Here is a 72,089-nt window from a genome sequence, read left to right as displayed (position 1 = left end):
TTACCTTTTCTCTCTAATACCTCAGCTACAGTTTGGAGTTCTGAGATCTCAGTCTGTGCTTGTTTTTATTTGTTGTTAAGTGAGATTGTTGTTGGTGGAGTAAATAGGAGCATCTGCACACTTAGGCATCTTGCTCCACCTCCTTTATAGCCTTCTAATACCAGAATTTAAGGTTATAACTTTCCTTTAAAATATTATCTCAGTTGCATCTAATTTGTTTTGATATATTTAGTAATTCCATTATTTTAGTTTTAAACATTTTGTACTTTTCTTTTATTGTGGTTGGAACCCACCAGTTGCTCCCAAGGAGAAAAGGCCTGGTGATCTGCTTCTGTAAAAATTTTAGCCTATGCAGCCTATGCAGCTGTTCTACTCTGCCCTGTAGGGTCACTGTGAAGTGGAATTGACTCAACAGCACACACAACCACAATTTTATTTGTTGATTGTGTTAACCAGGTTACCTATTTATTTTTGAATGTCTCTATTTATTATGGAAGAAATATATTAAATTCTCCCAAAATGATGTTATAACTTCCGTTCTTCATAATTCTTTCAATTTTTATTTACATATTTACAGATTTAACCAGATCTCCTATAATTAAGCTTATTAATATTCTATTAAGTTTAGAATTGTTACGTTTTCTTAATGAATGTACCTTTTGTTATTTTGACCACATTTATTTGTGTTGCCTTCTATTCTGAAATCTATTGATATTGATGCTCCAAATTTCAATTACAATTTTATACTACAGTTAAAAAACAGCAGCATCAAGGATTCTTTGACCATCATTTAACTTACCTTTTTTTTGGATATTTCATTTATACATAACACAGAGTTAAAAGTACTTTAACAAATATTTTCTAATAGTATTTTTTCTTTAGCAGATTTCTTCGATGTGTTTATAATGCTTACTGATATATTCATGTCCACTTGCTTGTGTTTTTTATTAAGACTGCACGATAAATATGAAGATAGATAGACGATAGATAGATGGGTAGGTAGATGATAGATAGATAGATAGACAGATGATAGATAGATAGCTATTTATTGTTAGATGCTGTAAAGATGGTTCCAACTTGTAGTGACTCCCATGCACAACAGAACAAAACTCTGCCTAGTCTGGCACCATTCTCACAATCATTGTCATGCTTGAGCCCACCTTTGTTCACAAGTGCTTCCGAAGTATGAAAGTATTGAAGAAAGGTTAAGACAAATAATAAATGTGAATCTTATTAATAACTCCAGAATAGGGATTAGAATAAATGGATAGACACAATATTCCAAGAGATAAGAATGAAAATTCTCCTGAAGTTTTGAAAAATTTAAAATTCAGAATTTCTCTATTTGAAAATTTCTCCCTTTGTATTGAGATTTTGCAGCTTCCTGACAACGTGTTTACTATAAAATTTGGAAGAAAATATACTGGGCAAACTGCACTGCTTATTATTGCTGCTTTAGCCAGTGGTTTTAAAAGTGCTCTTTGTTGTTCTGTAGAAGTGCCTCAACTCTCATAGACCATGCTAAACTGAATGCTAAACTGTTGCTGCTTAGCTTGGTAATAGAGGACATGTCCCGTAATGAACACTGAATTAAAACTGATGTGCTCTTCTCTGGTCTATTGGGAATGAAATAAATCATCATTAATTGATCCTAATAATGAACATTTTGACCCATAGTACTCAGCTGTTAATTTTATTATCCTTCAGAAAACACACTTTTTGATGCTGTTGTGTTTTTGAAACATACTACTGTAGCCATGATGAATTCTCACACTCAAAAAAAATTACTTGGTGAGTGTCATATGTTTCCATTACTCTCGATGTCAAACCCTCATTTACTCATCTTTGCAGGAAGGCATTATTGCAGTGATCATGAGTTATTCATCTCCACCACTAATATGGTCTATGAAAAAATGATCACAACAAAGCAATAGTCACACAGTATTCTGTATATACAGTCTGTATATCCTGTGATAAAGGAAAATATGTAGCAAAAATAATTCATTAGAAACACAAGTAAGGTTGGTATCAGCTAGCCTTAAGTTGATTATAATTTTAACATTGTTATTCAGTTACAAGATTTGTTGAAACAATTCTCTTGCATTTTGGAAAGAAATGTGGAAGCTTTACTGAAAAGCACAAAGTGAAATAAAAAAATATAATGAGAGTTAATGTTTCTTGTGCAATAATCTTATGCATTGAATACTAACTTTCAGTTCATTTTGCTTTTGTTCAATTAAAAATAAGTCTGTCTTCACTCAATGAGTAGCAACTGAGTGCCCATGGCTTGTAAAGTCAAGAATATCTCAGCAGGGATCATTCTTCACTCTTCGCCACTGAACTAATTTATTGCTGTTATTGGGTGCCATTAAGTTGATTCCAACTCATAGCAACCCCATGTGACAGAGTAGAACTGCCCCATAAGGTTTTCTTGGCTATAACCCTTATGGAAAGTGGATCATCAGATCTTTTTCCTGCAGCGCCCTTGGGTGGGTTTGAACTGCCAACCTTTCGATTAGTAGCTGAGCTCTTAACTGTTGTGCTACAAGGGGTCCTTAAACTAATTTAATACAGCCTAATATGCGCCTGTACTTCCTTTTACATAACCTTTTTGTCCATTGGATTTTTTTTGTGTGATAATATCACACATGTACCAACATAAATATGTTTGTTTAGTGACTAGATTTTGCCTTTCTACGTTATTTTTAAAGTCACCATTTTCAAAAATGTTAAGCATATAAAAGTGGGGACCACATGTACTTTTTGAGGGTCATTTTGGTAGACCAACACTGGCACCTAGTGGCACGTGTTGTTGAAGGAAATGCCTTCCAATGGAAGCTGAGGCATGAATGCAAGTCTCAGTAAACTCTGCAGATTGGTTCTCAGGGCTTGGACTTACTGGTCCCTAATAATATATTTTGTAATTGCACAAATTGCAGAGTTTTAGTTCTCAAAAAAAAAAAAAAGATATATGTATATACACACATCTGTAAAGGAAATATATATATAAAGAAGAATAAAAATACTGTGCTGCCTGTTAAGAACACAAGTACTAGTTTATAAAATTTTAACAAGCTCTAGTTCATAAATTTTATCTTTTGAGGTTTTTGACCATAAGAAAAAAGGTAAAGATTCTGTAAACTATCAACCTAGTCTTGTCTAATGTATTAAATAAAATAGGGAAAACCAAAAATCCAAACCATTTTTCATGATCTGGAGAAATTTAGAACCTAAAAACATTTATGGGAAATTTATAGATTTAGACATTCAAAAATATTTATAGATCACTTCCCTTGGTACAGTGTGAGGTGCTCTACATGGTCGATAAAAAAATACACAGGATTAGAGATCATGAGATCATCTTCCTAGTTTCTTAGGAGAGGTAGACAAAGAATCTAAATAACTATCCCACAAGATGTAAAAGGATAAATATGACTGAGGATTATAGGAATAAAGTTCTGATGGTCAGAGGGAGAAATGGCTTTTAGCTGAATGAGACAGAGTTTCAGGGATGTGGTAACATCCCAGGTGGTCTTGAATGGTGGAAAGAATTAAGCAATGTAGACATGAGAATTTTTTTTTTCTTTTTTTTTAGACATGAGAAAGGAGGAGAAGAACATACCTGAAAGAGGAAGTATCTTGATCACAGGCAAGGAGCCAGGCAGCCGTGAGGTACATATGAAAAGAGTTCAAAATAGATTTTATTGAACTATGTAGTACAGAGGCATCATGCTGGACATACGGGTGGGTGAGCTGTAGGAAGGGTACACTGTCAGTTCAGTGGGTTGTAGCCATTCCATGAGTAGGCTCTTTGGAACTTTCACAAGTCCCTTGACCTTTCTGGGCCAGTTGAGCTCCAAGGTCTTCAAGACTTTTTCTAGCCTCCTCCAATCCATCTTCTATGGCTCTCATAGCAGTTCACTCTCAGTTTTACTGAGTTATTGTAATTTCCAACATATGCCCCATCATCAGATTATATGAATGAAAGTCTGATTAAAAGAAAAAAAAAAATCATTGTCACTACAAAGAATTTTGTTTGTTTTTGAGAGGATATGTAACCTGATCGAGTTGTTTACTTTAGTTCCAAGAAGCAGAGAGTCTGGCTTCAAAAAATAGTGCACTCATCTGGGCAAGAGGCAGTGAGCACTCCGAGCATGGCCAAGAGTTGGAGAATAGATTAGAGACAGAGAGTACTGAGCTAACTTTAAGATATGCTAGAAGTAGTGGGTTAATGTTAATTGGGAGCAGGTGATTTGCTACATTCAAGTTTTAAGTACATTGTGAACAGCAGATGATGATTTAAAAAATAGGAGGAAAAAGAAATCTTTAATAGAGGACATAAAAACTAAATAAAAGATATAACTAGCATGGCATCCATAGTGGTGTCGTGTGTGGTGGTGGGGAAAATACTCTGTGTGCCTTAAAACCATGGGACAAGACAAACATGGAGTCCACTGTCAGAAGATATACTGTTTGTGGACAGATTCTCAGGTCCCACGGCATAAAGAGGAACAGATATCACCCCTCCTAAAAGAAGTGATAAATACATGGGCTCTGGTCACTTCCTTAGGAGGGCTTAGGGGTATTTGGTCTGTCCTGAGACACTGCTTGAAGATGTGTTGAGAAAAATCAGGTAAGTGTGGTTCACACACCTTCTGCTTCAACCCCTGGTCGCTTATCCAAAGCATTTTTCAAGAAAGTCAGGAAAAATGAAATTCACTTTCATCCTCAGGCACAGGATGGATATAGGGGGTAGAGGAGAAAGGGTGTTTTGGGGTCAGTGGGGTGGTAAATGAAGAGCCTTAGCACTTATAAGTAAAATCCTTTTCTTCTTTCACCAGACTGGCTTCAAATTCCAGATATGATAGCTACAAAAATGGCCCTAGGGAATCATTCTGTAACACTGGGAATATATTTCCTTACTGCTATGACCTCCAGCATAGGTAAATTACAGAGTATACTGGAGGTAAGTCAGTGCCAGAAAGCACAATGAAGGGAAAAGACAGTTTTGACCTGGTTGTTGTTAGGTGCCGTCAAGTCGGTTCTGACTCATAGCCACCCTATGGACAACAGAAAGAAACACTGTCCAGTCCTGTGCCATCCTCACAATTGTTGTTACACTTGAGACCATTGTTGCACTCAATGTGTCAATCCATCTCGTAGAGTGTCTTTTTTCTTCTCTGACCCTCTGATCTGGTACCAGTTTGGAAAGTGCTATGGTTCACAGTTGCCAGGGTTAGGCCACACTAGGTGTGCCAGACTAGTCCATGTGGGGATGCTGATAACAGGGATGGCAAGTGGTGACATACAGCTGTATCAGCAAAGCACACAGGCACATCCTATTCTTATCTGTTATTGATTACTGACTTTTCCTTAAGTTCCGTAGTTAATCTATCATCATGTACCATCTGTTCTGTCTCCAAAATACATCTCGAACACATTCCTGCTCTTCATCTCCATGCCACAGCCTTCCCTAAGGCACGTCTTAGTGACTTGGGATACCGCAACAGCCTCTCAGTTGGCTTTTCTGATCGAGTTGATAGGGTTATGGTTTGAAAACATCATTCATAAACTCCCCTGCAAAAACCCTCTGATGTCTTCTTTTTTACACTTAGAATGAAATCCAAAGATTTCCCCATGCCTCCCAGAGTTCTTGTGATGTGGTGCTTGTCTTCTCTACCCCTCCAATTTTCTTTATTTATTTTTTCTTTTTTCTACACTCCCACTTGCTCATTATGCTCTGATCTCCTTGCATGTGAAGATGCACTTCCCCCTTGCTGTATACTCATGTGCTGTTTCTTCTCATAGATGAAGCCTTTCCCTGCTTTTTCTATGACTTGTTCCTTGTCAATCTTTAGTACTCTGTTAGTATGTCATGTCCTAAGAAAGCCTTCCTATGCCACTTCCTAAGGGCATTGTTTTGTTCTGTAGTACATACGGCCATTATGAGGTGGAGCTGACTCGATGGCACCTAACAACAACAACAACAAGACAAGGAGATGTGAAAGAGAAGGCAAGAGTGAGAGCAGTTTGACTGCTAAAGATGAGGGAGCACAAGTTATAAGGGGACAGCTGGAAAAAGTATGATTAAAAAAGATCACCAACAGCCTTTTATTCCATGTTGGGAAGAATTCCCCTCATGAGAGATTAGTTTTGGGCTCCGGGGAATTTCTTAAACTTTTAAAGTACAACAGGGATGAATGTATTGTTTGTTGTCCAAACCAAAACAATGTTGAGAGTGAAAGGCAGCATTATCAATAATTATTCTGAGACAGCACACATAAATTCAACTTACTGTGGCAAACTAGTGCAGAGTCTTTCAGTAAACCACACACTGGGAAAGTACAAAGTTTGGAGGTTCCTTCCCAAAGATAACCACTTTTCTGACTTCTAAAGACATAAGTCACTTTTGTCTATTTTAAAACTTTCCATGAAGAGAATTTGGTATGTATTCTTTTGTGCCTGGCTTCCTTCACCCAATGTTATGGCCATACCATGTTGTATATAACTCTAGTTCATTCATTTTTATTCCTGAAAAAATAATCCAATATACTACAATTTATTTATTCACCAGCTTTTGATGGGCATTTGGATTGTTTTAACTCTGGGGATGGTATAAACATTCTGGTAATATATCTTTTGGTCCACAGAAATGTGCATTTCTTTTGGGTACAAAACTAGTAATGGAATTGCTGGACCACAGGGTTTATATATATTCAACTTAAATAGAGGGTTTCAAAGTTTGTACCAATTTACATTCCAAGCAGTGGTGTACAAGGGTCATTATTGCTCTGTACCTTCAACAACACTTGGTATTCTTTCTTTTTATTTTAGTTATACAGTTGGGTTTATAGTCATTTCTTTTTGTGATTTTAATTTATATTTCTTTTATGACTAAATAATGTGCTTTTTAATATTGTCTATTTGCATTTCCTCTTGACTCTCAAACCATTCATGTCTCAAAAGATTCTTCCAGTGAAGAAAAAACCAAATCCTACCTTAGGGAGACTGGCGTGAGGAAGGAAAGACTGAATCTGCCAAGATCTTAATATAGTGGCTGAGAAAGCTGTTGCCACAACCAGGAAAAAGAAATCTTTATGTTTTCTGGTGGAAACATCCACTAGATATCTCATGACCCACAGAGACACACATTATCTTGTAAGAAAAAATCTGGTAGGTCCCAATGGGTAGGACAGGAGGTTTTCCACAGCATGTAACTTGTCCCAGGGCAAAGAACCATTTTAGAGAGCTCCCCAACAAATCCACCTCCCACCACCCCCCTCCACCACCACTTCCACAGAGAGTTTATGCAGCAACTGGTTCATGTTAAGTTTAACCAGAGTATAGGCAGTGGAAGAAAATGTAGATGAAAAAGTAGATACCTGAAAGAAAGGGAAGATAAGCTAGTTTACACACCTCCTAAAAAAATCTCTCAATCTCACCCCTTGACTTTGACTCTTGCTATTAGGCTAAGTCTGAACTTATTATAATGGCACTTAAAACTTGGCACATGGTGGTCCAAGTCTTCTGTTTTACCTTCTTTGCTTCCACAAGCATCCCACATTCTATAATGCCTCTACTCTTGCCAAATTGAAGGCTGGCTTTTTCATAGTTTGTCATGCCTCTGTGTCTCTACTCATGATATCCACTCACTCCCAAACGTGTTTTGATTATTGACATGGACCAGGTAAAACTGAGTGAAAATTAAAGTATTTGTTCATGGTTCCACATCCAGTTAGAGGCAGAGTCAGAATTAAAAAGGAGAAAACCAGCTCATCCCTTTATGCTTGCTTTGCACTATACCACCCCTGAGTGAATAACACCACCAACTCAAACATTCTGGTTTTTAGCTTCATTTCACTTTATTCAGATCCACAGTAGCATCTCTCAAAAGCAGTTGAGACACAACTGAAAACTATGTTCCTTACCTCTTTCTCCTCACTTATTTTTGATTTTGAGAAATTTAAATTCTTCACACATGTCTAAAGACTGGTAAAATAAACATTCATATATCCCCACCAAAACTGTTCCCAATTGTTTGATCAACTTATAATCAAAGACCATGTATTGTATTTAATTACCATGCCTCTTGAAGTCTTTAATCTAGAACTCCCATTTTCTCAGTGGATCCAGGGCAGTTGTTCTGTAGAATGTCTTACAATCTGGTGGATCTCTTTTCCCCTACTCCCTCAACTTCCAAGATTAAATTAAAGTTAAATACTGTTGGTAATAATACTATGTAGTAAACCTTCCCATTGCATCCCAGCAGAATACGCATAATGTCAGTCTGTGCTGATGATTATTGGTGATGCTAAATTCATCATTTAATTAAGATACTGTTCTAGATCCATTGGAAAGTCCTGGTTTCTGTTCATAAAAAGAAGCAATCTGAGAAGCAATATGATGAGAACATATTCCCTCAAAAAATTTTCTACAATGGTTTTATCATAAATTGAAGGTTCTTTTAACAAATGATTATTACATTGGTGGTTAATGGTTCTGATTTGGGAGTTTTATTTTCTTCTGTATTTCTTATATGGCTCAAATCCACCAGGTGCTCCTTGGAAATCCTATGAGGCAGTTCTACTCAGTCCTACAGGGTCATTATGAATTGGAATTGACTCTATGGCAATGGGTTTGGTTTTAGGTTTATTCTTTTATAGGAAAGAGCTTCTGTCCTCCTCCCTCTGTTAAGTATCATTGTGGACTAATTTTTTTTTTTTTAATTCATCGTTTCATCACAGTCGTTACTCTTCCTCATGCTCAAGTGTTCCTAATTTGGTCAGCAGGAGCCCATTTAAAGTGACCTTTTAAATGTCCCCATTATTCTTTGAACATTTCTTTGCTCTTTGGAGTTGTATGTTTTTAACTCATTGTTGTGGATTGAATTGTGCCCCCCTAAATAAGTGTCAACTTGGCTAGGCCATGATCCTTGATAGTATGTACTTATCCTCCATTTTGTGATCTGATATAATTATCCTATGTATTATAAGTCCTAACCTCTATTTTATGTTAATGAGGCAGGATTAGAGGCAGCTATGTTCATGAGGCAGGACAAAACCTACAGGATTAGGTTGTATCTTGAGTCAATCTCTTTTGATATATAAAGAGGTTAAAGAAGCAAGCAGAGATTGAAAGACTTCAAACCACCAAGAAAGAAGAGCCAGGAGCACAGTGTATCCTTTTGACCTGGGGTTCTTGTACTGAGAACCTCCTAGGCCCAGGTGAAAATTGATGCCAAGACACATAGAGATCTCGAAGGAAGACTAGGCCCAAAAATGTTTAAAAGAGACAAGGACCTTCCCTTACAGCCAACAGAGACAGAAGGACTTTCTGTAGAGCTGGTAGACTGAATTCAGACTTCTAGACTCCTAAACTGTGAGAGAATAAATTTCTGTTTGTTAAAGCCATCCACGTGTGGTTTGTCTGTTATAGCAGCACTAGATAACTAAGACACACATCTTGAACTTTCCCTACTCCAGACATGGAATCAGTCGTTTTTGTTCAAGTCTGTCTATTAGGTATGCTCAATGCTAGTAGGATGTCATTGTTTCTAGGCCCTTTCACTGGATAGAGGTAGGGAAAATACGTATATACCTGCATAAAGAAAATCATAAATCCAAACTGATATTGTCCACTTAATCTAACCAAAACCTCAATCTTCTTTCTTTACATGTTTTCCCCCTACCCTTCCCTCCCACACTGAGAACACAGCTTCCCAACATTAGTATACTTATTTATTTGTTCTTCCTTCCAAGACCCTCCCAAAGTTTCAGAATTACTACACTGATCTCACCACAAATAATATACTTCCTGAAAAAAGTTCAACATTTCTTTTACAGTTAAGTGTATTTGTTGCATTTACTTTTGTGGTTTCTTCTTTCTCTAGGAAGCAAGAGGTCAGGTCACACGATCAGAGTGGAGGTGGGGTTAGGTGGGTTGGGGTGGGTGAAAAAAAGTGCAAAGTGAAGAATTAAAGTAATTCTTGTAGAGAGCAGGAAGTGAGTTGGTTATGAGTTGGCATTATAGTTTTGACAAACACTGTTGAGTAACCATTTGAGGTTGGTAATGGGTAACTTATTGCTAACAATTAGGACATTTATGTAAGTTTCACAAGCATTATTCAATGGCTTGAATTCTGTCATGTATAAAGCACAATGGTGGACTATCTTCATCCTTAATAACAGCAATCAGCGCTGTAATAGAGCGTACATGTTGACACCAGCAAAAAAGTTAATTTTTGAAGAGTGCTTAGCTACAGAAACTGTCTTCTGTCTATCTCATAGAGGAGATCAAAGGCATTCCAGTGGGTTAATAAATGCATGAGTGAATTAATGAGACAAATATGAATAAAGAAATGATGAACAGCATTTTTCATCACATGAGTAAAGATTATTTCTCACTGAAATTTAAAATCATTAAATGCCACCCCCTTTGAAAACTGTGGTTGAACAAAATCTTATTTTCAATGAAAAAGGACAACATCAATAAAATATCTATTTCAAATTTGTTTTGTGGGAAAACAAATATTATTTTCTCTCCAATGTAAAGTCTGCACATGGATAATAAAAAATAATAGACATAGGAAATTAGTCTATCTCTGCATTCTGCTTACAAAGAAAGAAGTTTATGTCCTTTTGTTGGTTTTCTCTGTCTCAAATGTTCACAATTAGGTTGGAATAGTAGGTAATGACAGAGATTTTGCCTGCAGACTTTCTTGTGAGAACCTTTTCTAACATAGACTGCTAAAGATGCTCACAAAGGCAGCTAGTGAGTGCTCTCCTGGGCACCAACGGAGGCTGCCTCCTTTCCCAAGTCACAGTGCCGATTCTCTGGTGGAGTTCAAGAGTCCTGGCTTGGATTGGGAGGGAAGACTGGGGTAGTGTTAAGCTCTGCTTTGTGTGGCTTTAGGCATTTGTGTTCAAGATTTATTTGTTCTCAAAATGTATTTAGTTTATTCATTTGTAAAATTTGCATAGTGGGCCAAATACTCACCAGTATACTTCAGCATCCTTAACAAATGGGCCTTCATTCAGCTTTTACTTAAATACCTCACTTTTGAGTGAACTCACTTCCTCGCAAAACAGAAATTTCTATTCTCAAGAAGTTGTTGTCATTAGAAAGACACCCTTTTGTGGGACTAAAATATGTGTTGTAGCCACCCTTTAGTACTGGTCCCAGGAAGGACCACAATGAGTATTTTGTTTAACATCATAGAGTACTGCAGAATAGGAAAAAAAACAAAAAACAATACAACAACAAATAAATACATTTCATCAATTTTCCATGTTAATGTGTGCATTAAGTGCATCAACCCTTCAAAATAAAAATATTCTCTGTAGGTCATTTTCATGGAACCAAGAGTCATTCATTTCAGAGAACAACTTCTCAGGCTTCCGTATGCAGAAACTCAAGCATTTACTGACAAAGGTGATGTGATAGCTAATTTTATGTGTCAGTTTGGCTAAGCTAAGACTCACAGTGATTTGCAGACACTATATAATCACTTCCCGTTTTGTGATCTGATGTGAGCAGCCAATCAGTTGAAAGGGGAGTTTCACTGGGGGTGTGGCCTGTTTCCAGTATATAATTGGATGTTCTGGCAAAGCTAGCTCTCTCTCTCCACCCTGCACTCTTCTTGTTGCCTGACCTGCAGTTCTTGGGACATAAGCCCGCAGAAGTCTTCAGTCTGCCACCTGACCCAAAGATTTTGGATTTACCAGCCTACCAATCCTGTGAACCAAAAAATGCCTCCAGCAGGACACCTGACCTGCCTATTTTGAGTTTGTCAACCCCTGCAACCATGTGAGCCAGCAGAAGACTTCAATCTGCTGCTTGACCCATGGATTTGAGACTTGTCAGACTCCAAATTGTGTGAGTCATTTCCTTGAAGTAAATCTCTTTCTATGTATATATTTATATATACATCTCACTAGTTTTGCTCCTCTGGAAAACCCAGATTAATACATTGGTACCAAGGGTGGTTCTAGAAGAACAAGTCTTAAGGATGAGTTTTCTGAATTCATTCTCAAGTCTGGCTAGATTTAAAGGCACTAATGACTCTATTTTCAGTAGTAAAGAGGGTACTGTTAATCCATGGTGTGATGTGGTGATAAAGATATACAAAATATCACCAAATATCAAACATTTGTGAGTGACAGGGCTCTGGGTGATTATGTATTTGATACCATTCAACATTTTTGAATTTGACAAGTATAATGAAATTTGGCAGTTGATCCTACTTTCACTAGAAAGAAAAGGATGAGCTCAGGGCTTCAGGGCCCCAGCTCAAGCACTAAATAAAGGACCTGAGAGTTGCCATTTTTGCCCTGAAAGAAAGCCTTATTTCTTGTAGTAACAGAGCTGATATTGCTGAAAACCAAACCCAGAGTCTCATTCTAAAGGTGGTCAACTGAATTCCCAGCCTTGAAAGGTGTCTGAAGTTAAAGTGAGAAATTGACCGGGAAGACATGGAATTCTGAAAATTTGTGTGGGGACATGGGAATATATGGATGAAGCTGAAGACATTGAGCCCCTAAATTCTGTTGACTCATACTTGCCAGTAGAACCAACGCTTTCACCTCCATCTGAAGAGGTTAATCCAGCTTTGTCTACTAAATCACATTTGACAGTAAAATCAGCCCTAGCACCACCATTTCATGAGATCAACTTAGATGCATTTGAAGAGTCCTTGCCTGAGGCATTACTTGGGGCATTGACTGAGCTGACACTTGAGGAGTAACCTGAGGCAGAGGCCTTGCAAGACATTGCTGAATGTCTCCAGGACCCACCCTCACCACACATTTTTGCTTCCAGACCTATAGCTAGAACAAAGTCCCAGCCAGTCCAAAAAGTGTGACACATGAGGAGGTATGCTACACTCCAAAAGAAGGGCCTAATTTTTCTAATGTATGCAAACATAACAATGGGTAATACGTGTGAGAATGACTATTAAGGGTTTGGGATATTGGTGCAAGGAACATAAAATTGGATCCGTCTGAATGTATTGATATGGGCCCACTAAGCAGAGTCTTCATTCAGGGGTTAGAAAAGGATCTAATAGCTTATTTGGTTTGTTGGTTGAATTGTGGACTAGTAGATGGCCTGCACTCAAATGAAGTTGAAATGCCAGAACTACCTTGGTATACTATAGAAGAAGATATCCAAAGGCTTAGAAAAATTGAAATGTTAGAGTAGATTTATCAAGTCAGGCCAATTGACCCAACCAAGGTGTGAACAGAGGACACACCTTTCACCACAACTGTAAGGAATAAGTTTGTGAGTAGAGCCCCAGGATCCATGAAGACTGATATGCAGGGCATATTTTACAGTGGGAACTACCTTCACTGAATAGGAAAGCCTAACTACAATGGGTGTGATTGGAACTTGGGTGTAGCAGGAGCCAAGTGGAGGCAATTAATTGTCAAAGAAATGGATGGGAAACCTACTAAATATTTACTTGATTTGTGCAAGTGGAAGAATGCAAGGTCAAATGAATGGCAATATAACTTGAATCACCAAAAAAGAGAGTCATGGCCTCTCAGTCAATTCCTAGACTTGAGCCAGTTTACAGACCAAAAACCCCATGAATGAATGCGAGGACAGGTTCTCTTTAGGAAGGACCCCATTATAATGCCAAAAATTTATACTGTTAATATTTCTCCCAGCCTTCACCAAAGGGATCTATGGCCTTTTATGAGAGTGATTCTTCCTTGAGGAAATGGAAATAATCAGACTTTTTGGAGATTACTGGGCACTGTCTATGAAATGACACTACTTTCGGGAGACCCAAAATGCCACTGTGGCCCGCCAGTCAGAGTAGGGGCATATGAGATCAGGTTATTTATGGAGTCTTAGCTCAAGTCCATCTCACAGTAGGTTCAAGGGGTCCCCAAACCCATCCTGTAGTGATTTTCCATTTCCAGAATGCATAGTTGGAATATATATACTCACTCAGCAACTGACAGAACCCCCACATTGGATCCCTACCATGGGGATTAAAGGCTATTATGGTATGAAAGGACAAGTGGAAATTATGAAAATTGTCCCTACCCCAAAAATTAGTAAACCAAAAGCAATACTGAATTCCTGGAGGGATTGCAGAGATAAGCACCACCATTAAGGACTTGAAAAATGCAGGGATGGTGATTCCCACCACATCCTCATTCAACTTGCCTATTTGGCCTGTGTAGAAAACAGACAGATGATGGAGAATGACAGTGAATTATCATAAACTTAACCAGGTGGTGACTCCAATTGCAGCTGCTGTTCCAGATGTGATTTCATTGCTTGAGTAAATTAATACATATCATGGTACTTGATACTCAGCTATTGATCTGGTCAATGCCTTTTTTTCTCCATTCTTTTATCTAAAGGCTATCAGAAGCAGGCTGACTTCAGCTGGCAAGGCCAGTAATACACTTTCACTGTCTGACCTCAGAGATATATCAACTCTCCAGCCCTACATCATAATTTAGTCTGCAGGGAGCTTGATCACCTTTCCCTTCCACAAACATCACAGAGGTCCATTGTGTGGATGGCATTATGCTGTTGGGACCTAGTAAGGAAGAAGTATCAACAACTCTAGACTTATAGGTAAGACATAAGCAGAAGGTGGGAAATTAACTTGACAAAAACTCAGGTAGGGTCCACCTCAGTGAAATTTCTAGGTGTTCAGTGGGATGGAGCATGTCGAGATATTCCTTATATAGTGAAGGATGAGATGTTGCATCTGGTCCCTCCAATGACTAGAAATAGGAGAAAATGCCTGCTCGGTCCCTTTGGATTTTGGAGGCAAACATATCCCACATTTTGAGTGTGCTACTCTGGCCTATTTACCAAATGACTCAAAAATTTTCTTATTTTGAGCAGTTCCCAGAACAAGAGAAGGCTCTGCAACAAGTCCAGGCTGCTGTGAAAGCTGCTCTGCCACTTGGGCCATGTGATCTGTCTGATCCAAAGGTGATTAAACTGTCAGTGGCAGACTGTTTGGAGTCTTTGGCAGGCCCCTGTTGTTGAATCACAGCATAGAACCTTAGGATATTGGAGAAAATCTCTGCCGTCCTCTGCAAATCCCTGCCATCTCTTTTTGAGAAACAGCCTTTGGCTTGTTAATGGGCCTTAGCAGAGACTGAACACCTAACCATGGGTCACTAAGTTTCCATGTGACCTGAGCTGCCAGTCATGAACTGGATATTGTCTGATCCACAAATCATGAAGTTGTATGTGCCTAGTAGTACTCCATCATCAAATGGAAGTGGTATATACAAGATCAGGCCCTACCAGGCCCTGAAGGCACAAGTGAGTTACACGAGGAATGCCCATGGTTCCCACTCCTATTACATTACCTTTTCTGTCTGAACCTACTTGTATGACTTCATGGAGAGTTATTCACAGTTAGTTGACTTAGGAAGGCAAAACTCATATCTGGTTTACAGAAAGCCACAACTCGAAAGTGGGCAGCAGCAGTGCTGCACACCCTTTCTGAGACTTCCCTGAAGGACACTGGTGAAGGGAAATCATCCCAATTTGCAGAACTTCAAGCAATAAACTGGCTGTTTATTTTTCTTGGAAGGAGAAATGGCTAGATATGTATACTGTTACTTTGGCTGTGGCCAATGGTTTGGCTGGATGGAATAAAGACTTGGAAGGAACTAAAACCAAAAAACCAAACCCAGTGACATCGAGTCGATTCCGACTCATAGCGACCCTACAGGACAGAGTAGAACTCCCCCATAGAGTTTCCAAAGAGCACCTGGCGGATTCAAATTGCCAACGCTTTGGTTAGCAGCTGTAGCATTTAACCACTATGCCACAAGGGTTTCCTTGGAAGGAACATGACTGTAAAATTGGTGACAAGGAAGTATGGTGAAGAAGTAAGTGAATAGGCCAAAGAACTGAAGACATTTGTCTCATGCGAATGCTCACCAAAGGGTAACCTTGGCAGAGGAAGATTTTAACAAACAGATAGGGTGATGATGCGTTCTATGGATTCCAGTTGGCTCTTTCCCCAGCGACTTCTTACCAATGGGCTCATAAACAAAGTGGCCCTGGTGGCAGGGATGGAGAATATGCATAGACTCTGCAACATGGACTTCCCCTCACTAAGGTTGACTTGGATGCAGTCACTGCCAAGTGCCCAATCTGACGGCAACAGAGTCTCCTATATGGAACCACTCCTTGGGTGATGAGCCAGCAACTTGGTGGCAGGTTGATTATACAGGGCCACTTCCATCATGGAAAGGGCATTGTTTTGTTCTTACTGGATAGACACTTACTCTGGATTTGAATTTGCCTTACTTGCATTCAATTCTCCTGCTGAAACTACCATCTGTGGACTTACAGAACACTTCATCCATCATCATGGTATCCCATACAGCATTGCCTCAGATCAAAGGACTCACTTCATAGCAAATGAAATGCAGCAAGGGGCCCATGCTTTATCCTGAGGCAGCTGGCTTGATAGAATGATGGAATGGTCTTTTAAAGACTTAATTACAGCACTAACCAGTAAACCAAACCTGTTGCTGTCAAGCCATTTCTGACTCATAGCAACTCTACAGGACAGAGGAAAACTGTCTCATAGCAAGTAGCAGATGGTGGTTTCGAACTGCCGACCTTTTGGTTAGCAACGGAGTTCTTAACCACTGTGCCACCCGTGCTCCATTACAGCACTAGCTATGCGGAGATACCATGAGGGGATAAGGTAATGTTCTCCAAGAGGCTGTATATGCTGTATATGCTCTAAACCAGTGTCCAGTATACCGTTTATACCATAGCCAGGATCCACAGGCCCAGAAATCAAGGGATAAATACAGAACTGGCACCTCCCACTATTACTCCTAGTGACCTACTTGCAAAATATTTCCTTCCTAACCCTGTGACTCTATTTTTGCTGGTCTGTGGACCTTAGTTCCAAAGGGGGAATGCTCCTACCCAGAGTCACAACAATGATTTCATTAAAACAAAAGTTAAGGATGCTACCAGATAAATGACTTGGAGATTCACATGCCTCTGAATTAACAGGCAAAGAAGAGAGTTACCATTTTGGCTGGAGTGATTGATCCCAGTTACCAAGGGAAAATTGGGCTGTTATTATATAACAGAGGTACAGACAAGTATGTCTGGAATACAGGAGACCCCTTAGGGTGTCTTTTAGTACTACTATGCCCTGCAATTAAAGTCATTGAGGAACTACAGCTCAATTCAAACAGATCTGCTAATGGCCCAGACTTCAGGAAGGAAGTTTTCAGTTACCCCAGCAGGCAAAGAACCACAACCAGCTGAGGTGCTTGCTGGGTAGTGGAAGAAGGTAGTTCTAAATACCACTTTTGACTGTATGACTGGTTGAAGAAATGAGAACTGCAATTGTTATATTTTATCCTTGTTTTCTTATACATGTGTTTGTATCTCTCTTTATTTACATAGAAAATATGTATCTATATCTGTCTTTATGTGTATCTATGTCTATCTATCTATGTATCTATCTATCATCTATGTATGTATCTGCCTATCAATCTATATCAAAATCTTTGTTTTCATCCCTACCTTATACCATTAAACAAAACCAAAACCATTGTCATTGAGTTGTCTCTGACTAATGGTGACCCCATAGGACAGAGTAGAACTGTCACCCCATAGGGTTTCCAAGAGGTGGCTGGTGGATTTGAATTGCTGACCTTTTGGTTAGCAGCCATAGCTCTTAACAACTGTGCCACCAGGACTCCCCTTATACTGTTACTGATTATAAAATGACCTAAAAGGGGTTAGTGCATTTTCAATTATATGCATGCGATTTGTACTATGTAAGGCATAAGTATGAATTTATAATTGCCTTAATTTGGAGATTATTATGGTTTAAGGAGATGTTTATAGGTACTAAGTTTACAAAGGTGGACTGTGAAGGTTAACATTATGTGCCAACTTTGCTAAACTATGATTCTTAGTGATTTGGTGAACACTATATAATCATCTTCTATTTGGTGGTCGGATGAGAGCAGCCAATTAGTTAAAAGAGGAGTTTCTTGGGAGTGTGGCTTGCTGCCAGTATATAAGGATATTCTGGGAAAGCTCACTTTCTTTCTCGACCTTGTACTCTTATCGTCACCTGACCTGTGGTTCTTGGGATGTAAGCCTGCAGAAATCTTCAGTCTGCCACCTTACCTGTAGATTTTGGATTCCTCAGCCTCCACGACCCCATGGGCTCCTTGACCTGCCTAATTTTGGGTTCATCAACCTCTGAAACCATGTGAGCTACCAGAAGTCTTCAGTTTGCTGTTTGACCTATGGATTTGGGACTTGCTAACCCACAATTGCATGAGCCATGCATATATATATGTACATTTCATCGGTTTTGCTCCTCTAGAGAACCCAGATTTACGTAGGTGAAATATTATATCCTGAATAAAAAGGCAATAATTATAGGATAAATACGTAGTGAGAATTCTCTGTTACACCGTCCTGACTTTACCAGTAACTGCATGTCTACAGGGTGGTAACATATCTGGATAAAAGAAATTTTTAGCCAAATACCTAGAAGAGGTTAGTGTCCAGTATACAGAGAGGTGGTAAGTTTAATCACGTGGAGATCCAATGACTTTATTGAGGTCAGACTAATTTCCCAAAGGCAGCTGTGTCAAATACTGGGGAGGACCCCAGTCTGGAGCCAGTGTCTGAGATAGTAGATTTATCCTTATGAAACTGGGAGTTATTAACATTTCTGAACATCAGTCTCCTCATAATTGTGTAATATGTGTACAATTTTAATAACTTATTTTCTTCTTACCTGTAGCCTAGTCCATCTTATGAATGAAAAAGAAGCAGTGGGTGTTGTGCTTCCTTCTATTTCAGCAATCTAATGTGTTTGCACCTTTATAGAACCCAAAAACCCACTGCTGTCGAGTCAATAATAGAGCCAGCTGAAAAAAGGTATTTCCCAACATTCGCTGACTTCCCTACTTTTCACTCTGGCTGATCTAGTCATCACTCATGGTACCAGCTGGGTTATAGCTGTCTCCACACTGGAATGTGAACAGAGACTGGACTTCATTCATCTCTTTTCCTAATCTGTAGCATGTGACAAATGTTTGTTGAAGGAAGGTAGGAATAGATGGACAAAAGTCAGAGCATCAATCTAAGCACTTCTATGGTGACCTGGGAGTGAAGTTATGGGTGCTTGAATCAGAGGAATGGAGCAATTCCCTTTAAGACATATAGAGAGAAATTTGACAAAATTATGTCTAAAACCTGAAAAATAATTCCTTAAAAATAATCAAGTCCAAGTTGGGAGACTTCAGCCACGGACCCCCTGCACAACTACACACCTTGCTGATGTAGTTGTTCGGAGCCGTTGAGTCAGTTCCGACTCATAGGAACCCTATGTACCACAGAACAAAACACTGCCCAGTCCAGTGCCATCCTTACAATCATTGTTATGACTCAGCCCCTTGTTCCAGCCACCATGTCAGTCCATCTCATTGACGGTCTTCCTCTTTTCCGCTGACCCTCTACTTTACCAAACATGATGTCCTTCTCCAGGGACTGATCCTTCCTGACAACATGTCCAAAGTATGTAAGACGCAGTCTCACCATCCTTGCTTCTAAGGAGCATTCTGGTTGTACTTCCTCCAAGATAGATTTGTCTGTTCTTTTGGTAGTCCATGGTATATACTTCGCCAACAGCACAATTCAAAGGCATCAATTCTTCATCAGTCTTCCTTATTAATTGTCCAGCTTCACATGCATATGATGAGATTGAAAGATTGTGGATCCAAATAAAATGAAATCCTTGACAACTTCAATCTTTTCTCTCTTTATCATGATGTGGCTTACTGGTCCAGTTGTGAGGATTTTTGTTTTCTTTGTGTTGAGGTGTAATCCATACTGAAGGCTGTGGTCTTTGATCTTCATTAGTAAGTGCTTCAAGTCCTCTTCACTTTCAGCAAGGAAGGTTGTGTCATCTGTATAACACAGGTAGTTAATGAGTGTTCCTCCAATCCTGATGCCTCATTCTTCTTCTTCATATAGTCCAGCTTCTCGGATTATTTGCTCAGCATACAGTCACTTTTCCTGACTTTAAACCACTCAGTATCCCCTTGTTCTGTCCAAACAATTGCCTCTTGATCTATGTACAGGTTCCTCATGAGCACAATTAAGTGTTCTGGAATTCCCATTCTTCACAATGTTATCCATAATTTGTTATGATCCACACAGTCAAATGCCTTTCCACAGTCAATAAAACAAAAGTAAATATCCTTCTGGTAGTCTCTGCTCTCAGCCAGGATTCATCTGATTTCAGCAATTATACCCCTTGTTCCACGTTCTCTTCTGAATCTGGCCTGAATTTCTGGCAGTTCCTTCTTGATACAGCACTGTAGCTGCTTTTGAATGATCTTCAGCAAAATTTTGCTTGCAAGTGATTTTAATGATATTTTTTGTTAATTTCTGCATTCGATTAGATCACCTGTCTTGGGAATAGGCATAAATATGGATCTCTTCCAGTCAGTTGGCCTGGTAGCTGTCTTCCAAATTTCTTGGCATAGATGAGTGAGTACTTCCAGAGCTGCATCCATTTGTTGAAACTTCTCAATTGATATTCCGTCAATTCCTGGAGCCTTGTTTTTCGCCAACGCCTTCAGAGCAGCTTGGACTTCTTCCTTCAGTACCATCGGTTCCTGATCATATGATACCTCTTAAAATGGTTGAACATCGACTAATTCGTTTTGTTATAATGACTGTGTATTCCTTCCATCTTCTTTTGGTGCTTCCTGCATGGTTTAATATTTTCCTCATAGAATCCTTCACTAATGAAACTGGAGGCTTGAATTTTTACTTCAGTTCTTTCAGCTTGAGAAACGCCGGGTGTGTTCTTCCCTTTTGGTTTTCCATCTCCAGTTCTTTGCACATGTCATTATAATACTTTGTCTTTTCCAGCCACCCTTTGAAATCTTCTGTTTAGTTCTTTTACTTCATCATTTCTTCCTTTTGCTTTAGCTGCTTGACATTCGAGAGCAAGTTTCAGAGCCTCCTCTGACATCCATCTTAGTCTTGTCTTTCTTGTCTTTTCTATGATCTCTCGCTTTCTTCCTGTGTAATGTCCTTGATGTCATCCCACAACTCAACTGGTCTTCGGTCATTAGTGTTCAACGTATCAAATCTATTCTTGAGATGGTCTCTAAATTCAGATGGGATATACTCAAGGTCATATTTTGGCTCTCATGGACTTGCTCTGATTTTCTTCATTTGCAACCTGAAATTGCAAATGAGCAGTTGATGGTCTGTTCCATAGTCGACCCCTGCCTTGTTCTGGCTGATGTTATTGAGCTTTTCCATAGTCTCTTTCCACAGATGTAGTTGATTTGGTTTCTGTGTATTCCATCTGGTGAGGCCCATGTGTATAGTCACCATTTATGTTGGTGAAAAAAGGTATTTGCAATGAAGAAGTCATTGGTCTTGCAAAATTCTGTCACTCGATCTCTGGCATTTTTTTTTTTTATCACCAAGGCCATATTTTCCACTACCGATCCTTCTTCTTTGATTCCAAGTTTTGCATTCCAATTACCAGTAATTATCAATGCACCCTGATTGCAGGTTCTATCAATTTCAGACTGCAGAAGCTGATAAAAATCTTCAATTTCTTCACCTGTGGCCTTAGTGGTTGCTGCATAAATTTAATAATAGTTGTATTAACTGGTCTTCTTTGTAGGCATTATACTTCAGGGTAGATCTTGAAATGTTCTTTTTGACAATGAATGCAGCACCATTCCTCTTCAAGTTGTAATTCTCGGCAGAGAAGGCTATATGATTGTCCGATTCAAAATGGCCAATACCAGACAAGTTGAGCTCACTAATGCCTAGGATATCAATGTTTATGCATTATGTTTCATTTTTGACAATTCCCAGTTTTTCTAGAGTCATACTTTGTACATTCCAGGTTCTGATTATTAATGGATGTTTATAGCTGTTTCTTCTCATTTTGAGTCTTGCCACATCAGCAAATGAAGGTCCCGAAAGCTTTACTCCATGCACATTATTAAGGTCAACTCTACTTTGAGAGGGCAGCTCTTCCCCAGTCGTCTTTTGAGTGCCTTCCAGCCTGGGAGGTTCAACTTCCGGCACTATAACAGACGATGGTCTGCTGCTATTCATAAGGTTTTCATTGCCTAATTCTTTTCAGAAGTAGACTGTGGGTCCTTTTTCCTAGTCTGTCTTAGTCTGGATGCTCAGATGAAAGCTGTCCTCCATAGTTGACCCTGCTGGTATCTGAATACTGGGGGCATAGTTTCAAGCATCAAGGCCCCACAGTACAACAAACAAACAGACACTTGGGGGACACCTTGCTGAGTGAGCCAAAATTGCAAGATCTTGTCTTTTCATTTACCTGTGCCACGTCTCAGGACTGCTTATGTAGCTGGTGGTTCTGAGACATAAGAGATCACCTTGCAGGAAATGATGTCTTACCTGGTGTTCCCCCAAGACAAAGGACAGGCTTGCTCCCTATAAAAACAGTGATTCCTTAAACTCAGGGTTCTTCAGCTGCAGTGCAACCCACTGGGTAAGTAGCAACCATCTGGGCCCAGCTTGTTGCCCCTGGGATGTGGAGGGTAAGGGAAATCAGTGCTATCATGCTGATGCTGCTGCTGTTCTCTAGGCAGTGAGTAATAAAGTCCTTTGTTTCTGTTTCAGGAGACTCACGTCTTGTATCATCATCCCTGGAGCTGTAGCAGACTAACTTGTCAGCTTGTATAGTTATTTTGGTGGAAGTTTTGCCTCTCCATCTCCTGTACACAATCAACCTTATTTAAGTAGGGAAAAATCCCCATAGTTTTAGCAATAAGAGTGGGATGCTGGCAGAGACATAGTTTTCTGTAAAAGGAAGAACAAAGCGTCTGCAGGTCAATTAATGGGGCTTGAAGAAAGTCCCTGGGAATTGATAGTAGACATCTTGACCAAATAATTGGGCAATAGCTGGTACAATTATCTTCTCCACCATAAAACTTATTTAACAACTGTAAAATCCCACAGCCAAGCTCTATTTTAAAATAAAAGGTAAAATAAATACAAAAAGGTTTACATTTTACACTCCCACTTAAGTGTGTAGAGTATCCATTATAGTATTTTTATACATTTGAAAAATGGTACATAAATACTCTAGAGTCGGAATAGGCTCGACGGCAGTGGGGTGGGTGTAAATGCTCTAGAAAAATTATAGGAAAGCAAATATGAAAGTAAAAATCACCCCAATTACTGTCACCAATTTTTAAAATTATACAATGTTAGCTCTTGAAAACTCTTTCTTTGTACCCCAATTCATATTCCATGACCCAGAGTTCATTTCCTTTATTAGTTTATACATACAGTTGTGGATTCTCCCCTTCTCTAACTCTTTTCTTTTTGTTTTGTTTTGAAAACAGTAAGATATTTTGTCCCTTAAATTGCCTTTCTAACTTAGTAATATATTATGTGCAATTTTCTCCAAGCATCTCTATATCTAAGTTTATGCATTTATGACTGCTTATTTTTTTTTTTTATTTGACTAAGGACATGTATCTGAATGTATTTATTACGCTATTTTATTTTTATTGCTGTTGAAAGTCTACACAAAACACACACCAATTCAACAGTTTCTACATGTACAATTCAGTGACATTGATTACATTCTTCAAGTTGTGCAACCATTCTCACCCTCCTTTTCCAAATTGTTCTTTCTTCGTTATCTGAACTCATTACCCCTTCAACTTCCTATCTGACCTTTTGAATAGCTGTTTTCAATTTGATCCAATATAGATCTTCAAAAGAGCACGATGTTTAAGGCAAACATTCTTTATGAAATAAGCTAACTTATTGTTTGGTTTAAAGAGGACTTCAGGGGATAATTTTGGATTAAAGCTTATCTCTGGACAACATTTTCAGGGGTTCATCTAGCCTTCATGGCTCCAGGAACTCTGAATTCCATGACAATTTGAAATTCCGTTCTGTATTTTTCTCTCTTTTGATGAGCGTTCTCTTACAGAATCTTTGATCAAAATGGTCAGTAATGGTATCCTGGCACCATCCAGTTCTGGTCTCATGGCAAAGGAGGCATTTGTTCATGGAAGCAATTAGCTGCACATTTCATTTCCTTCCTCTATTCCTGACTCTCCTTCTTCCTCTGCTACTCCAGGTGAATATAGACCAATTATTGTAGCTTGGATGTCCCCTTGTGAGGTTTTAAGACCCCAGGTACTATGTAATGAACTAGCAGGTAGAATAGAAACACTAAAAATGATATTAGGTCAATTACCTGTGGTGTCCCTGTATTTGTCACACTTCTATTGACATTTAAAATTTTGAAATAATTTTATACTCTTACAAACAATGTTGCAAGAAATATCTTTTCACCTTTATTTCTATGTACTCATGCCATTATGTCCAGAGGCTAGATTTACAGATGTGGATAGCTGTTTCCAATTTAAAAAATTTAATGCTGACTATAAAATTGTTTTCTAATTCACATAGCCACCAATGTATGACAATTCTTGTATTCCCAGTTCTTCTCCAATACGGTCATCAACCTCTCGCATATTGTCCAATATAAGAGAATAGAGTTTATTTCTATAATTAGTGAAGTTATATACTTTAAATGTATTTTATCAGCCATTTGCATTTCTGTTCTATGAATTGCTGGTTTTTATTTTTCACATTTTCAGCTAGGTTTTGTATTAGTCAAGATGGGCTAGAATATGCTGTAGTAAGAAACAATTCCAAATTTTCATTGACTTAATGTAGTTTTTTTTTTTTTACATGTACTCACTTTTTAGTTTCCAAAGTAAGTTGCACATTCATGCCTAACTTCAAAGAGTGAAAAACAGGAAATCTCATCTGAAGCTTGGAGAAAAGAAAGTTGGAAATATTAAGTGATTGTCACAAGATATTTTACTTTTTAAATTTGATTTTAGATACTTTAACCTTTTGTTATATGTATTATGTGTGTGTATGATATACACATACTTACACTCAAACTTGCATAAGCACAATTGCAAAAAATTATCTGTCATTTGCTTTTTAACTTTCTTTATATTGGTTCTATTTAGCTTTTAAAAATAACTAATTTTTTGCATTATTATTCTTGTTTAGAAGATTTTAAAATTATTATGGCTTCAGTAACGGTCTCAAACAGCAACAATCATGAGCATGGTTAGGACTCAGCAACATTTTGTTCTGTTATACATAAGGTTGGTTTGAATTGGAGCCAAGTTGACCTCGTCTAACAATAACAACAATCTCATTTAGGAGGGATTTAAATGATTCTCTTATATTTTCTTTAATTTTTAATTGATCTGCAGACACTTTTAAAAGTGAGATATATTATCTTGTGTTGTAAAGGAAAATAACTGTTTTTATTTTCAAATACATAGTTAAATATTACAACGCATTTATTAAATAACTCATCCATTTTATCAGATTTGAAATGCTACCCTTTGTCTTATATTTTATTCCCGTATTTTTTGAACCTGTTTCTGGATTTTATGTTGTTCCAGTGGTCAGGATATTCATAATTATTAGACAGAATTCCATTGTTTTAAGCACTGCTAAGCCTGCAGAACCTCTCTCATTGACAATGACTTACTGGGCCACAACACTGCTCTGAGTACTGAGATTCTGAACCTGACTTCTCCAGAGTCACAGAGATGTTAAATTGTGGAAATGAGCTAAGGTGCCCCTTTCTCTGCTTCCACATCAAACAGTCCTTCTCTTGTGCATAGTTTTCTTAGCTTCTCTCTAGAACATTTTTTAAAAAATCTTCCTGATGCTCTGCTCTTCCAAAGCTCTAGAGAACACAAGAAGTTTATAATGTACTTTTTTCCCTCAATATCATGTTTTTTCTAAAGTTGTTTGAAAGTTTTCCTTACAATGAGAAGGACAGAAGCTTGAATGTATCATAATCATTAATACTGCATTTACAGACTCCAGCCTAAAAAGATAACAACTCAAAAAAGTAAGAAAGAGAAAGAATTTACAATGTTTACTCTCAGCAACTCAGATATAATTTTCAGTTTATTTACAAAATAACATGATAAAAGGCTCTGAATCCTTTGGGCCAGATCCAGTGGTTCTGTGTTTATTTGATTTAAAGGAAAGTAGAGCCCAGTTTTGGATAGATGCCTTTGGGAGCAGGCTCTAAGACCCAATTGCTCTTTGACTTCTTCCCTGAACTTCCAATACACATGACTCATAAAACCAAGAGGTTCCATGAAGTTCAGCATGTCTGCGGCCTTCAGACATACGATTCCAGTTCCCAGTGCTTTGCCAGGGCAGCTTATTGTCCCCTGAAACCATATTACCTGGTGACTTTTAAATTGCCATCATCATTCTCTGATTATAACTTGCTCTCCTTTCCTTGCATTTCTTTTCACCATTATAGACACAATCCATCCCCCAGCTTGTGCTATCTGGCCTATGTGTCAACCACTCCTTGTCCCACTTTATTTCCTGTGCAACTGAGATGGTACATGGTACACTGAAGCCCTCATCATTGTGTCCTTCTGCCTGGTTTTCTTCCACTTTCCTCTCATAACAATGGAAAAACAAACAAAAAAAAACTCACCAATTTCATTGCCTCATTATTCAACTTTGACATGTAATGAGGCTTCTACCTCCACCATTCCACTAGAACTGCTCTAATAATGTCAGTCAGTGACCTAAATGGCAGATAAAAAGAAATTTGCTTCTCCATTTAACTACTATTCTCATCTTCTAGAAACTTTCTTCTCCAATAGCTCCTCAGATGGCCACTTCTCTGCTAGTCTTCTATCCTTTCGTGAGTCCTGGTTTTCTTCTCCAGTCACTGTAAGGGTTATTACAGATTAGCTAGTTCTGGCAACCCAGATTCATGGCTTTGATATTAGAGGATGCACTTTTCTACTCTATTTCTATTTTAATCTAAGTAATGTATTACAAGTTTGGGTGCAGTAATAATACTTGAAAAGTGTTGGATGGTAAGAGTCCAGGATACTATCTACACTGCTAAACTGATTCTTACGAAGATATTTTATCATTATAAGTGTTTCAGCTTTAGAATACATTGTCTTAGACTACGACGTTGATATATAATACCACCCTAGCTCATTACTGGTGTTTTTTTGTTATATCTTCAATTCATAAAAAATCCATTAAAACATAAAAGTGTTGTTAAATATAAAGAATGAATATAAATCCCATGTGGACGTAAAATGTGAAGCTCTATAGACTGAAAAAAAAAGAACATGTAAGTGTGATGATTTTTTAAAGAAACCAACAAAAAAAGTACAAAAAGGAAACAATAAATATCTGACAATATGATTGTATGATTAGCAAGCCAATTTTCCCTTGTGTCCAGGATTTTAAACGTTTTAAAAACTTGCCAATTATAAGCAAAAAAAAAACAAACAAAAAAAACCATTAATTGAAAATGTGGACTTCTAATTTCGACTTGAGGTTATAAAAAAAAATAAATTTTTTTTCTTTTTTTTTTGAAAAAGCCTTGTTTCCACTGTTATGAAAATAAAATCTGATAGGCTACAAGTTCATGAGATTTTTTTTAATGCTCCGGACAGCTGGTGTTGCAGGAAACTGATGGCTCACAATCAATGGAGAGACAGACACATACAAAGGAGGGAAATTGTGACCCCTAGTTTCATGGGTAGGCTACCACTGGGCACAGGCAAGACATACTCAGTTGACCTGGCTAGTCAATTGGTGGGGGCTTAATATGCAATTGCAAGAGAGAGTGAAGCCTGACAGTGCTGTAGAAATTGGGAGAGTCCACACCTTCTACAGGGTTTCTTCCCAGAAAGTCTATTAAAAGACAACAGAAAAGAAAGGAGAAAATTTTAAGAAAGGTTTTCCCATGGTACATTCCTGGAGAAGGGGCATAGCAGCCTGTGCAAAAGGGACATGAAATGCCACCAGGACCCATCTTTCTTGTGGATCTGCTCTGTGGAACAAAAACTTTACTTAGTTGAGGAGACACAAACACTGCCTGGCTTAGTGCACAGGTAAAAACCAATTGCAGCAGGTGGAAGAAAACACAAACCCTATCCCTTGGGAGGTCCAGAAAAACATGTTGGACCTACAAATAAAGTTGGGAGAAGGACAGGGGCAGTGGTGCCACTAGGAGGGTGTGGGGGGTGCAGACCACACAGGGATGACACCAAAATGATTGTCAATAAAAATATCCCTGTAGTTATAACAACAAAAACATTTCTCTAAGTCCAGCTTACATGTATCAATATACCTACAAGGCCAAAACACTATGCTAATTTACTTTTTGAGCCTTCTAATGTGCTGGAGCTGTCATTATTACCCAATTACAATGATGCTTCAAATCCTGTGGCTTCATCAGTATGTCTACAAGCACTTGCTGTTGTTTCTGTTGCTGCATTTCTGTAGTCACTGATTTTGTCAAATTTTCTGGTGTTTTAGCCACAATATTGTTGTAATTATTATAAATATTGAGATATCTCTGACACATGGAACCGATGTTTGATCAGAGCAACAGTGAACATGTCCCCTCACTGCTCCTCCTCACTTCCCACTTCCATACTAACAAAATGAGAAATATAATGGGTGAGAGAGAGGAGAGAACAAGAGTGTGGAAAGAGGGCCACACTGAGGTCTGGCAGAAAAACTTTAAAATTGAGGGTGAAAGACCTATTGAGAAAAACAAAACAAAACAAAACAAAAAAACCCTCTAGCAAACCAGGACTTCTCACTTTCACATAGCCAGAGCTCTGTCAGAGAAAGGAGCAAATCAACATTTATAGAACACTCCACATAACACAGAAGAATACACATTATTTTCAAGTATCCACCTAGTATACACCCATATAGACAAAATCCTGGCCAGTAAAAGAAATCTCAAAAAATTTAAAAGAAATAAATCATACAGAGTGTGTTCTCTTATCAAAAATAAATCAAACTAGAAATCAATAACAGAAAAATAACAAGAAAATCTCCAAACTTTTGGAAAAGCACACTTCTAAATAATCCATGGAACATAAAGGTGATCTCAAGGTAAATTAGAAAGAAACACACTGAATGCGGGGCTGAAATGTCAGAGTAGTTAGACATTGCCTGTGGTTCCTCTTACAATAAAGGCCTAAAAAAACAAGTGAATCATAAAGGCCTAAAAAAACAAGTGAATCATTTATATATGTCAATCTTGGAGCCCTGAACATCAAGGCAAAGTTGAGGAATTGGACTGAGTGGCAGGGGGAGGGAGAGATGGTTCAGAAGCAGTGAGGAGTTGCCAGACTTGAACCAGTGGGAACCAGCTTCCTGCATGCTGAGATTGGCTGATTTCAGCTGTGAAGCAAGCAGTGGCATTCAAGATGCGTTTTCTACATCAGGAGAGACTGAGTGGTGGAGAGTCTATTCACACCACCAGAACCAGTGAAAAGTGGTGCTCAGATGGGAAAAGATAAGTACATGCATCTAACCTACCAAGCAGATCAAAAAACACCTCTTTTGGAAAAACCTCTCTCCCACTTACCTGCCCCCTTCCCACTCTGCACTGGGTCCGAGGTGACTTCAGAGATTGTCATGTCCCCTGGGCTAGAAGTAGGACCCATCACATGCTCAGAGCCATTCTCTTGGCCTTGAAGAGGGAACAAATTAACAAAGAGGGAAAAAATAACCTGCTGTCTCCCCTAAGCCAGGAACTCAAGACAGAAACAGTGCCTTTGCCTAGGCACAGGCATATGGGGTCAGCAGACTTTGAATGCCTTTCACCCCTGCATAAACCTGTGTGGGCCCATTTGAACAGCATAGGCCCTCATTAGCACAGTACAACATGGTATACACCTGAAGTCTAACTTCAACTGCTTCAGCTATATGGTGGAGGTGCAGGTTCGTGACATTTGACAGTGCTCTGCCTATTAAACAGGGTCCTCACTTACCCGCATCAGGGACCTGAGGACTGGTGGCTCCACCCATACCAAATAGCCACCCACAACAAGGGTCCAAGAATAAGTGGTGCCTCCCAGTCCTTATAGCCAACAGAATTGTGTGCCCATAGTCTGGCTGCAAAACTGACCTACCTATGCATTCCAGGAAACAAGGACACACTTTCCTCACAGACACTCAAGGGCAGTAGTCAGCCCCCTGCCTTGCTCAGTGCATGAACCCCTACTGCAGCCAGATACCTGTAACTACACAAATCACTCAAATCACTGCTACTTGTCTAGGACTGTAGGTGAGAGTCTGCATCACAAACTTGGTGGCTGACTACCACACTTGGTGAGCTGAATCCATATGAGAAAAAGAAAGGATCTCCTGGGCTCACGTGCCTAGCAATAGCTCTACCGTCTAGTAACAGGATGTTAGAGCTTCACATGTGCCAATAATCAAAATAGCTCACTTGAGCAGCCTATTTGGGGGCATATCAACACAAAACAAAAAAAAAACTAGGACACAGTAAGCAAAAATAAAATTAATAAATACAATAACTTATCAATGGTTCTGAGACAATAGTCAATATCAAATCACATAAATTGTCACATCATTATGGCTTCAGCAAACAATCAAAACAAAGAAGAAATCTTCCGGATGAAGGAAACTTCCTGGAATTACCAGAAGTAGAGTACAAAAAAATGATACAGAACTCTTCAAGTGAGCAGGAAGCAGATCAGGCAAAACCCAGAAGAAGCAAAGAAGCACACAGATAAAGCAATAGAGGAACTTAAGAAGATTAGAGAAGAGCATGATGAGGAATATAATAGGCTGCAAGAGTCTATAGAAAGACAGCGAAGAGAAATCCAGAAGATTAACAAAATTCCAGAATTACCCAACTCAATAGAAAGTCATAAGAGCAGAATGGAAGCAATGGAACTCAGAATTAGTGAGATTGAAGATGCAGCTCTTGACATCAATTTATCTGAGGAAAAATCAAATAAAATAATTAAAAAAAAATGAAGAAGCTCCTAAGAATTATGTGGCACTCTATCAAGAGTAATAACCTACAAGTGATTGGAGTATCGGAACAGGGAGGGATAACAGAAAATACAGAGAGAATTGTTGAAGATTTGTTGGGAGAAAACTTCCCTGATACCATGAAAGATGAGAAGATATCTATCCAAGATGCTCATCAAACCCCACACAAGGTAGGTGCCAAAAGCAAGTCACCAAGACATATTATAATCAAACTTGCCAAAACCAAAGATGAAGAGAGAATTTTAAGAGAGGCTAGGGATAAACAAAAAGTCACCTACAAAGGAGATTCAATAAGACTAAGCTTGGAACACTCAGCGGAAACCATGCAGGCAAGAAGGCAATGGGATGACACGTATAAAGACTTGGAAAAAAAAAAAATGCCAGCCAAGAATTATATATCCAGCAAAACAGTTTCTCAAATATAATGTCAAAATTAGGGCATTTCCAGATAAACAGAAGTTTAGGGAATTTGCAAAAACCAAACAAAAATTACAAGAAATGCTAAACGAAGCCCTAGAGCTAGAAAATCAAAAGCATTAGATAATGACCCAAGACTAGAACACAGGACAGAGCAACCAGATATCAATCCGGACAGATATCAATCTGGATAGGGAAATCACAAAAATAAATCAAAGCTAAAACACTCAAAACAGGGAAACAGAGACTTCATTATGTAAAAGATGACAACATTAAAACAAAAAAGAAGGACTAAAAAATATGGTCATAGATCTTTCATATGGAGGGGAGTCAAAGTGATATAAAGAAAGAAAAGATTGGTTTAAACTTTAAAAAAATAGGTGTAAATATTAAGACAACCACAAAGGAAAGTAACAATCCTACACATCAAAATAAAAAACAAGAAAAACATAAAGTCTCAGCAAATACAAAATCAATGACAATGAAAAAGAGGACAAGAAAATACATAAAGAAAAATGATTGAGAACAGAAAATTAAGTGGAACAAAGAAACCGTCAACAACACACACACATAAAAAGACATCAAAATGACAGTAATGCCTACCAGTAATTACACAGAATGTAAATGGACTAAATGCACCAAAAAAGAGACAGAGAGTGGCAAAATGGATTAAAAAACATGATTTGTCTATATGATGCCTACAGAGACACACCTTAAAGACACAAAAACACTAAAACTCAAAGGATGAAAAAGAATACATATCAAGCAAACAACAATCAAAAAAGAGCAGAGGTGGCAATATTAATTTCTGACAAAATAGGCTTTAAAGTAAAATCCACCACAAAGAATAAGGAAGGACACTTATATAACGAATAAAGGTTCAGTACATCAGGAGGACATAACCACAATAAATATTTACACACCCAACGACAGGTTTCCCAAATACATAAAATAAACTCTAACAGCATTGAAAAGAGAGAGAGACAACACCACAATAATAGTAGGAGACTTCAACACACCACTTTCACTGAAGGACAGAACATCCAGAAAGAAGCTCAATAAAGACATGGAAGATCTAAATGCCACAATCAACCAACTTGACCTTATAGACATATACAGAATACTCCACCCAAGAGCAGACAGGTATACTTTCTTCTGCAACACACATAGAACGTTCTCCAGAATAGACCACATATTAGGCTGTATTAGGGAGAGGGTATTCACTAACTAGATAGTAGAGAAGAATTATCTTAGGTGAAGGGAAGGACAACACACAATACAGGGGAAGTCAGCATAACTTGACTAAATCAAAAGCTAAGAAATTTGCTGAATACAGCTAAGCACTTTGAGGGACAGAGTAGCAGAGGCAGGAGTCTGGGGACCATGATTTCAGTGGACATCTAGGTCAAACGGCATAACAAAGTTTATTAAGAAAATATTCTGCATTCCACTTCGATAAGTGGTGTCTCGGGTCTTAAAAGCAAGTGAGTGGCCATCTAAGATGCATCAATTGGTCCCAACCCGCCTGGAGCAAAGGAGAATGAAGAACATCAAAGACACAAGGAAAATATTAGCCCAAGAGACATAAAGGGCCACATAAACCAGAGACTACATCAGCCTGAGACGGGAAGAACTACATGGTGCCTGGCTACAACTGATGACTGCCCTGACAGGGAAGAACAGAGAACCCCTGAAGGAGCAGGAGAGCAGTGGGATGCAGACCTCAAATTCTTGTAAAAGATCAGACGTAATGGTCTGACTGAGACTGGGGTACCCCAGAAGACATGGCCTCCAGGCCCTCTGTTAGCCCAAAGGTAAAATCATTCCCAAAGCCAACTCTTCAAGCAAAGATTAGCCTGGGCTATAACACATAAAATGATACTCATGAAGAGAATGCTTCTTAGCTCAAGAAGATCCCTGAGACTAAATGGGCAGCTCTTGTCCGAAGATGAGATGAGAAGGTAGAAAGGGACAGGAGCTTGCTGAATGGACAGGGAAAATCTAGGGTGGAAAGAAGTGTGCTGTCACATTATAGGGAGAGCAACTGGGGTCACATAACAACGTGTATATAAATTTTTGTATGAGGAATTAAATTGAACTGTAAATTTTCACTTAAAACACCCACAAGAAAAAAGAAAACATAGATTCTAAATATTAGATAGAGAGATACATAGACGATAGATACGTAGATAGATACATAGATAAAGACATAAAGAAACTAAATTTAAAAGGATGGGAAAATATATACCATAAAGACAATAACCAAAAGAAAGCTCCGGTAGCTATGTTAATATCAGACAAAATACCATTCAGAGTAATTAGTATGGAAAAGAATGAAAAGGGCGTTACACTAAAATAAAGAAACAATCTCAATAAGTCACAGTGTCTTAGTTATCTAGTGCTGCTATAACAGATATACCACAAGTGGATGTGTTTAACAAAGAAAAATTTAGTTTCTCACAGTCTAGTAGGCTAGAAGTCCAAATTCAGGGCATCATCTCCAGGAGAAGGCTTTCTCTGTCTGTCGGCTCTGAAGGAAGGTCCTTGTCATCAATCTTCCCCTGGACTAAGAGCTTCTCTGCACAGAAACCCTGGGTCCAAAGGGCACACTGTGCTACCAGTGCTGCTTTCTTGTTGGTATGCGGTCCCTGCTCTTGCGTTCCTTTCCTTTTATCTCTTGTAAGATAAAAGGTGGTGCAGGCCAAACTCCAGGAAAACTCCCTTTACATTGGATCAGGGATGTGGCCTTAGTAAGGTGTTACAATCCCACCCTAATTGTCTTTAACATAAAATTACAATCACAAAATGGAGGACAATCACACAATACTGGGAATCATGGTCTAACCAAGTTGACACATATTTTGGGGGGACACAATTCAATCCATGACACATAGCAATATTAAATGTGTAATACCTAATAATAAAATATCAAAACACATGAACAGAAACTAGTAGAAATGAAAGGAGAAATACAAACATTCACAGTTACAGTTGGAGACTTCAGCACTATTCTTTTAATAAATTGTAGATCAAGAATACAGAAAATTAGTAAGGGCAGAGAAACCTGGACAACTCTGTTAAGCAACTTGATCTAATACAACATCAGAATACATATTCTTTTCAAGTATGAATGGAACTTTCACCAAGATAGACTAGATTCTGTGCCATAAACACAAACAATAACAAATGTAAAATTATGCAAAGTATGTTATTGGAGCACAGTGGAATTAAAGAGAAATCACTACTAAAAGGCTATCTGTAAAATTGCCAAATAATATAAAATTAAACAACATGCTCTAATAAAGCTATGAATCAAAGAAAACATTTCAAGGAAATTTTAGAAATATTTAGAATGGAAGGAAACTGAACACACATTTGCGGCATGCAGCTACAGCAGTGTTTAGAGGGAAATTTATAGCCTTAAGTACTTATCTCAGAAAATGGGTTTCTACCTTAGTAGAAACTAGAGAAATAAGAGAAATCTAAATGCAAAAGGCAGAAAGAAGGAAATAATTAAAAGGCAATCAACGAAATTGAAAATAAAATAATTGAGACAATAGGTATTGGAGGAAAAAAAATCAATAATATTGATTCAATTTAGCCAGACTTTCCCAGAAAAAAGACATTTTTTTTCAAGTTAACACTACAAACAAATCTGTACCCATAAATTTAAAAACTTGTATGAAACCCAAAATAAGCAAACTAACTCAAAAAAAAAAAAAAAAACTTAATAACTCTATATAAATTTAAAAAATACAAGTCATAGTTGGAAGTCTTCTAACAAAGGCAACTTCAGGCTGCGATGGATTTAGTGGAACATTTAAACAACATGAAAGGAATAATAATAACTCCACAAAATTCCTTCATAAGATGGAAGAGAACTCTTTCCAACTCATTTTATGAGACTAGGATTATCTTGATCCAAAAAGCAGAAAAATATATTACAGTGAAAGTAAACTGTAGCTCAATATCCCTCATGACCATATTCTCAACAAAATATTAGCAAATCAAATATGGCAATATATTACAGGGAACACACAAAATGACCAATTGGGACTAGCCCAGGAAGGCAATTCTAGTTCAACATTAGACAATCAGTCAATGATATTCACTATATTAACGGATGTCAGAGTAGAACTGTGCTCCATAGGATTTCCAGTGGCTGGTTCTTTTGGAAGTAGATTGCCAGTTCTTTCTTCTGAGGTACCTCTAGATTGATTTAAACCTTCAACCTTTGGGTTAGCAGCCAAGAGCATTAAGCTTTGCACCACCCAGGAACTATTTAAAGACTAATGGTGTAAAATTTATGATTATTTCAATAGTAGTAGATAAAGCACTTGACAAAATCCAACATCTCTTCCTGATAGCTAAATCCATTACCATTGAGTGGATTCCGACTCATAGTGACCCTATAGGACAGAGTAGATGCCCCATAGGGTTTCCAAGGCTGAAATCTTTACTGAAGTAGACTGCCACATCTTTCTCCCAAAGAACACCTGGTGGGTTCAAACTGCCAACTTTTAGTAAGTAGCCAAGTTAACCACTGTGTCACCAAGGCTCCTTATTACTGACAAAACCCTCAACAAACTACTAATATCAAACTTCATATTGGAACATCACATGCTTTTCCCCTGAAATAAGAATATGGAAAAGATGTCCTTTGTCACCATTTCAACATGGTGCTGTGAGTTTTAGAAAGCAAAAAAAAAAAAAAAAAAGTAAGAGAAATAAAAGACATACAGACTGGAAAGGATGAAAACCACTCTTTATTCAGAGATGACAAGTTTGTCTATGTAAAAGTTTGTGTCATCTGCATATTGCAGGTTGTTAATGAGCCTTCCACCAATCCTGATGCCACATTCTTTTTCATAAAGTCCAGATTCTCGGATTATTTGCTCAGCAGACAGATTGAACAAGTATGGTGAAAGGATACAACCCTGATGCACACCTTTCCTGATTTTAAACCATGTAGTATCTCCTTGTTCTCTGTGTACAGGTCCTGCCTGAGCACAATTAAGTATCCTGGAATAGAATTCTCCGTTTCGTTTTCTTTGCTATCTTCATTCTGGTTGGTTTGGTTTGGTTTTCTCTTCGTTTTCTGGTTCCTTAAGTTTTTTTTGTTACATTTTTAATTTGTGATCTTTCTTCTTTTTTTAATACAGGAATTTACAGCTATAAATTTCCATGTGAGCACTGCTTTAGCTTCCTCTGACTTGAATCTGAATCAGAATCACCTGAAGGGCTTGTTTGGGGTCTTCTCTGCTTCAGGCTAACTCTGCCTATTTTCTTCAGCTAATATTTTTATGATTTTTAATTGAGATAAAATTCAATATTTCTACCATTTTAAAGCAAACAACTCTGCTGTTTTTACTGTATTTGCAATTTATAAACTAAGAAAGCCAAACTGTTGCTGTTAAGTTGATTCTGACTCATAGCGGCCTTATAGGACAGAGTAGAACTGCCTCATTGGGTTTCCAAGGAGCAGCTGTTGGATTTGAACTACCGAGCTCTTAACCACTGTGCCACCAGAGCTCCTGTGCAACCATCACAATGATCTAATTCCAGAACATTTCATCACATCAAAAAAGAAATCCTTTACCCTAAAGCAGTGGTTTCCCATTCCCTCCTCTTCTCTGCCCTCACCAACCCTTGGCAACCACAAATAAACTCTGTCTCTATGGATTTTCTTTTTCCACACATTTTATGTAAATGGAATCATATAATACCGTGTTTTTGTATCTGGCTTCTTTCACTTACCATCAAGTTTTTAAAATTCATCCATGTTGTAGCTTGTATCAGTGATTCATTTACTTTTTTTTTAATTGTGCTTTAAGTGAAAGTCTACGGTTCAAGTTATTTTCTCGTAAAAAAAACTTTGTTATGCGACCCTAGTTGCTGTCCCTGTAATGTGAAAGCACACTCCTCCTCGCCACCCTGTATTTCCCATGTCCAGTCAACCAGTTTCTGTCCCTTTCTGCCTTCTCACCTTGCCTCTGGACAAGAACTGCCCATTTAGTACAGGTATCTACTTGAACTAAGAAGCACACTCTTCATGGGTATCATTTTATGTCTTATAGTCCAGTCTAATTTTTGTCTTAAGAGTTGGCTACGGGAGTGGTCTTAGTTTTGGGCAAAACAGAGAGTCCGGGGGCCATGTCTTTTGGGGTTCCTCCAGTCTCAGTCAGACCATTAAGTCTGGTCTTCTCACTAGAATTTGAGTTCTGCACCCCACTTTTCTTCTGCTCCATCAGGGCCTGTCTATTCACTGTCAGGGCCATCCTTGGTGGTAGCTGGGTACCATCCAGTTCTTCTGGTCTCAGGCTGATGGAGTCTCTGGTTTATGTGGCCCCTTCTGCCTCTTGGGCTAATATTTTCCTTGTGTCTTTGATGTTCTTCATTCCCCTTTGCTCCAGGTGGGTTGAGACCAATTCATACATCTTAAATGGTCACTTGCTAGCTTTTAAGACTTGAGACGCCACTCACCAAAGTGGGATGCAGGACATCTTACTAAACGCTGTTATGCCAATTGACCTAGATGTCCCCTGAAACCATGGTCCCCAGACCCCTGCCCCTGCTACTCTGCCCTTCAGTGTTTGGTCATATTCAGGAAGCATATTCAGTCAGTTGTGCTGACTTCCCCGGTATTGTGTGTTGTCCTTCCTTTCATTGAAAATAATTCTTGTCTACTATCTAGTTAGTGAATACCCCTCCCCACCCTTGTGACCATCAAAGAATGAGTTCTTTTGTGTTTAAACCACTTCTTGAGCTCTTATATTTGTCCTATGCAATATTTGTTCTTTTGTGACTAATTTTACTCAGCATAATGCCTTCCAGATTCATCTATGTTATAAGATGTTTCATAGATTTATCATTGTTCTTTATTGTTACGTAGTATTCCATTGTGTGAATTGAGTGTAATTTGTTTATTCATTTGTCTGTTGATGTGCACGTAGGTTGTTTCCATGCTTTTGCTATTGTGAACACTGCTGCAATGAACATGAGTGTGCATATATCTATTTTTATAATGGCTCTTATTTCTCTAGGATAAATCCCAAGGAGTGGGATTGCTGGGTGGTATGGTATTTCTGTGTCTAGCTTTTTAAGGAAACAACAAATCGATTTCCAAAGTGGTAGTACCATTTTACGGTCTCAACAGCAGTGTATAAGCATTCCAGTCTCTCCACAGCCTCTCCAGCATTTATTATTTTGTGTTTTTTGGATTAATGCTAGCTTTTTTTTTTGTTGTTGGTGTGACGTGGTATCTCATTTTAGTTTTGATTTGCATTCTCTAATGGCTAATGATCATGAGAATTTCCTCATGTATCTGTTTGCCCTCTGAATGTCTTTTTTTGGTGAAATGCCTGTTCATACTCTTTGCCCACTTTTTAATTGGGTTATTTGCCATTTTGTTGTTGAGGTGTTGCAGTATCTTGTAGATTTTAGAGATTAGACACTGATCAGATTTGTTGTAGCCAAAAATTTTTCCCAAGTCTGAAGGTTGTCTCTTTACTCTTTTGGTGAAGTCTTTGGATGATCATAAGTGTTTGATTTTTAGGAGCTTCCAGTTATCTAGTTTCTCTTTCAGTGTTTGTGCATTGTTAATAATGTTTTGTATACTGTTTATGCCATGTATTAAGGCTCCTAGCATTGTCCCTATTTTTTCTTCCATGATCTTTTTGTTTGAAATTTTATATTTAGGTCTTTGATCCATTTTGAGTTTGTTTTTCTGCATGGTGTGAGGTATGGATCTTGTTTCATTTTTTTGCAATGGATATCCAGTTATGCCAGCACCATTTGTTAAAGAGACTGTCTTTTCCCCAATTAACAGATTTTGGGCCTTTGTCAAACGTCAGCTGCTCATATGTGGATGGATTTATGCCTGGGTTCCCAATTATGTTCCATTGGTCTATGTGTCTGTTGTTGTACCAGTAACAGACTGTTTTGCCTATTGTGGCGGTATAATGGGTTCTAAAATCAGGTAGTGTGAGGCCTCCCACTTTGTTCTTCTTCTTTGGTGATGCTTCACTTATCCGGGGCCTCTTCCCTTTCCATATGAAGTTGGTGATTTCTTTCTCCATCTAATTAAAAAATGCCATTGATTTTTTGATTGAAATTGCATTGTATCTGTAGATCGCTTTGCATAGAATTGACATTTTCACGTGTTGAGTCTTCCTATCCATGAGCAAGGTATGTTTTTCCACTTATGTAGGTCTCTTTGGTTTCTTGCAGTAGTGTCTTGTAGTTTGCTTTGCATAGGTCTTTTACATCTCTGGTTAGATTTATTCCTTAAGTATTTTATCTGCTTGTGGCTATTGTAAATGGTATTGGTGATTTCCTCTTCAAATTTCTCCTTGTTCGTGTAGAGAAATCCAACTGATTTTTGTATGTTTATATTGTATGGTGATACTTTGCTGAACTCTTCCATTACTTCCAGTAGTTTTCTTATAGATTCTTTAGGGTTTTCCGTGTATAAGATCATATTATTTGCAAATAGAGATACTTTTACTTCTTTTTTGCCAGTTTGGATGCTCTTTATTTCTTTATCTAGCCTAACCACTCTGGCTAGGACCTCCAGCACAAATTTGAATAAGAGTGATGATAAAGGGCATCTTTGTCTGGTTCCTGTTCTCAAGGGGAATGCTTTCACACTCTCTCCATTTAGGATGATGTTGTCTGTGGCTTTGTATCAATGTCCTTTATTATGTTGAGGAATTTGCTTTCTGTTCCTATTTTGCTGAGAGTTTCTGTCATGAATGGGTGTCAGACTTTGTTAAATACCTTTTCTGCATCAATTGATAAGATCATGTGGTTCTTGTCTTTTATTTTATTTATGTGATGGATTACATTGATTGTTTATCTAACATTGAAACATCCCTGCATAGCTGATATGAATCCCACTTGGTCATGGTGAATTATTTTTTTGATATGGTGTTGAACTCTCTTGGCTAGAATTTTGTTGAGGATTTTTGTGTATAAGTTCATGAGGGATATTGGTCTGTAATTTTCTTTTGGGGTTTTTTATCTTTACCTGGTTTTGGTATCACGGTTATGCTGGTTTCATAGAATGAGTTTGGGAGTATTCCATCCTTTCCTATGCCCTGAAATACATTTGGTAGTAGTGGTGTTAAATATTCTCTGAAAGTTTGGTACAATTCTCCAGGGAAGCCATTACGGCCAGGGCTTTTTGTCGTTGTTGGGAGTTTTTAAATTACCTTTTCAATCTCTTCTTTTGTTATAGGTTTATTTAGTTTTTCTACTTCTGTTTGTGTTTGTTTAGGTAGGTTAGGTAGGTAGTGTGTTTGTAGAAATTTCTCCAGTTCCTCTAGGTTTTCAAATCTGTTAGAGTACAATTTTTCATGGTATTCTGTTATGATTCTTTTAATTTCATTGGGTCTGTTTTGATATTGCCTATCTCCTTTCTTATTTGGGTTATTTGCGTCCTCTTCTGTTTTCCTTTTGTCAGTTTCACCAGTGGTTTATCGATTTTGTTAATCTTTTCAAAGAACCAGCTTTCAATCTTGTTAAATCTTTGAATTGTTTTTCTGTTCTCTATTTCATTTAATTTTGCTCAAATTTTTATTATTTGTTTTCTTTGGTGCCTGAGGGCTTCTTTTGCTGCTCTCTATTTGTCTGAGTTGTAGGGTTAATGCTTTGATTTTGGCCCTGTCTTTTTTTCCGGATGCGTGCATTTATTGCTATAAATTGACCTCTAAGCACTGCTTTTGCTGTGTCCCAAAGGTTCTGGTAGGATGTGTTTTCATTCTCATCTGATTCTCTGAATTTCTTTATTCTGTCCTTATTTTCTTCTATAACCCAGTAGTTTTTGAGCAAGGTGTAGTTCAGTTTCTGCCTGTATGATATTTTTCCTTGCTTATTCTGTTATTGATTTCAGCTTTTATGGCTTTATGGTCAGAAAAGATGCTTTGTAATATTTCAATTTTTATGATTAAGGCTAGTTTTATGGCCTAATATGTGGTCTATTCTGGGTAATGTTCCATGTGCATTGGAAAAGTATACTTGGCTGCTATTGGGTGGAGTGTTCTCTCTATGTCTATGAGGTCAAGTTGGTTGATTGTGGCATTTAGATTTTCCATGTCTTTATTGAGCTTTTCCTGGATGTTCCGTCCTTCACCAAAATTGGTGTTTTGAAGTCTCCTACTATTATGTGGAGTTGTCTATCTCTCTTTTCAATGGTGTTAGAGTTTGTTTTATGTATTTTGGAGCCCTATTGTTTGGTTTATAAATATTTATTATGGTTATGTCCTCCTGGTGTATTGACCCTTTAAATATTATATAGTGTTCTTCCTTATTCTTTTCAGTGGATTTAACTTTAAAGTCTATTTTTTCAGAGATTAATATTGCCACTCCTGCTCTTCTTTGATTGTTGTTTGCTTGACACATATATTTTCTTCATTCTTTGAGTTTTAGTTTGTTTGTGTCTTTAAGTCTAAGGCATGTCTCTTGTAGGCAGCACATAGAGGAATCATAGTTATTTTTAATCCATTCTGCCACTCTCTGTGTTTTATTGGTGCATTTCATCCATTTACTTTTAGCGTAATTATTGGTAGGTATGAGTTAATGCTGTCATTTTGATGTCTCTTTTTTTGTGTGTGTGTTGTTGACTGTTTCTTTGTTCCACTTAATTTTCTGTGCTGAGTCATTTTTCTTTGTGTATGTTCTTTTCCTCTTTTTCATTGTTGTTGATTTTGTATTTGCTGAGCATTTATTATTTTTTTTTTTGTTTTTTATTTTGATGTGCAGGATTGTTACTTTCCTTTGTGGTTACCTGAATATTTACCTCCATTTTTCTATGTATAAACCAATCTCTTATTTTTTTATATAGTCTTGACTTCCTCTCCTTATGAAACATGTATAACTACATTTTTTAGTGGCTCTTTTTTGATTTAATGTTGTCCTCTTTTATATAATGATATCACTGTTTTCCTGTTCTGAGCATTTTAGCTTTGATTTACTTTTGTGATTTCCTTATCTGGGTTGATATCTGGTTGCTCTGGCCAATGTTCTAGTCTTGGGTTGTTATCTGATGTTATTGATTTTCTAGCCAGAGGACCCCTTTTAGTATTTCTTGTAATTTTGGTTTGGTTTTTGCAAATTCCCTAAACTTCTGTTTGTATGGATATGTCCTAAATTTTGCCATCATATTTGAAAGACAGTTTTGCTGGATATATAATTCTTGGCTGGCATTTTTTTTTTCCTTCAAGGCTTTACACATGTCATCCCATTGCCTTCTTGACTGCATGGTTTCTGCTGAGTAGTCTGAGTTTAGTCTTATTGGCTCTCCTTTGTAGATGATTTTTTGTTTATCCCTAGCCTTTCTTAAAATTCTCTCTTCATCTTTGGTTTTGGCAAGTTTGATTATAATATGTCTTGGTGACTTTCCTTTGGGATCTACCTTGTGTGGGGTTTGATGAGCATCTTGGATAGATATCTTCTCATCTTTCATGGTATCAGGGAAGTTTTCTCCCAACAAATCTTCAACAATTCTCTCTGTATTTTCTGTTATCCCCCCTGTTCTGGTACTCCAATCACTTGTAGGTAGTTCCTTTTGATTGAGTTCCACATAATTATTAGGGTTTCTTCACTTAAAAAAAAAAAAAAAAAACTCTTTTATCTGATTTTTCCTCAGATATGTTGGTGTCAAGTGCTTTATCTTCAGTCTCACTAATTTTGCTTTCCAATTGCTTCAATTCTGTTCCTATGACTTTCTACTGAGTTGTGTAATTCTGGAATTTTATTGTTAATCTTCTGGATTTCTGTTTGCTGTCTCTCTGTGGATTCTTGCAGCCAGTGAAATTTGTCATATGCTATTCTCTAACCTCCTTAAGTTCCTCTGTTGCTTTTTCTGTGTACTCTTTGGCTTGTTCTGGGTTTTGCCTGATCTCCTTCCTGATCTCTTGAAGTGTTCTGTATATCAGTCTTTTGTATTCTATGTCTGGTAATTCCAGAAAATTTGCTTCATCCAGAAGATTCCTTGATTCTTTATTTTGGTTGCTTGCTGAAGCCAACATGGGCTGCCTTTTTATGGGACTTGGTGTTGACTGTTGTCTCCGAGCCATCAATAAGTTATTATATTTATTTATTTTATTTTTGCTTACTGCCTCCTAGCTTCTTGTTTTGTTTTGATATACCCAAATAGGCTGCTCAAGTGAGCTAGTTTGAGTATTGGTGCCTTTGAAGCTCTACCATTATGTCACCAGGTAGTTAGAGCTGTCATTAGATATGTGAGCCCAGAAGTCCATTTACTTTTCTTATATGGAATCAGATCAGGTGTCCAGGTAGTTGGCCACCATGTGTGGTGCAAGCTCTCACCTTCAGTCTTGGATAATCTGGGGTGATTTTTATAGGCACAGGTATCTGGCTGCAGTAGGGGGCCATGCTCTGGAGCAAGGTGGGGGGATGACAACCTTTCCTGAGTGTCTGTGATTAAAGTGTGTCCCTGTTACTGTGAGCACATAGGTGGGTGGGTTTTGTAGCTGGACTATGGGCACCCAAACTGTTGGCTCTAAGGACTGGGAGACACCACTTTTTCTTGGACCCCTTTTGCAGGTGGCTAAGTGGCATGGATGAAGCTACTAGTCCTGAGGTCCCTGATATAGGTAGGTTAGGACTCTTCTTAATAGGCAGAACATTGTCAAATGTCAGAAACCTGCCTCTCCACCATATAGCTGAAACAGTTGAAGTTAGACTACAGTTACATACCCTGTTGTACTGTGCTAATGAGGGCCTACGCTGTTGAAATGGGCCCAAACAGGTCTATGCAGGGGTGAAAAGCATTCAAAGTCCACGGACCCCTTGTGCCCATGCGTAGGCAAAGGAGCTGTTTCTGCCCTAAGTTCCTGGCTTAGGGGAGTTGGCAGATTATTTTTCCCTGTTTTTTAATTTGCTACCTCCAAGGCTGGGAGAATGGCTCAGAGTGCCTGACGGGTCCTACTTCTGGCCCGGGTGTTGTGGCAATCTCTGAAACTGACTCGGACCCAGTGCAGAGTGGGAAGGTGTAGGTAAGTGGGACAGAGATTTTTCCCAAAGGGGTGTTTTGTGATCCATGCAGTAGGTTAGATGCATGCACTTATCTTTTGCCCTTTGAATGTCACTTTTTGTTGATTCTTTAGGTGTGAATAGACTCTCAGTTGCTCGGTCTCTCTTGATGTGGAAAACACATCCTGTATGCCACTGCTTGCTTCACCACTGGTGCCAGCTAATCCAGGCCTGCAGCGTGCCAGTTCCAGACAATTCAAGTTTGGCAAATCCTCATTGCTTCTGAGTCATCTCTCCCTCCCCCGTTGCTCAGTCTGATTCCTCAACTTTGCTTTTGCTGTTCAAGGCTCCTGGATTTTCATATATAATTGATTCACTTGTTTTTTTTCAGGGTTTTGTTGTAAGACGGACCACAGGAAGCATCTGACTACTCTGCCACCTTGGCCCCACCACTGATTCATTACTTTTGATGGTTCAGTAATACTGCATTATATTTACATACCAAATTTTATTTATCCATTTATCTGTTGATGAACATTTCAGTTATTTCTACCTTTTGCCTATTGTGAATAATGCTACAGTGAACATTGGTGTACATGTCTTCATCGTTGCTTTCAAGTCACTTGGGTAGCTTCCTAGCAGTGGAAATGCTGAGTCATATGGTATCAATCAGTGTCCATACCAATAGAAAAAGGAAAAAGAAAACCACAAGATCACCTCTATGAATGCAGAAAAAAAAAATTGATGAAACCCAACATCCTTTCTTGGTGAAAACCCTCAAGAAGATTGGAATATAAGGGAAGTTCCTCAATATAGTGAAGGGCTTATATGAAAACCACACCCAATACTATATTTAACGGACAAAGACCGAGACCTTTCCCCGTGAAATCAGGAACAAGATGCGGGTGCCCACCCTCACCACTTCTATTCAATATAGTATTAGAAGTCCTAGCCAGAACAGTAAAACTAGAAATAAAATATATCCAGATCAGAAAAAAAAGATAAAATAAAAGTATTTCTATTCTCAGATGACATGATCTTATACATAGAAAATCCCAAAGAATCCACAGAAAAGATTCTAAAACTAATACAGAAATTCAACAAAGTTGCAAGATACAAGGTCAACAAACAAAAGTTAACTGAGGCAATGAGCAGTCTGAAAGGAAAATTAGGAAAACAGTTCCAATTGCAATAACATTTAAGAGAATAAAATGGTTATTAATAAATTTAACCACAGATGTGAAAGACTAACACAATGAGAATTATAAAACATTGCTGAAAGAAACTTCAGAAACTATATATTCAATAAGTATATAATAACCAATATACGAAACTTCCACAACTTAACAACAGATAGCCCAAGCAAAAATTGACAAAGGAATAAACATTTCACCAAAAAAGACATTCAAATGACACCAAACTCATGAAACATTGGTTTTTTGAGGAACCACCCCATTGTTTTCCACAACGGATATACCATTTTGCATTCTCAACAGCGCTGGATAAATGTTCCAAGACAGGATGTAGGGTTTTATCAATTTTTTTTTTCTGCATTCATAGAGGTGATCTTGTGGTTTTATTTTTCCTTTTTCTATTGGTATGGACACTGATTGATTTTCTAATGTTGAACCATCCCTGCATTCCTAGAATAAGTTCCTCTTGGTTATGGTGTGTGAATCTTTCAATATGCTGTTGGGTTCTTTTCATTAGCATTTTGCTGAAGATTTTTGTATCTATATTCACAAGAGATATTAACCTGTAGTTTTCTTGTCTTGTGGTGTCTTCCTCTTGTTTTGATATCAGGATTATATTTGCTTCATAGAATAAATTAGAAAATATTCCTTTTTCTCTACCTTTTGGAAGAGTTTTAACAGGTTTGTGTCAATTCTCTAAATGTTGGGGAGAATTTTCCAATGAAAACAGCTGGTTCAGGATTTTTTTTTTTGGAGGTTTTTGATCACTGATTCAATTTTTTCACTTGTTATGAGTTGGTTGAAAGTTTCTATTTTGCCTTGATTCAATTTGTGTAGGTTGTGTGCCTCTAAGAATTTGTCCATTTCTTATAGGTTACCCAGTTTGTTGTTGTACAGTAAATTGTAATTAAACACTTTATGTTAAACTCTGAACCAACTGTAGAGGTTTTTTAAATTTCTTTTATTTTTTAAGGTATACAAGGTTCCAGTATTGTGTACCTAGTAAAACAGAGTTACCATGGAATAAAGCATCAAGATGGTTATTGAAAAAAATGTTTCTAAATACAATTCACAATTAGAAAATTCGTAGGACTATGATGAATTACAAATGTTACTTTTCCCAGAAAAATCTAGCACAGTACTAATAGATTTTTTTTTTTTTAATCACATCCTAGTCATGACTAAGATTTTACAGGGACCACCCAAGGCACCCAATACCCATTGTTCCAACTCTGAATCCAAGAAACTATTTACCCACAAATCATCCTGTTATTTTGCTGAGGTCTACACTCATGACCAAATTATTACTCATTTCAAAACTATTTAACTTCCCAGAATTTACAAATTTTTGAATCACCAGAGAAAAATCTCTTAGTTCCTGATATTCTGGTGACTCTTGTTATATATAGCATTCATGCAGGTTGAGGTCTATTACAGTAAGAGCCTGGAAGATTTTTATATTCTAAGATTTATTCCAAGACTTAAAACAAAAACAAAAACAAAAACCAAACCCAGTGCTGTCAATTCCTATGAGTTGGAATTAACGGCACTGGGTTTGGTTTTTTTTTTTTTAAGATTTATTCCAAGACTAACAGGAAAGAGCTAACAGATGATGGACATAATAAATCAGTTTGCATATTTATTAAAACCAACAACATTGTGCACTCACAAGAAATTCTATTGCTTCTTGTCTCATAAGAAATGGGTTACCTCATCCACATATGAAGGTATATCAATTCTATTTTTCAAGAACACATGTTTGGATGTCCTGACCTTATCCCTTGCTATTGGCCTTATTTTCTGAACCATGACCCTCCCCCTATACATACTCACCATCCAGAGGCAGCAGAGGTGGAATTTGCCAGTTTTTTCTTTCAGCTAGGAGGTCTTGTAATGCCAAGGAGACCTTGAGTCAATTTTGGCTTCAGGAATTTCAAATATTATCTCTAACTTTAGATAAGTGTTTCTCTAGAAGGGATTTTATAAAATGTAACCTGCATGATTTAGATTGTGTCTTGTTATAGCCACAGCCCTATTTTTGTTTTTTCACAGAATGTACCTGCAGGCTCCTAGATATTCTCTCAGTGGGAATCTACTTTCTCTTGTCCTCTTGTAGATAGTTCATCTGCAGCTTGCCAGACGACTCATGAACTCAGCTCAGGATAGACTGTGGTTTCTTGCCCCTCGTGTTTCTCCTGTGGACAATTTGATTATAGACTGTAGAACCTCACCTCTTTCCTGCAAATGGCTACAAATACACAGCAATTTATGAGAATGCATTATGTATAAGGTTTATAATAGATCTGTTCTAAAGGAAATGCTTCCCATTTATGATGAAACATCAGGTGAAATGGTCATATATTCCTAGAACAGTTTGCATTTTTAACTTAAAATGTAGGTAATATTAAACAGCAATTTTTAAGCACCTATTGTAACCCACATAAGCATACTCTATGCCAGATGCCTTCACAAAAACTATTGATGCATGAAACCAAACTTTATTGAATACCTGAAGTGCACCAGATAATTTTACGTTAGTTATGCCATTTAAAATTTTTGACCACTTTATAGCACTTTTGATAACTGGAAGCACTGACTTAGCCTAGGTTATGTAGCTAATAATTGATAGATACAGAGCTTAAATACAATCTACCACATTTGCCTAACATTAATTAAGTCATGTTTATTTAATAACAGCAATAGGAGATGAGGTAAAAAAACAAAAATGGTATATTAAAAAAAAGAAGGAGGAATGCTTTGTTGTTGTGCTTAGGGCAAAATAAGAATGGGTAGTTTCAAGTCTGTTTCTTCAACAGAATGCTGTAATATCAAAAGATAACAGAGGAAAAAAATGCCTTCTTCCCTTTCTAATTTGCTTTTTTTAAAAACTAAGTCTAGTTACAGCTTTCCATTGAAAAGAAGAATAAATATGGTTTTGCACAGCCTTGAATCCTGTTATGGATTGAATTGTGTCCTCCCCCCAAATATGTGTTGGAATCCTAACCCCTATACCTGTGGATGTAATGTAATGCAACTACCTTGAATCTAATGCAATGTATATTGTAATCACATTCCACAATGTACTTTAATGTGACATGATCAATTATCTGAGTTTATACCTGTGTAGGGCAGATCTTAAACTTAATCACTTCTGAGTTATATGAAGAACAATCTAGAGACAGAGACACAACCACATACTGGGGAAGACAGTCAATATATGAGGATTGTTTTCAAGCTGAAGAAGTAAGATGTGCCCAGCACTACTAGCAAGGAAGGAATCGACACAAAAGGGACCCTGACTTTAGCCTCCAGTACTTTGAGAAAATAAATTTCTATTCTTAAAGCCACCCACTTGTGGTATTTCTGTTACAGCAGCAAGAGGAAACTAAAACAGATCCTAGGGCAGCTAAAGACATCATAAGAAAGCCCTGAACTTTAAGTATTAATACATAGTACCATTTATCAAACACTACTTTTGTGCCAGAAACTTTACAGACTGTTCCATTTCATCATCATAACCACTTTGGAAGGTAAGCAACTGAGGTATAGATAGAAAACCTATGATGAAGGTCAAAGATCACCAAGTTATCAAGGACAGAATCTGGGTTTTAGGTTCACCCATCTAACTCCAAAGTCTGCTGAAGTCATTTGTCACAGTTTCATGACTACTTTTGTATTTTGAGTACCCATTACCCATTGCTGTTGAGTGGATTCCAACTCATAGCAACCCTATAGGACAGAGTAGAACTGCCCTATAGGGTTTCCAAACCTGTAATCTTTATGGAAGTAAGTTGCCCCATTTTTCAGCCAAGGAGTGACTGATGGGTTTGAACCATCAACCTTTTGGTTAGCAGCTGTATGCTTAGCTACTTTACTGCCCAGCCTCCTTGTATTCTGAGTAGCTGGTTCATATTTATATATCAGCCTTTCCTAATGTCCCAGATGATAAATAAGTCGATGTTAATATTAGAACTCACATTTTCCACATCCCTTGCCTCTACTACTCCATGGCTCAAGCCCCAGACTTTGATTTTACAGTGGGTTCCATAAAGTAACAAACCCCTGTTAGGTAGAGGAGCAGGCATTCCATGGTCACAGTAGTGTCAGTAGCAGTGTTTTTCAGGGATTTCAATGCCCTGTAAATGCCCCAGACATGGTGTGAGTGTTCAAGGCAGCAGCAACAGTTGCAGTCAAGTCAGGCTCCTGACATTGGACACTCAGTAGTGGTGGAGTGATGACTATTTTCTTACCTGTGGCGTGAGTTTGGTGTGATTCCTGGAAAGCTTCCTTAATTACATTTTCTCCTTAAATATCACTTATCTTTTTTTTTTTTTCTTAAATAGCCATAGTTGATTGTATCCCACTCTTATAGCTAAGAATTCTGGTCTCCGACTGTCCTACTGCTTTTCGGGGAAGAGTGGAGGGCCTGCTTCCTTTGGAATTGCAGCCCGAGGGCTAGCTGAGAAAAGTGAGAGCTGCTGTGGCTGAATAGAGTCATGGATAGCATCTCATGGATGATGATGCCTAAAGTCATCTCTTGACCAGAGACACTGACCCATACCTCAGGTGACACTCTCAAGTAAAATATTTGAAAGACAGGTTTCTAATCATTTATAAATTAAATGGTAATCATTAGGAAGCTTCTCGGTTTAAAAGAAAAAAAGGATTCATTGTTGCTTCCCTTTTCTTCTCTGGTCATTGCGCCACCTGCACACGGAATTGTGGGGATAAACATGCAGGCTGGCAGCTGTTGAGGCCTTGTATGCTTGGGCTAGCCAGATAGATTGCTATGTGCTATCCCACGGAGTTGCATCCTGACTTGCTGAGGAAAGATGGGTCCTTGGACTCAGATGGAACTGGGTTTGGGTATTGGCTGCACCATCCCTGACTAGAGATATGAAGCAAACCCCTTTGCCGTCCTGCACCTCCATTTATTCATCTGTATGTATATTGTTGCAAATTGTGACCAAGATTTAGAATGTGTTCAAGAATTCCTTTCTCTATTCTCATTATTGACTGAAGATTGCACTGTTTCAAGGTTGAAACAAAAAGGGGCTAAACCATAGTTCATTCAGGTGGAACAGTTCTCTGGGCCTGATTTTTATCTTGGCTGTTGTCTGGAGAAACAAGAGGGAAGTCCTGGGACACATATTCAACCTTTCCAGAGAAAAGAATCTTGACTGAATGGTACAGTGGGAAAAGGAAAACATAGATTAAAAAAAAGGACCAGATTTCTAGAGTCCTGGTCCCCCAGCTGCTAGACTCATGGCCCCCACATGGGGCTTCTATTTCTCAAATGTTATATGAGATAAGGAGGTCCTCTCCTAGGCTCCTGTGAGAAATGCCTGTGATCACATGTGTATAAAGAGAACCCTCTGAAAATGTTAGCTATCCTCCTCAGTAGTCAGCTCCACAAAGAGAAATAGCTGTTCACTGGGCAAAACCAAACAAAAGGCCCAGAAGCAAACTTCTCTGTTACCATCAAGTGGGTAATTTCATAGCATATCAGAATCATGATTTATTTTACAAATGTGACTTGGAGTCCACCAGGTGACAGGGATGCTGCAGACATTAGTTTTTGTACATGAGAAACACAGGGTCCCTACATTTACAGCTGGTATAGGAGAGACTGCCCACTGTGAAAGAAAAGGTAATAGAGGATGGGCATAGTGCTGTGACATGGAGCTGGGGGAGAAAGATGTTTTCAAAGGGAAGATGAGGTGGAAACAAGAAATGTGTAGAGCTGTGATTAGGAAGATGAGGACAGAGAAGATCCTAGCCTGCAACACTGAGGGTGGAACCAGCATGTTTGTAGAGGCACAGGGAAGGAAAGATCTTTTATTTTGAGAACAGTACATACGAAAGAAGGATAAGGAAATACAAGGAGCAGAGTAAGGTTTGTGTGTTTGTTTGCTTTTTTGTTTTAGGGTAAAATAACTAAGTGCATTTGTATTCTGGGCGAGGGCAGGAGAGGGAGGGAAGTAAGAGGGACTGAAAGTGAAGTAGAATTTAGATAGGAGTGGGGGTCATGAATGCTAACGGATTGGATTCCACATTGATCTGGGTTCATTTTCTTCTTTACTTAAAAATAGTCATAAAAGAAGAAAACTGTTTTTAAAAGCTGTTATAAGCTAATGTTATCCATACAAGAGAGCCTCAGAAGTAATGTTTTCATGGGAAGATGCTTGTTCATGTAAAAATATTACTCCCCTAAAGATGCCACTAGAGTTTGAATTCAGGGTCTAGGGAAGTGCCCTGGCTTAAGTAATCATTTATATTTTAAGATTTTACGTTAAGTCTCCTCTCTTCTGCCTAATTCCACTTTAACTGCCTTAAGTTTGAATACTATAAAACATACACACTTATTTATAATTAAAGCCAATAGTAACCCAGAACCAATAGTTTCCCAACAATCTATGTTTCAGCCAGGGCAGGGGGCAAGGCTGGCAGTCAGTAGGGCTTTGGATCAGCAACGTTGGCCTTCTCTGAACTACTGAGAGCCAGGCTGCGTGCAGGCAGAGCTGAGCTGCACATAGGGTGAGCACAGCTCTCCCTGAGATTTATGACACTTGTACCTCAGTCAGGGTGGAAACACTGCGAGCTCTTCAACTCTCACTTCATTTGCTGGCTCTGAAGAAATGGGAGCATCAAAGTGGAGTTAAAACATTTAAGGGAATGTTTTATAACCTCAGGAAAGCCTGAGGTTCATTCTGGTGCCATCTAAACTGGTTGCATATCAAAAAGCAGCTTGGATTTTATGGACTCCTCCACATCCTGAGATCAACAAAAGTAAACAGCTTGTGCAATACACAAGCATGTGTGGGGTTAGCCATAGCCTAGAGGTTAAAGACTGTGCAGAGGCTGGGATAACAGGGGAAAGGAGATGTTTAGCAAAGGATTTCCTTCAGAGAAATCAAAGCCAGCACCACTGTCAAGCACATCAATCCTAGCTGGATGTATTTTCCATTCTTAGAATCATCCAGTCTAATAAAAGGGCTTTCATGAGACAGATACAAACGGTTTGGGGTGCTTATGTTCTAGATAGGTCCAGAAAAACTACAGAGCCAGTGGAGAGAGTTCTTCTTTGGCTCCTAATGTATCATTAACACAATTAAACTGCCTTGAAGGCCAAACAAATGTTGTCTGAGGGTATTTCAAATCTTGTCCATGTCCATGATTTCGTAACAAGCAAGGGAAGCGTTATCATGTCTCCCCTTTCTAAAGGGTTTCGTAGAGCAGCCTCCTCTATTTTGTTTTTCAAGATGGTCTTTTCTCAGCTTCCAATCCTCTCTCTCTGGCTGATCGCAGATTCTCCCATATTTTCAACAGTGGCATTTAGGGAGAGAGAAATTTGCATATCTAACCCACCTCTAAATTTAGAGCTTAACTCCGTCGTGGAGGTTAGCTGAACATCTGTCCTTTTGTGTCTGTATCTCCGCAAACACAGTGCGTCTGAAACACTTCACCTGCACCACAACCAGCTCCCGTTCCCTTTCACTTCCCTGCTATTCTCAATGGTACTGGTGGAACTCAGTGGAATACTGGTCCTCTCGGGTGAGTGTGGGATATAGATCCACATCAGGTGGGTATAAAGACAACATAGGAGAAGTGGAGCCATTGTAGTGGTCCACCCAGTGCCCTTGAGTCGATTCCAACTCATAGCGACCCTATAGGACGGAGTAGAACTGCCCCATAGAGTTTCCAAGGAGTGCCTGGTGGATTCGAACTGCCGACCCTTTGGTTAGCACCTGTAGTAGAAATGTTTATCTTCATAGTTAACTTGCCACATCCAGACCCTCAGATGTCTCCTCGGAATTTTTGCAGCCATCTCCCAATTTGTCTTTCCTATTAGCTCCTCCTCCAATCCAAACTCCTTATCCAGGATAGACTTATCTTTCCAAAGTGCAGCTCTGGGGAGGCTACATTTCAGTTCCAATATATTCAGATATTCAGTGTTTTTTTTTTTTTAACCAAGCACTCTTGGTTTGACTCTGCCCTGTCTTACTGCCTCTTTTCTTCATTATTAGCCTGTATGTCTCTTTATTCTCTGCTCTAGTCCTCTGAAAGACACTGTGCATTTTTTCCTTTTCCCTTGTGTTTATGCAATCTGCACAGCCCAAAACATGTTCTAGTCCTCCCTAGCTGTCCTTCAAGATCAGATTAAATCTTGCTCTCCATGGAGCCATCTAATGTTTTCCCTCCCTGTACAATTTCCAGTGTAAGAAATAATCTCTATACTTGATTAACAGTGGATCCTGTTTCATTTTCTGAATGGTTTCCTTGTGTTGACAATTTTCCATCCTCTATTGTCACTTGCTACTCTTGGTTATATTGTTGATTTACTAGTTGGATCATAAACTACTTCAGAATGATGACTATGTCTGCCTTATACTTATAACAAAGGGACACCTTTGACTGAGTTTGGCAGCTTGGGTATATTAGTTGAAACTCCAAGCATCAGAGCTAAGCATTAAGTTGTTTGAACCCCCAGAATACGCCATGTCGGTACATGTGGGGCACCAGAAAAATGTGAAGTTCAGAAACAAGGAGTTAGTGAGGTTTCTTCCTCTCTGGAGTTTGAAAGAACTAAAAATCTGTCACATGTGTTTATAGCTTGTTCAATTCGTTGACAATTTCTCAAAGTCAACTAAACCCTGAGACATCAAAAGAAGACTCAATACATTGCTTCTCTTCTATTCTCTATCTCACTAAGAAATATCATCACCGGCCCAGAGACCCCAGAGTCCCCAACGGCTCCCCTTCTCCTATGTGGTCCTTATACCTACCCAATGTGGATCTGTATCCCAGCTCACCCAAGAGGACCAGCATTCCACTTATCTCTGTATCATCTCCCCAACACACTGTATATGCATGGCCCATTAGAGGTGTTCCAAAATATTCCCTCAATGTATTCAATCTCTGGGTATTTATATTAAAACTGATGACACTTCAGAAGCTTATAGATATTTTCCAGGAGCCACAGGCTCTTTTATCAGCCAAGAAGAATAAAAGGAAATGCTTGGGCCTTAGTTGTGAGGGATATTCATTTAAATACCTCATTGGTGCTACAGACTAATAAGGTGTAGGCACTCTCCTAGTTTTCTGCTGAGGCCATGGTGGAGGCCAACAGGTGAGCCCTGTCTACCACCAATGGGAGAAGCTACTTACTTGGCAACTTTAACTGAGAGATAAGTCTTTTCCCTAAGCATTGACAAGAATTGACAAGAATAGAACTGAAGAAAGCCATAAAATTGATTCGAAAATTTTAAATTATTTTGCAAATGAAGACTCAGAAGCCCAGGGACATTGTCAAAATGACTGTCTTGGATTTCTAGGATTGCCATTACAAAATACCACAAAATGGATGGCTTTAAAGAACCATTACCAACTAAGACAAACCAGGAAGAAAGACCTGGCGCCCTACTTTCAAAAATCAGCCAATGAAAAACTCCATTAATCACACGGTCCGATCCACAACCTGTCGTAAGGATGGCACATGACCTTTTTTTCTGTGTGTGCATGGGGTCACCATGAGTTGGGGGCAGACTCAGCTGCAGGTAACAACAACTACAAATAACAGATATTTATGTTCTCACAGTTCTGGAGGCTAAAAGTTCAATCAGTAACTTGGTTGTGTCAATTCCATCTGTGGGCCTCTTTGGTAGTTTCTGGTGACTGCTGGAAGTCCTTGTCATTTCTTTACTGCTTAAAGATGCATCTGTCTTTGACATTGCGTGGCATCTCCACCTGTGTGTGTGTGTGTCTGTGTCTGTACTCCCCTTTGTAAGACACCTCAGAAAAGACTAGGTTTAGGACTCACCTACTCCAGTACGGCCTAATTTACACAACAAAAGAAAACCTTATTTTGAAAAAGGGTCACATTTACAGGTACAGGAGTTAGGACTTCAACATATATTTTGGGGACATAATTCAATCCATAACAGTGATGTACAGAAGCATAGAGCCAACTCTCAAGACTTATATTTCTAACCTGTGTTCCTGAATTGTTTTTGAAACAATGAGGATACATCTTAACTTTGAACCAGCATGTTTCTGATGTGTCAGTTCTGACTCTCTGAGCCTCATCTGGTTGAGTACAATTCTATTAATCCTTGGATCCAGGCATTCAATTTTATCTTCAGCTGTGTTTATTCATAGTCACAACTTCTGATTTGGTTCTATACTTCTATAGTTCATAAGTTCTTTTAAAAGCAAACATATGTCTTTGGCTTATATCATATACTTGTCTTCCCCTAAGTGCTTTGGGCAATGTGAGAAAGTGATTAAAATTCAGTAATTGTTTAATTAAAAAGAAAAACTATATTTTCAAGGAGGTTGTTTAGTGGCAGAGGCCTGGTACACACTGGGGCTATAATACTGTGGAAGCCAAGTGGTGTGTTGAAAAAGCTCTGGATGGGAAGGTGTCTTGCTGTGCCCTGTAGGAAATACTGATACTACAGCTTTCAGATTTAAGGCAGAAAATCACCCAAACTCTTTCTTATATATGAGACTCTAATATGGGAAGTTTTAAGCCTGCAGAGAAGGAACAATGCACAGATCTTTTATGCCTTATACATCTCACTGGTAGCCATGCCATTTTTGTAATGTCCTATATAGAACTCCTACACAGTTGCCATCAAAAACTCTTAGAGGTTGAGGATAATAACAGGACATGTCCTCCACCCCTTTCAAGTATCTCATCTGACACAGGTACATAGAGGAGACACAGACAGAAAGGTAACAGGCTGCATGTCAATACCCTCATACACAAATGGGAGAGCCAGGTTTTGTGGAACTGAAGCTTATACAACTTGGAAAACTCTTATTAAGAGGAATAAAAAAAAAAATCTTAACCCAAAATTAAGTATAAGGCTTAGAAGAGACCCACAACTGAGAAATCCTGGTGTTTAAGCCTCATATTGGATTTGCCTCTGTATATAAAATGCACTAACTCTAGATCATTTAGATGGGTTTGTCTCGTGCCCCGACTTCGATTTTTTACTACAAACGTGAAATTCCTAAAACCCACAATGCAGCTCCACTCCCCCTTTACAGATCTGTACTTCATCCCACGGTCCAGAGGTCTCTCTCCATTTAGGACCACATGATTCTGAGTTTGGGCTCTGTTCACAGCAATGTGCTTTTGTGTCTTCTTCATCAGCTATATCTGTTATTAATGTCATGCTTTTCTAGTCTGTTTTCTTTCTTCTTCCCTGGTGAGGCAGTTCAGTGTAACCTAACTCTGTTTGCCCATCCCCCTGCCATACCAATAACCCTGATGCTCACTAAGTGTCCTGGGTGGTAGGTTCTTTGGGTCACACCTTATGGTTACAGATTTTGTGAGAACCTGGTATGATCATCCAGGCCAACTTTTCCCCACCTCTGCTGTAAAGCTGAGGAAACTCATTCTCAGAGAAATACCCTCACCCTGTACTTACATTGTCATTTTTTATGCCTCATTCAAGAATTATCCCTATTGTCTTAGTTATGTAGTGTTGCTATAACAGAAATACCACAAGTGCGTGGCTATAACCAGCAGAATTTTTTCTCACAGTTCAGGAGGCTAGAAGTTCAAAACTAGGGTGCCGGATCTAGCGAAAGGCTTTTTCTGTCTGTTGGCTTTGGGGGAAGGTCCTTGTCTCTTCAGCTTCTGTTTCTTGGAGTCTTGGTGATCTTCATATGACATAACATCTATTTTACCCGTCTCTGCTTTTTTGCTGCTTGCTTAATCTCCTCCTTTATGTCTCAAAAGAGACTGATTTAAGACACACCCTACACTAATATTGCCTCATTAACATAACAAAGAAAACCTTATTCCTAAATGAGATTATAACCACAGATACAGCAGGATTTACAACACATATTTTGGGGGCACAGAATTCAATCCATAACACCTACTGAATTCCATTACATTGTTTTCCGAAGATTTTTATCAGCACAAGTCCTACCCATGTGGGTTCTTAATTGATTCTAATTTTTTTTCTTCTTTCCATTCCCCCACTTCTTTCTCCTTAGAGTGACAAATCAGAGATCCCAGGATTGATAAAACATTTGATATGACAGTATAACTCATTTAAAATAAAATCTTACATAAAACTTTAGCACACTATACTAAGTAGGTGTATACTTTCCTAATACTTGATATGTACAATGGAAAACTTTTTTAAAGAAACTAACCTCACTATGGGCCCTGATGTATCATATGCATGAGCTTCAAAGAAGAGGTAGTGAGGCATCTGAGCCTTGAAGACAGAAATAAAAGCATGTGTGGAAGTTGGAGCTGGGGGTAGAAAAAAGGCATGTAAGTGAAAACAATGATATGAACCAAAGTGGTGGTAGGGAATTGCAAACATAAAGTAGCCTCAGTTAAGTATGTGAGTTGGACTAACAGCAAATGAGGTTAGAAATGTAGATAAGAACCAAATGGCGGTGGCATTTGAACTTATACTACGGAGTTTGGGATCTACCAAGTGTTTTCCAACATGTGGCCTATGGACCACCATCAATTTATATGCATCAGAATCTTTGTTCTTAGGTGATAGGAATCATCATTTCTGACAAATTTTCCTGGCAATTCTCATGCATGGAATTATTTGAGAAGTGAGTAAGATTGGGAAAACAACTAAAAGCTCTTCCATTTTGGTTGCATCCAGGCAGAACGCATCTTTCCACAGAACTCAGAGGTGCAGAATGATTTCAAACTGGAGTCTGAGCATGTGATGTTATGAAGACTCCATGTTCCAAGAAAATTTGACTTGCAACTTGAAATGGAAACTTTGCAGCCTTGTTTTATCATGACTTTTATAAGCGTTTCCATATTTACCAAAGGAAACCTTTGCCAGAAGTAAAAGACACGAAGGATGCATCACTGTCTCTTCCCACACATTGGTAAGTCATTAAAATCCGATCAGTTTGACAGCTCACATCTCAGGTGCCCAGAGGCTGCTGAAAACTTTTTTATTTATCTTTTTTTTTTTTTAAATTAGTCACTAAGAATTTGAAAATGTTCAACCAAGTCCTGAGCCCATGCAAAATTTATGGTTTGGGAATTTTAAACTATGCTTTAATGTTCATTTTGGCAGGTGGTGAATTTATTATTTTTTTAAGGCTTTAAGATATTTATTAATACATACCAGTGCAGAGCCGGTGTGGAGAGAGAGCATTGAAGAAAGAGCACATGACGCCAATCTGCTGGATACAAGGCGGATCAGGCTGCTGTTATGAAAGGCAGGAATGGGTGAACCTTGAAGAGGAAGAGAAGCTGCAAAATTTCAGGTAGGGGAGCTTTCTGGTCTGAAAGGACAATATGGGCAATAAAAGGCACGAAAGAGGGAAGGGGAAGAGTATAGCAAGTACTTTTAGGCAGCTTGAGGTTATTGTGTGAGAAAGGTACTCAGACGCGACTGGTCCCACACTGGAGAAGACTTTGAATATCAGGGTTTGGAATTTAACCTGTAGACTTGAGAGTCATTTAGTACTCATTAATGTCATGTTCTATAGGGCTGCAACGAGTTGGAATTGACTCAATGGAGAAGGGCCTATTGGGGAAAATTTTGGTTTTTTTTTTTTATGTGAACTGAAGAGAGACTAGACTAGTTGTAAAGCAATTGTAATCGCCTTTCAGCCCTTCAATTAATGAAAGCATTTATAGCAGGGTAGTGTAAAGGAGAGAGTCATTTTAAGAAAGTGTTGATTTAGAATTGGCAGGAGCAGATACCATAGAGAGTATAGTGTGAGTAGATACCAGTGGGTGGCTGGGGGAAGGGGCATTTACGAACAACAGGGACTAAAGTGGTAAAAAATTCTAAACATTTAATCCTGGTGATGCATTATCCTTAGATACTGGGCTCATCAGGCCATATTCCAAAGATCCATTACCAGTTGCTTTTGAGTTGACTCTGATGATGGCAGCCCACATGTGCCAGGATAGAACTGTGCTTGATAAGGTTTTCAATACATTTTTTGGAAGCAGATATCCAAGGTTTTCTTCTAAGGTACCTCTGGGTGGACTCTAACTGCCAACCTTTCAGTTAGCAGCTTAGCAAGTTAACTGCTTGTACCACCCAGGGGCTGGAAAGATTCATATTGACCATTAATAATCTTCAAAGTACACCCTGAGAGCCATAACTTATAAGTATCAGAACAAATAGCTTCTTTCTGTCAGTACACACTGCAGCCAGTAAGGTCCATGGGTGATGCAAATAGTTTGTGCTTGACTACTAATTTTTTTTTTTTTTTTTACTAACCTAAAGGTTTGTGATTCAAACCCACCCAGTGGCATTGTGGCTTCCATAAAGATTACATTCAAGGAGACTCTATGAGGCAGTTCTTCTCTGTAACTCATGGGGTCAGCATAAGTCAGAATAAACTCAACAGCTGGTTTGGTTTTTGGTTTATATTCATATGATGGTGTAATTAATTAGGGAACTGTTGATTCAGCATGATATAGTGGTTTGAATAATAAGTTATGTAGAAATGCTAAATACTAGATCACAACTTTCCTATTCCAGACAAACCTCCAACTTAAAGTAATTATGGTGTGTTCCTTGAAAATAACAGTGTGATCAGAGCAAGGACTCAGTGGGAACCCTGGCACCACCATAGCAGGAAACAGAAAATGGCGACACTTCTTAGGAAAGACTTGTGTTGTGTAATTAGGAAAAAACAAAATGGAAAAAACTGTCCAGTATTTACAAAAAACATTTTTAAACTTTAAAATGTTTTTCCCAAACAAAATATCTATGGATCTGCCTTATTGGAAACAAGTGGTTTAAGTGGGAGGCGGAAACCTCTCCACCAGTTTCCTTTAAAGAATTACAGTTCTCTGGAAACACATTTTGTAAACCACTGATTTGACAAAGATACAAATAACTGACACATGACAATTTCCAAGTTTTGTTTCAGACAAGCTTGTTTATGCTGAGCAAATAGACTTGATCCCCATATTCTTACTGATAAAATTGATCAATGCATTCAACAATATAAACCAATGCCAGGATATCCATAGAAGCCCACTTAACTGAGGAATGAATATTTCAGGACCTGTTTTAAGACCTAAGCACTCAAATTCATTTAATCTTTCAACAGCCTTTCTAGAAAGGCCAAAAATCAATATCTTAACTTGATAACTTGAAGAAATAGAAAAGGAAGAAGACCAAAGTTACCAAAAGAAAGGAAATAATACAGATCAGAGCAGAAATAAATGAAATAGAAGACAGAAAAACAATAGAAAGAATCAATAAGACTAGAAGTCAATTTTCTGATAGGATCAATAAAATTGACATACCAAAGTTACAAAAGAAAAAAAAAAAATCAGAAGATACAAGTAACCAAAATAAGAAATGAAACCAGAGTCATACAACAGATCCAACAATGAGAAAGAGAATCTAACAGAATACTATGAAAAATTGTACTCCAACAAATTTGGTGAAAATCTAGAAGAAATGCACGTGTCTAGAAACACACTACCTACCTAAACGAACACAAATAGAGGTAGAAAATCTAAACAGACCCATAAGAAAAGAAGAGATTGATGATTTCATAAAAAATTCCCCAACAAAAAAGCCCTGGAGTCTTAAACACTAGCAAGCAACCATCTATTGGTCTCAATCCACCTGGAGCAAAAGAGAATGAAGAACACCAAGGACACAAGGTAACTATGAGCCCAAGAGACAGAAAGGGCCACATAAATCAGAGACTACATCAGCCTGCGGCCAGAAGAACTAGGTGGTGCCTGGCTACAACTGATGACTGCCCTGACAGGGAAGAACAGAGAACCCTTGAAGGAGCAGGAGAGCAGTGGGATGCAGACCTCAAATTTTTGTAAAAAGACCAGACTTAATGGTCTGCCTGAGACTAGAAGGACCCTGGAAGTCATGGTCCCCAGACCTTCTGCTAGCCCAAGACAGGGACCATTCCCAAAGCCAACTCTTCAGAAAGGGATTGGACTGGACTACAAGATAGAAAATGATACTGGTGAAGAGTGGGCTTCTTGGATCAAGTAGACACAGGAGACTATGTGGGCAGCTCCTGTCTGGAGAGGGGATGAGAAAGCAGAGGGGATCAGAAGCTGGCTGACTGGACACAGAAATAGAGAGTGGACTGTGCTGTCTCATTAGGTGGAGAGCAACTAGGAGTACATAGCAAGTTGTACATAAATATTTGTATGAGAGACTGACTTGATTTGTAAACTTTCACTTAAAGCATAATAAAAATTAAAAAAAAAAAACAAAACCTGGCCCAGTTGGCTTTATTAGGGAATTGTGCCAAATGTTCAGTGTTGACACCAATTCCATTCAAACTCTATGATGCCAATATTACCCTGATACCAAAGACAGGTAAAGATATCATAAAAAAGAAAATTACAGACCAATATCCCTTATGAATATACAAGCAAAAATTGAAAACAAAATTCTAGTGAACAGAATTCAACAACACATTACGCAAATCATACCTCATGATCAGGTGGAATTCATACTGGGAATGCAAGGGTGGCTCAACATCAGAAAAATCAATCAATTTAATTCACCACATAAATAAAACAAAGGAAAAGAAGCAAATGATCACCTCAATTGATACAGAAAAGGCATTTGATAAAATCCAGCACCCTTTCCTGATAAAAAACTCTCAGCGAAATAAAAATAGAAGGGAAATTCATCAGTGTAATTAAAGGCATATATAAAAAATGAACATCCAACATTATTATCAATGAAGAAAGACGGAGAGCCTTCCCTTTGAGAACAGGAATGAGACAAGGATGCCTGTTATCAGCATTCTTATTAAATATTGTTCTGGAAGTCCTAGCCAGAGCAATAAGGCAATAAAGGGAAATAAAAGGTATCCAAATTATAAAGGAAGAATTAAAACTATCTCTATTCACAGATGACATGATCCTATACATAGAAAATCCAAGAGATACCACAAGAAAGCTACTGGTTCTAATAGGAAGATTTGGCAAAATAGTAGGGTACAACATCAACACACAAAATCATTTGGGTTTGTTTACACTGACAAGGAGAACTCCAGAGAAGAAATTTAAAAAATGTTATTCATAATAGTCTCCCAAAAGATAAAATACCTAGGAATAAACCTAACCAGGGATGTAAGTGATATATACAATGAAAACTCTAAAACCCTACTGCAAGAAACTGAATAGACCTACATAAATGGAAGAACATTCCATGGTCATGGAATGCAAGCCTTAACATTGTGAAAATGTCAGTGCTACCCAAAGTCATCTGTGTTGTTGTTGTTAGGTGCTGTCTAGTCGGTTCCGACTCATAGAGACCCTATGTACCACAGAATGAAACACTGCCAGGTCCTGCGCCATCCTAACAATCAGTGTTATGCTTGAGCCCATTGTTGCAGCCACTGTGTCAATCCATCTCATTGAGGGTCTTCCTCTTTTCCATTGACCCTGTACTTTACCAAACATGATGTCCTTCTCCAGGAACTGATGGCTCCTGACAACAAGTCTAAAATATGCATGAAGCAGTCTTGCCATCCTTGCTTCTAAGGAGCATACTGGTTGTACTTCTTCCAAGACAGGTTTGTTCATTCTTTTGGCAGTCCATGGTATATTTATATGCTTGTGAAAGCTGGACAATGAATAAGGAAGACTGAAGAAGTATTGACGCCTTTGAATTGTGGTGTTGGCAAAGAATATTGAATATACCATGGACTGTTATAAGTGATCTATAGGTATAATGCAATCCGATCCACATTCCATCAGCAGTCTTTACTGAAATGGAAAAATTAATCACCAACTTTATATGGAAAGTAAAGAGACCCTGAGTTGCAAAAGCAATATCAAAAAAGAACAAAGTGGGAGACCTTAACACTTTCCAGTCTCAAAACATACTACACAGCCTGGGTAGTCAAAACAGCCTGGTTCTGGTTCAGTGAAAGACATATAGACCAATAGAATACAATTCAGAACTCAGATGTACATTCATCCACCTATGGGTGGCTGATTTTTGACAATGGATCAAAGTCTCTTCAATGGGGAAAAAACAGTTTCCTTAACAAATGGTGCTGGAAAAACTGGATATCCATTTGCATACAAATAAAAAAAGATCCATACCTCACACCATACACAAAAACTAAATCAAAAGTGATTAAAGACCTAAATGTTAAAGCTAAAACTATAAAGTTCCTGGAAGATAACTTAGGGACAAAACTATGGGACCTAAATTTTTTTTCAGAACTTGATTATCAAACAAAACTGCATGAACAACAGAAAAAAAATCAGATACCTGGAACCTCCTAAAAATTAAATATTTATACCCATCAAAAGAAGCTATCAAAAGACTAAAAACAGAACCTGCAGGCTGGGAAAATGTCTTTGGAAACAACATACCTGATAAGGGTCTAATCTCTAAAATACAAAGAAAATTTCAACAATTCAATTACAGAAAGACAAACAATCCAAATAAAAAATGGGCAAGGGACATAAACAGATGCTTTACCAAAGAAGACGGTCAAGTGGCCAACAAACATAAAAAGATGCATGGGATCATTACCCATTAGAGAAATGCAAATCAAAACTACAAGATACCATCTCACCCCTGCAAACATGGCACTGATTACGAAAACAAAACAAAACAAAACAAATTTTGGTGAAGATGTGGGGAGATTGGAAGTTTTATCCACTGCTGGTGGGAGTGTAAAATGGTAAAACCACTATGGAAAATAGTATGACTCTTCCTCAACATACTAGAGATAGAACTACCATATCATCCAGAATCCTACCCTTAAGTAGCAATCCAACAGCAGTGACATGAATAGACATATGCACACCTGTGTTCATTGCAGCATTATTCACAATAGCAAAAACGTAGAAACAACCTGTCTTAGTGATCTAGTGCTGCTATAACAGAAATACCACAAGTGGATAGCTTTAACAAACAGAAATTCTTTCACAGTTTAGAAGACCAGAAGTCTGAATTCAGGGCACCTGCTTTAGGGGAATTGTTTCTCTCTCCACTGACTCTAAAGGAAGGTCCTTGTCATCAATCTTCCCCAGTCTAGGAGCTTCCTGGCACAGGGACCTTAGCACAAGGATGCACTCTGCTCCTGGCTCTTCTTTCTTAGTGGTAGGAGGTCACTCTTCTCTCTGCTAAACTCTCCCTTTTATATCTCAAAATAGATTGACTCAAAATACAACCTAATTCTGTAGATTGTGTCCTGCCTCATTAACATAATTGTCTCTAATCCTGCCTCATTAATATCATAGAGGTTAGAATTTACAACACATAGAATAATCATATCAGATCACAAAATACAAAATGGTGGGAATTATGGCCTGGCCCAGTTGATACACATTTTTGGGGTACAAAATTCAATCCATAACATTTGACTTTGGGCCCTCCAAAATTCATGTCCTTGCCGCATGTAAAACATACTTACCCCATCATTTCACTCCAAAAGTCTTAAATCAACTTCAAGTCCAAATTCCAAAAATTCCTCTTCATCTGTGAAATCTAGAATACAAATTATGTGCTCCCAAAGCACAATGGCAGAACAGCACAAGGTAGACATTTCCAATACAAATGGGAGACATTGGAGGGGAAGAAGAGATAACAGACACCAAGCAAGCTCTCAAGGCTTGAAAAACAATCCTCTGTTTTCTGAGACCATTTAGACAATGGCCCTGCCCTCCAGACTCCTGGCGTTGGCCACATTCTCCAGATTCTGGGTAGAGGCACCTTGGCCCTGGGGTTCAGCTCTGCCTTCCAGGACTGCCAGAACAGCAACTCTGCTCACTCGGATTTGTGCAGCCCCATTCTTCTAGTCTGTCTGAGTGATGATCCCACCTCTTCAGCCCTGGTAGTCCCCATTCTTCTGTCCCTTGGGCATGGCAGCCCCAACGCCTCAGCTTTGGGCAGTGGATTTGGCCCCATCTCCCTGGCACACGTGAAAGCCAGGAACAAACTCTGGAGCTGAGTTGGTGAAAATCTGATTCTTTGACACCTAGGAGGCCATGACCCCACCCTTTGAGAGCCAGCAGGCCATGATTCCACCCTCTGAGACTCCAGAGGTCATGGCCATACCCTTTGATCCTGAGGCAGCTCTGCTTCCTGTGCTCCTTGTCTCTTCAGCTTCTGATTCCTGGTTACTTGACCTCTTAGGCAAGCCTGGGATCTGCCCTGCTTGGCCAAGTGTTACAAAACTCTTTAGCTCTACCAATAAGTGCCTGGAGGCACCCTAATCTGTCAGTAAACCTCAGCCAGAAGGCACTCATCTCACTCCATGGGTCGGCAAGCCTAGCTCTGCTGACAAGTTCCTGGAGGCACCCGCTCTGCCAGGAAGCCTCCTGTCCTGCCCAAAGGCATTCAGCTTTCTTGCTCAGTGGGTTGGCTCCTGCACCTTCTTGCAGTGGTCTCCTGGTTCTGCTGCTGCTGTTTCTCTGTTGCTACTTCTCACTGCCTGTGTCATCTCCACTGTAACAGCTCTCCTCACTTCCTTCTGAGCCCTCACTCTGGTGAGGGCTTTGCCTTTGATGTCCACAATCCCACCAACAGCCTCTTCAGGTCAATGTAGGCTTTTACTATCTGGCATTTTAAAACTCTCCCAGACTCTACCCATTACTTAATTATAAAACCACTTCTGCCTTTTAGGTATCTGTTATAGAAGCACCCCACTGTTGGTACCAAATTCTGTCTTTCATCATAACAAACCTAAAACTATTACAGTGCCTGGGATATAATTAATGCCTGGAATATAGTAGTTTGATTAATCAAAGTTGGCTGAGAAATCTTAATTTCTTAAAAAAAAAAAATCAATGAAATGAAGGATGCAAACAATGTAAACATCAAACCATGTGATAACAGAAGAGTCCTGTATCAATATCTGCAATTGTACTGAAAAAGGTAAATAAGTGTTCTCTTTCTCTTTGCTCATAGATGTCCTTAAACTTTCTCACAGGGAATGTGTTAAGACTGCTAAATAATCATTCCATTAAATACTGCTTCTGCTAACCAGAGATTTAACAAAGGAAAAGAAACACATATTTACATCAAGTGATGCTAAAATTAAAAAAAAAAAAATCAAATTCGAAATGCAGTGGTAAATCTTACTGAATGAGCATAAACTCTGAGCTAATGTTGACATCTGTACTATTATGATGAAAGTCTATGTTGTCCCTACCTTGGATGGTAGAATTATTAAATTACAATAGACACTTAGAGATATAAAGTGCTTTGCCCAGGATCATATAGATAAGTACGGTCACACGTTGTTTATGTCCACTATAGGTTCTGTGAAATAGGACTTGATGAGATTCGGACATTGTGCGAACACCATATTATATACAGGTGGTCCCCTGATTATGAACAAGTTCCATTCCTAAGTCTGTTTTTACATAGAATTTGTATGTAAGTTGGAACCGTTAGGTATGGTTCATATCTGACAGTTAGTCAAATGTTTGTCTGACAATATAGTATATGGCGTACACTTCTATGCCAAAAAAGCATTGAAGGAAAACTTCCAGATACACTAAAACATCTTTAACATAATAATACAGTAATAATAATAATGTTTTGTTGTGCTTTGCAAAGTAGCTCCTATTTGTTATTAGGAACCATGGTATGTACCTTAAATTTTTAATACAACAGGCTTTACAGGGGTTGGTTCATGTCCTAGGCTGGGTTGTCTAGAGAAGCAAAACCAGTGCAGCATTTAAATATATATATATAGAGAGAGTTACAAAAAGGAAATGGCTCAAGTGGTTGTAGAGGCCAGAAAGTCCAAGTTCTTGGGTCAGGCCGGAGGTTTCTCTTGACTCATATAGCTGAAGGTGTTGGCAAATCCAAGATTGGGAGTTCAGATAGGAAGCCTCAGTGGAGGCTGCTGAATCCCAAGATTGGCAGGTAAGATGGCAGGTAAGCTGCTAGCTCAAGTCCTAAGAAACACTGGTCAGATGAACAGGAGCCAGCTGCAGGATCCAGAGGCAACAAAAGCTGGCAAGCCTTGCCAGAAAGTCCATATTTGTTGGATGCAGACCACATCCCCAAGGAAAATTCCTTTCAACTGATTGGTTGCTCACAACAGATCTCATCATGTAGATGATCACATTATATCAGACAGATCACTTTATGGAGGTGATTACATCATTAAAAATCTGCCAAACTACGTCTTAACTGCCAAACCACTGAGGTTCATGGCCCAGCCCAGTTGAGTCACAATTTTAACCGTTACAGTTCGTAACTATGGGTTGTAAGTGGGATGTTGTCAGAACAGATATTATGCAGCACATGACTATAATTACAGGGTTTGGTTTACAATTTCAGGTCTCTTAATTGTTGAAAATGTGCTGTGTCCAATTCCCTCTCCATATCACTCTGTTCTCCTATACAGTGTATGTACTTATAAACCCACAAATTCTTACAGTCAGCCTAAGTTACCTACCCATTGCTGTCAAGTTGATTCTGACTCATAGCAACCCTAAAGGACAGAGTAGAACTGCCCCAAAATGTTTCCAAGGAGCACCTGGTGGACTCAAACTGCCAACCTTTTGATTAACAGGCATAGCTCTTAACCACTACACCACCAGGGTTTCCTAGACATAACAAAATACCTAGTGGGATTGGTTTACTGGGTTTGAAGGTTTAGGACCAAAGTCTTGTGTGACAATTCAGTCAACTGGCATAACATAGTTCGTAAAGTTTATGTTCTATTTCATAGTTTGGTGAGTAGTACCTAGGATCTTAAAAGCTTGCAATCAGCATCTAAGATACAAATATTGGTCTCTACTTGTCTGGAGCAAAAGAGAAAGAAAAATACCAAAGATTCAAAGATGAAACTGATCTACAGTACTAATAGCCAACATGAAACAAGGACTCCTTTATGTTGAGACAAGAAGAACTAGATGGCCCAGCTACCACTACTGATCATTTTGACCAAGAGCACAATAGAATGAGAGAAAAATGCAGAATGATACTCAAATTATTAAAAAAAAAAAGTCCAGACTTACTTGACTGGTAGAGATTAGAGGAAACCCTGGCACTATCGCCCTGTGATATCCTTTGAAATAAGTACTAAAACCACACCTGGAGTTCACATTTCAGCTAAATAACAGATTGACACATAAACTATATCATCCATGAGTACTGTACTCCCTGAAAAAAAAAAAAATCATTTACCCTGAAACAAAGATGAGACGGTAAAGAGTGGGTGGGGGAGGAGGGACTAAATTAATGGAGGCGGAATAACCAGAAAGGAAACAGTGAAAATGTTGACACATTGTGAAAAATGTAATCAATGTCAATGAACAATAGGCATAGAAACTGTTAAGTGGTGACATAATTTGTTGTGTAAACTTTTACCAAAAACAATAAAATATTATAATAAAAAGTATTTTCCCTTGGCCTGATAATTAGCAGAAGGCATACGAGCACCGCACCATGTGTTGCAATCAAATGGTCTGTGTCTTATGAAAGCCTCCTCACACAGCCAAAAGGGTGAAGGTGGACCCAAGCTGTGTAGATTCAATAAGTTTTCAACATAGATTTAGAACAAATAGCATAATGAACCAGACATTGAAAAAGAGAAGTATGGAATTTCATAATTGTTAATAAATGTCAAAATATCTCTATAGTTGAACAAGTGATGACTATTATATGCATTCAGATGGAAGTCAAAGGGAAAGTGTTGACTAAACGTAGGGGGGAATAAAGAGAGAGAGTATATTCATGAATATGTCCCTCAGGTCTCTTTTAATCTAAAAACTTCTCCTTTCCTCTAGCTCATTTTTCTTACTAACAAAACTGTGTTCTCAATTAACATGGTCCTTTGGCTCTTGTATTTCCTGAAAATTGCAAGTTACATCTAAACTCTTTCACTAGATTCAAGCTGAAATGTGTAATACCAGTTCAGAGTAGGTGTAGATGTGTCCTTCCATCAGGAGAACATATAATGCCTGGTTTTCTCCCTTTATTGTGAAAGGAGCAATCTTCACAATCATTGTATAGATTCATTATTAAATTAGAAATTGTGAAATAGTGATAGTCTAATGATATCCTTCCTCAGCCATCTATTAGCCAAAATACTCTTAAATAAGAGAAGGCTAACCCCCATCAACTCTTTGGTTAAGCTGAGCTACTGTTTTCATAGGAAAGGCAGGGTAAATACTTGATCTTCTTCCTTTATTTACTGGTTTTTACATGATATTTTGGATCCCTAGTATGCGCCAAGGTGATATGCAGTACTTGTTTGCTGTGTGTGTGAGAAGATGTCATCTTGAACTCACAGTTTTAAATACACATGATGTATACCATCATCAAGAGGCAGCCATTCGAACAGAACAAGGCCACACTGCCTGGTTTAAAGTCAGGAACAGTGTGCTTCAAGGCTGTATCCTTTTACCACACTTATTCAATATGTTTGGTGAGCAAAAAAATCCAAGAAGGTAGACCATGTGAAGAAGAATGTGGCATCACCATTGAAGGAAGACTCAACAATCTGCAATATGCAGACTACACAGCCTTGCTTACTGAAAGTGAAAAAGACTTGAAGCACTTACTGATGAAGGTCAAAGACCACAGCCTTCAGTATGAATTACACCTCAATATAAAGAAAACAAAAATCTTCACAACTGGAGCAATAAACAACATCATGATAAACAGAGAAAAGATTGAAATTGTCAAGGATTTCATTTTACTTGGGTTCACAATCAAAACCCATGGAAGCAGCAGTCAAAAAATCAAAGGACTTGTTTCATTGCGCTAATCTGCTGCAAAAAAAGAAAAAAAACTGCAAAAGACCACTTTAAAGTGTTGAACAGCAAAGATGTCATTTTGAGAACTAAGGTGAGCCTGACCCTAGCCATGGTATTTTCAATTACCTCATATGCATGTGAAAACTGGACAATGAATAAGGAAGTCAGAAGAATTGACTCCTTTGAGTTATGGTGTTGGTGAAGAAAATTGAATATACCATGGACTGCCAAGAGAATGAACAAATCTATCTTGGAAGAAGTACAGCTAGAATGTTCCTTAGAAGGTAAAATGGCAACACTTCGTCTCATGTACTTTGGACATGTTATCAGGAGAAACCAGTCTCTGGACAATAACATCATATTTAATAAAGTAGAGGGTCAGCAAAAAGGATGAAGACACTTAATGAGATGGATTGACACAATGGCTGGAACAATGGGCTGAAACATAGCATAACAAGGATGCCGCAGGACCGGGAAGTGTTTCGTTCTTTGGTATGTAGGGTTGCTATGAGTTGGAATCGACTTGGTGGCATCTAACAACAACAACAGCATTTGCAAATGACATGATCCTTTACATAGGAAATTCCAGAGACTCTTCAAAAAAAAAGCTACTGGAACTAATAGAAGAATTCAGCAAAGCTGTGGGGTACAAGATTGACATGAAAAAATCAGTCAGATTCTTCTACACTAACCAAGAGAACTCCAAAAAGGAAATCTGAAAAACAATACCATTTACAGTAGCCACTGGAAAGATAAAATACTTGGAAATAAGCCTAACTAGGGATGTAAAAGACTTATACAAAGAAAACTGCAAAATGCTGCTTTAAGAAACCAAAAGAGGCCTGCATAAATGGAAAAATATACCATGTTCACAGATAGGAGGACTTAACATTTGGAAAATAACAATACTATCCAAAGTGATCTACAGATAATGCAATCCTTGTCCAAATTCCAACAACATTCCTTACTGAGACGGAAAAACTAATCATTAACTTTATATGGAAAAGAATGAGGCCTCAAATAAGTAATACATTACTGAAGAAGAAGAATGAAGTAGGAAGCCTCGCACTTCCCAATCTCAGGTGGTCAAAACAGCCTGGTACCAGTACAACAACAGACACTGAGACCAATGGAACATAATTGAGAGCCCAGAAATAAATCCATCCACCCGTGAACAGTTAATCTTCAACGAATGGTCAAAATCCATTAAATGGGGAGGAGATATTATCTTTAACAAAAAGTACTAGCAAAACTGGATATCCATTTGCAGAAAAATGAAACAAGATCCATACCTCATGCAAACACAAAAATTAACTTAAGATTGATCAAAGATCTAAATGTGAAAACTAAAACTGTAAGGGTCCTGGAAGAAAAAATAGGGTTAAACCTAGGAGCCCTAATTTATGTCACAAACAGACTATCAAACATAATTTAAAAAGCGCCAACGGCAGAAGATAAACTAGATGATTGGGACCTCCAAAAAACCAGACCTATGCTCATCAAAAGACTTTTCCAATAGAGTTAAAGGAGAACAGAGAACCCTGCAGACTGGGAAAAAAATTTTGGCTACGACATATCTGACAAGGGTCTAATCTTGACAATTTATAGAAAACTTCGACAACTCAGCAACAAAAAGGCGAATGACCCAATTAAAAAAAAAAGAGCAAAGGATATAAACAGACACTTCACCAAAGAAGACATCCAGGCAGCCAACAAATACATGAAGAGATACTTATGATCATTATCTGTTAGAGAGATGCAAGTCAAAACTACAATGAGATACCATCTCACACAGGTGATAATGGCACTGATCAGAAAAA

The sequence above is a fragment of the Loxodonta africana genome, chromosome 8 (assembly GCF_030014295.1).
Source record: "Loxodonta africana isolate mLoxAfr1 chromosome 8, mLoxAfr1.hap2, whole genome shotgun sequence".
In the NCBI taxonomy this organism is placed as follows: Eukaryota; Metazoa; Chordata; class Mammalia; order Proboscidea; family Elephantidae; genus Loxodonta; species Loxodonta africana.
Note: the sequence above shows the minus strand (reverse complement) of the source record.